Source organism: Cornus florida, unplaced genomic scaffold (genome assembly GCF_030987335.1).
Source record: "Cornus florida cultivar Cherokee Brave unplaced genomic scaffold, ASM3098733v1 CherokeeBrave_3.0.0_Hap2_Chr04, whole genome shotgun sequence".
In the NCBI taxonomy this organism is placed as follows: Eukaryota; Viridiplantae; Streptophyta; class Magnoliopsida; order Cornales; family Cornaceae; genus Cornus; species Cornus florida.
The window spans coordinates 8,069,491-8,141,579 of record NW_026775574.1 but is presented as its reverse complement, the minus strand read 5'-3'; the positions used below and the strand labels follow the sequence as shown (position 1 = coordinate 8,141,579).

The 72,089-nt window shown below is 35.0% G+C and overlaps 6 protein-coding genes and 1 long non-coding RNA gene across 7 annotated transcripts; 5 read left to right on the top strand and 2 right to left on the bottom strand.

The window, feature by feature from the left end:
* Nucleotides 1-1,008: 1,008 nt before the first annotated feature.
* Nucleotides 1,009-4,534, bottom strand: LOC132302688 (uncharacterized). Its single transcript, XR_009480898.1, has 4 exons — nt 4,244-4,534; nt 3,867-3,917; nt 3,597-3,660; nt 1,009-2,459 (listed from the first exon to the last, which is right to left on the bottom strand). It is a non-coding gene; the product is annotated as an uncharacterized LOC132302688 (long non-coding RNA).
* An 18,346-nt stretch (nt 4,535-22,880) lies between these two features.
* On the top strand, nt 22,881-24,285 carry LOC132304687 (protein ALP1-like). Its single transcript, XM_059802420.1, has 4 exons — nt 22,881-23,174; nt 23,307-23,384; nt 23,497-23,728; nt 23,807-24,285. The coding sequence occupies exons 1-4, from the start codon at nt 22,881-22,883 to the stop codon at nt 24,283-24,285; spliced, it is 1,083 nt and encodes a 360-aa protein (XP_059658403.1).
* A 918-nt stretch (nt 24,286-25,203) lies between these two features.
* Nucleotides 25,204-35,415, top strand: LOC132302687 (uncharacterized). The gene is made up of 8 exons (XM_059799602.1): nt 25,204-25,695; nt 28,053-28,177; nt 29,373-29,410; nt 32,123-32,233; nt 32,315-32,394; nt 33,522-33,558; nt 34,676-34,717; nt 34,829-35,415. Exons 1-8 carry the CDS (start codon nt 25,366-25,368, stop codon nt 34,903-34,905), a joined length of 840 nt encoding a protein of 279 aa, XP_059655585.1. The 5' UTR covers nt 25,204-25,365; the 3' UTR covers nt 34,906-35,415.
* A 3,811-nt stretch (nt 35,416-39,226) lies between these two features.
* On the top strand, nt 39,227-51,405 carry LOC132302686 (proline-rich receptor-like protein kinase PERK9). Its single transcript, XM_059799601.1, has 8 exons — nt 39,227-41,428; nt 41,842-42,249; nt 42,335-42,421; nt 43,340-43,410; nt 43,494-43,570; nt 43,699-43,846; nt 50,658-50,819; nt 50,927-51,405. The coding sequence occupies exons 1-8, from the start codon at nt 40,105-40,107 to the stop codon at nt 51,104-51,106; spliced, it is 2,457 nt and encodes an 818-aa protein (XP_059655584.1). The 5' UTR covers nt 39,227-40,104; the 3' UTR covers nt 51,107-51,405.
* A 2,730-nt stretch (nt 51,406-54,135) lies between these two features.
* LOC132302685 (uncharacterized) lies at nt 54,136-55,072 on the top strand. Its single transcript, XM_059799600.1, has one exon. The coding sequence runs from the start codon at nt 54,586-54,588 to the stop codon at nt 55,042-55,044; it is 459 nt and encodes a 152-aa protein (XP_059655583.1). The 5' UTR covers nt 54,136-54,585; the 3' UTR covers nt 55,045-55,072.
* A 1,310-nt stretch (nt 55,073-56,382) lies between these two features.
* Nucleotides 56,383-57,173, top strand: LOC132302683 (probable calcium-binding protein CML16). Its single transcript, XM_059799598.1, has one exon. It carries the CDS (start codon nt 56,573-56,575, stop codon nt 57,050-57,052), a length of 480 nt encoding a protein of 159 aa, XP_059655581.1. The 5' UTR covers nt 56,383-56,572; the 3' UTR covers nt 57,053-57,173.
* A 1,924-nt stretch (nt 57,174-59,097) lies between these two features.
* On the bottom strand, nt 59,098-67,781 carry LOC132302684 (putative phospholipid-transporting ATPase 9). The gene is made up of 11 exons (XM_059799599.1): nt 66,371-67,781; nt 64,285-65,633; nt 63,300-63,410; nt 62,894-63,170; nt 62,702-62,790; nt 62,510-62,618; nt 61,758-61,967; nt 61,431-61,556; nt 61,223-61,321; nt 60,766-60,957; nt 59,098-60,172 (listed from the first exon to the last, which is right to left on the bottom strand). Exons 1-11 carry the CDS (start codon nt 66,761-66,763, stop codon nt 59,540-59,542), a joined length of 3,588 nt encoding a protein of 1,195 aa, XP_059655582.1. The 5' UTR covers nt 66,764-67,781; the 3' UTR covers nt 59,098-59,539.
* Between the last annotated feature and the right edge of the window lie 4,308 nt (nt 67,782-72,089).

Genomic DNA, 72,089 nt, shown 5'->3' with positions numbered 1-72,089 from the left:
CCAGCATGTGTGAGTGTAGTTTGCACCTATACGAACCGAACAATATCTTACACCGATAACACTCAAAAATAGAGCAAAAGAGTAATTGAATATCAAACTAGTCTGACCTATCATCCGGAAAAAGAAAAAAAAAGTCTGACCGAACCTACGTATCCCGACTACGCAAATCAGGTTTGTCAAGTGCGGATTGGCTATTTCTTTGTCCAGATGGCTCATTTTTACTAGTGGGATTTTCCCTCCATGGAGAGTGAAAGGAAAGGCAAATCGGGCCCAACACCTGAATCCCCAAGTATGGAAGCAAAACCTTACCCCGGCCAACTAAGTCAACCTCATATGGAAATCCTGAATCCCTAAACCTGTTCATGTGACAACCATCCATGCATTACTTGTGTGTGTGGAGTGGGGGAAAGAAAGCTTTGTACAGAGGTTTATGTACAAGCAGGGAAGGGCCTAAACACCATAAAGAAAGCCCTAGTAGTCATCGATCAGTAGGAAGTTTCCAAGCCTGCTTTAGACTAGAGATGGTTATGAGAAGCTATTCTAAAAGCTGACACAAAACACCCTTGACAATCTTATAAGCATTGGACTGAAACATTCTAGATCAACAACCATAGTTCATTATCATCATTTACTACTTTCTTCGAGGAAAAGAGAGAAATCAATTGAGAAAAGTGTAAAGAGGTATTAGTCAATCCCTTATAAGTGAGAATATAAGGAAAACAGATGATTATTGAGGCTCAAAATCAATCACAAACAATTGAAAGAAATTTAGCCAAATGTGAAATGAAACCGCATCTTGAGAAAGTACTTAGTGGCTTTTGAAAATGAGAACATATCATTATAATATATTTTTTGAATTCATATTTTGAATTTCAGCTTCAAATCCAAAAGATGCTAAAAGGACTTGGTTTGAGACATCAGTTCAGATAAGCAGACTGTATTTGGAAATGATCCGGAATTAAAAACACTACTCTACTAGCGGAGGGAGCCGCCTAGAACAGCATGTTATGTATCATAATAATCACACTAAAACAGATTTAGTCACAATTTCATAATAATCATTAATGCAATAAAGAGTAGAATTTGAGAATCTTGGTTTACCAATCTATAAGAATATGAGCAAATAATAATGCACATAAGAGCTCTTTGAGCATCTAAGAATTCCAATACTAATTCCTGAACTGAACAAATATTCAATCCTACTGTAAAGAATTCTACTTATGAAAAAATAAAAATAAAAATAAAAAATCAGAGGAAGAGTTGCCTTTTTCTCAGCTACAATTTACATCGAAATAAGCTCTCCACATGTTTGGCGTAGAATGCTTCATCTGGTATGTTTGATAAGGAATTGACCATCCTCAATCTTTTACTTTCCAGGTTATAATAGAACAATTTTGGTGATAGCGATTCCGGATCATATACCCAATCACAATCATCATTCTTTGAACATTTTGAATTTAGTAGTCTCACTAGTATCCTTTCACCATCTTCATCAATAAATGGTGTTCCATCATAATGATCTGGAAAGACGAAATACTGAATTTTCCAAACATTGTTTGCATAGTCTTTTAATATCCAGATTGTATCAAAACCAACTGTTCTCTCAATTCTATTAGATAATAGTTTCGATTCACACCACTCTGAGCATAGTCTTCTAATAGAATTGAGAATTGAGAGAACGGTTGGCTTTGATAGATCGTGAGGTGAGGATATTAGAAGACTATGCTCAGAGTGGTATGAATCGAAACTATTATCTAATAGAATTGAGAAAACAGTTGGCTTTGATAGATCGCGAGGTGACCACAATCTGGATATTAGAAGACTGCAAACAATGTTTGGAAAATTCAGTAGGGAGTAGTATGAATCGAAACTTCTCTTCTCCAACTTCAAAAGCGATTATGAAGATGGTCAAAATATTGTACTCGACTATTTTTGTCACCGTTTCTAGGCAGGGGGCACTATAAAAAGTAACAGGACATTTACCAAGAATGTTGTAGTTCCCGGGAGAAGGATCAAACCCTAAGTAATGTTTTGGATAAATCTCAAAACTCACGTGTTGATCGTTCCCAAATGTCATCAAACATCCGAACAGATTTTTTACCCATCGTCGGTGGAATGGCTGTGCGTTTTTGTTCCCAAATGTCATCAAACATCCGAACAGAGTTTTTTACCCATCGGATCATCCATTTAGCCGTTTACATATTGTGCATGGACTTCAAATTCAAAAAATTTGAAGTACAAATAAGGCACCGTCAATAGGTAAAAAGTTGTTTGATCCACCCTCTGGATCTACACAGTATAGCTCAGAATTTAAGTCTTCATCCCTTATGAGGAGGCTAACACCACCAGGTCGAGTATGACAGTGTTTATTATGAGAGAGAATGAGAAGTGGATCGTCGATTATGGAGCGCCACATCTTGGAGACACACCTCAATCTCAAAGAACAAACAATCTTTCCCCTGCGTTAGACATTACAATAGCACTAGTTATGCAAAAAAATAATAATCAATTGCAAGATCATTACATTTATATCACGAGATCCATCACATAGGTTATTTTATCGTCAAAGAAAGGAAGAAAAAAAAGAAAAAATCTGTATTAACAACGAAAATGACGAGTATTTACTGTAAGAACTAAAAGTATTTACTGTAAGAACTAAAAATCTGACATCGCCAATATATATAATATATATAGCAACACTGGGCGATGCACAAGGGCATTTGCCGAAAACTTTGTTGCAACCTAACATGCACAAGGAAAGCATTAGTGTCACGTACTAGCATGAAGACAATATACAAGCTTTGTTTCTTTCACTAGGAATTGCTTCCAATATATACACACATACACTTTTTCAGTAAAATATCAACTAGCACGTGTAAAGAGTAAAAGTTTTCTAAAAGACATGAAAGTGTTCCTCTTGAGCATGCATCATACTTTGGCATCCTTCAAGAAAAGGACAGAATCAAGCAAAAGTTCTACCCTTTTCAGCGAAGCCTTATAAATTTCATCGGGAAAAAAAACATATTTACCATTAGTACTCCTGCTAGTGAAACCACCGTCATTCTTATATAGATAAGATCTACATAATTTGCTTAACAAGTATCAGTCTTTAAGCTGGTTTCAAAGAGTTCAGAACTCTTTAGAAACCAAACACTCTAGAATCAATCTTTCATATTACTAATGGTACCTGATTAAAAACTGGCGGCTGATTAGCCACTGGTTGATAGTAATTCGGCAAATCATGTACAGTTCACTATCTTTCCTAGGTTCCTCTACCTTATTGTCCACTTTCCTACCACTCCTCAATGAGGAAGAGGTAAAGAAATGTATGTGTTGAAGATGAAATTAAAAAAGTGGAGGAGAATGAAGTAGAAAGAGAAATTAAAGAAGAAAAAAGTGATAAAGAAGAGGCAAAAGTTGATGAAGTTGGTGAGTTAACATCTTCAGGTATGGCTACAAAATTCATCAAATTAATTGACAAACCCATTTAATATGCATGAATTAAATTGTAGAACAACCCATCAAAACAAAAAAAAAAAAACTAAAGTAAATTTCAGAAAAAATTGAAGACATGTCCAAGGAATGAATATACCAACCTCTTTTCCGATTCCACTCATTTCACTCGATTCGGTGAGCTTTCTTCTTCCAACAAGAAGAGACCTATATACAATTGTAGAATTAAAGATGGAAAAAAAAATTTTAAAAAATAAAAATTATAATAAAGCAAAGTAAAGTTAGAGATGCCACCAGAATTTTAGCGAGGAAACCACAGTTGATAAAATATGTCAACTAATTTTTTTTTTGAGGAAAATTATTTAGGTAGGGATTATACTCTATATAAACGCGTTAACTCCATATTAGCTTACTGTGTAAAGAAGATTTCCAATAGACCGGTCGCATCCATCAGTTACAGCTGCCTGAAAAGAAAATTAAATAAAATAGTGATAAAAATCCATATATCCAAACAAATAACACAAATGGGAAAAATAATAATAATAACAACAAAAAGGAGAACAAAACATTTGGCTGCTCACAAACTATATCAAAAGAAATTATATATATACAAACGCATAATCTCACAACGACAACCTTGATTGCAGAACAGAAATTATATATATATATATATATATATATATATATATATATATATTGTAACACTAAATCAGAGCCAGAATCATCTAAACGAAATCAGAACCCTAGTAGCACCACGACAACAGGAATTGTAAAAAGAAAGAGAGCTCACCACAACTCAGATCTTTGCCGCACGCGTTGACCACCACTACCGAGATCTTCGTCGCGTGCCACCAAACGCACCACCACAACTCAGATCTTTGCCGCCTGCCTTGACCACCACTACCGAGATCTTCGTCGCAAGCCACCAAACGCACCACCGCTGATTATCGTGACAACGTGCGAGGACAGACGATGCATTCAGATCTGAGAGAGAGAGTTGTGGCTAGTGGAGGGGTTGTCGGTGGAGTTGATGAGTGAGTGAGTGAGTGAGTGAGTGAGTGAGAGAGAGTGACGACGGGAGTTGGAAGAGGCAGATACGAATAGTGACCTTAGTTTTAGGGTTTATAACATCTACAAAATCAACGGATGAGATGGATTTTAATTTAATGGGTGAGATTAAATCTTATTTGGGCTATGGTAGATCTTCTTTGGGCTAGTCAACTATAATTCTTGGTGGATCTTTTTTGGGCTAGTGAGTTATAATTCTTGGGGGCCATATTAATGAAAAATGTGAGTTGGGCCAACCTAGACTAATCATTTTAAATATATAATAAGAACAAATGGGCCTTTGTTGATATATATAACGAGCCTAATACGATCCTTGTTCGAGCCCATGTTCACGAGCCTATGCGAGCCGAGCCCAACGTTATTCAGTTTCTGTTTGTTTAATAAACGAGCCTAGAAATTGGTTCGAGCTCGACTCATTTGCTTAATGAACGAGCTCGAGCCGAGCTCGAGTTGTTCATGAACAGTTCGGTTCATTGCAGCTCTACATCTAAGTGATATTGACCGAAACCTTAATGAGTGTCAATGTAATTTGCTCTTAATGAATTTACTATCATACAGTTTTTATAAATTTTGTTTTCTATAAAAATAAGAATAAATTTTGGGTGCGTTTAGTAACCCAAAGCATTTTTTGTTTTCTGTTATCAATCCTTAAAAAGGAAAAACAAACACAAAAATCATGTTTAGTAATTTGTTTTTGTTTCCTCTTAATGAAAAACATTTCTCATTTTTGTGAAAAAAGAGAAAACATCAAATGATGTTTTCTGTGTTTTTTCACTGTAACAGAGAAAACGTTTTCACCACAATTTCTCTCGTTTTTTACGCAACTGACATTATTCTTCCATTAATACACAACTACTGACATTACTCCATTGTAATTTCTTCTTCTCTTTTACTCTTCCATTAATCACTTTACTCTTCCATTAGTACTTCTTCATTGTTCTCTCTTCATCACAGGGCTCGCATCTCTCTTTCTCTCTTCTCATACAGGTGCGTCCTCATATCTTATTCTCTTTCCTCTATTCAACAGATTTGAGACTTGAATGGTATCTTGCCCGTATTTTTTTTTTTTTTTTTTTTTGTACATGTATGGGTTGTGGATTTAATAGTTTTTTGTTTCGTATTAGGAAGAGAATCAGTCTTGCTAGTATCTTGCCCTGTATTTTTTTTTTTCCTTTTCTGATTTTTTGTTAATATATATGTATAAATAAATCTATTTTTATATTCTATATATATACATAATACAACTGTACGCTTATCTTACCCTGTATTTTTTTTTCCCCCTTTTTTCTGATTGTTGTACATGTATGGGTTGTGGTTTGTTTTCAAATTTTTTGTTAATATATATATAAAATATAAAAATAGATATTATATATATATATATATATATATATATAATATCTATTTTTATATTCTATATATATACCTTATACAACTTTTTTTTTTCTTTTTTCTGATTGTTGTGCATGTATGGGTTGTGGATTTAATAGTTTTTTTTTTCTGATTGTTGTAATTTTTTTTTTAGTATTCTATTTCTGAATTAATGATCCGAATAGCTTGGGTTTCATTGCTGTCACTAACATGCTCTATTCTGTTATAAAAAATAATAATAATAATAAAAAAAAAAACATGCTTTAAGGTGATCAATGTTTCATCCATGTGAGCTAACCACTTATAGAGAGATATGGGTTACATGTAAGAAACCAATGATAAAGAAAGTAATGGAGCTAAGCATGAGTGCATGACTGATTTCGATCCACGGAGTGCACTGATCATGTATAGGATTTTGTGGGGTTTGTCAAGGTGAAATTATTGTAGAATAATTCTTAGCAGGGTAAATGTATTAAGCATTAATAATTTTGAAAGAGTTGTGGAAGAGTTTAGAATAGTTGAATAAGTGAATAATGCTTTGGTGTTCAAGTTTTTGTTTCAGTGATGGATTCAAATACTCAACAAGTGATGGGTGAGAATACTGAGCAAGTGGTGGATGAGAATGAGGTGCTCAATGATAGAGTTGAAGCACATTTATGGGATGATAAAGCTGAAGAATACTTTATCATGTTGAAGGAAGATGAAAGAAAGAAAGGAACTCGTTATCAGTGTGGTTGGCTTAATGAAGAGAGGAGGTGGGGTTGGCTTTTAAATTTGTGATCCACTTGCTTGTTTAAGACTGTTGATCATGTTGGGATTTATATGCCCTGGTATAGCAAATTCCCATTTAGATTAAAGTGACATATGTTCTTGACGTTTCTGAAATATTTGTGTTTTGTACAATTGGTGAATTTAATGTATTATGTTTCGATTCATTATAGAATTGATAGTGTCCTCTTGATTACAAGAGATATTTATATATGTATGTGATGGCGATCAATACATGAATATAAATAGTAATCATAAATTGTTTATAGTAGGTAATTATGGATGCAATCATAATTAATTGACTTGAACTGGATCCGCGTTAGGTTGAGATATTTTACGAGAATTGTCATATGCAATTACTCCCTATCACCGTCATGGCATTTGACTCTTAAGCATGAGAAAAGTATAGACTCTTTTATTAATTAATAATTACTTTGATTTGTTCGGCGGATTCTTCGGGATCCTTAGACCGACACTTTGGGTAGTTATGTAATTAATAGTTAGAGGGTTATATTTTTAATATTTGCATCATTGCTACTTGTATTTATTTTGTATTGATTATGGTTGATCACAAAGTAAATTCGAAGGCCTTCGTGGGTTCTTAGACAAAATGATTTATTATATATTTATTTATTTAAATTATTATTTTGTCAGACAAATGTTTTATTGTGATCGAGCCAGAAATAATCAAAGGTACCAAAATAAATATATTAATTAAGTAGTCGGATTGATGGCTTTATTTATTCGATAACTAATTATGCATAGAGGGATCAAAGTGCAATATTGACTTAGAGGTTATTTATTATTTAATTGGAGTTCAATTAATTTCTTTTAGTGGAGTAGAAATTAATTTATGAATTAATTGAATTGGGTCCATGGATCAGGCCAATTATTAATTCATTGTAGCCAATAAAATAATAGGCCCAATGGATTCTCACTCATAGCCCAACTTGATATTGGAATTATATTAGATTTGAGACATGTGAATTAGAGATTGAGAAAGATTTGTTGTTTCCTTTTCTTTATTTTTATGTTGCCTATAAATATACATGGTCTATGTATATTTTAGGAGTGATTTTGATGAGAAGGAAAAAGGAATATATTTTCTCTCTCTAGAAAATTAGGGTTAATGTTCTCATCTAATGGAGGCTCCCACAAGCCTAGTTTTTCAAGGTCATTCATGGAGGCTTATGAGTGATTCCTAAAGGCAAAACAATTACCAAGAAGATAGAGATCCAAGGAGAAGGCATCTTACTAAGGGATCTACAATAAGTGAGAACATTCACTTTAGAGGAAAGTTTTAAAGGTTAACTCAAACTTTGATGTAAGTATTCAATCTGTTAATTGAATGATACATCATATTTTATTTTTTAAAAAAACTTGTCTCTATGTGATGAATGAAGATCTATGAATCAAAATCGCTCAAAAAGTTTTTAAATCTAGCACGTTTCCTAACAGTAGTATCAGAGCATGGTTTGATTTATTACTAGAGATCATGTTTTTATCAAAATCATCATCATGGATCCAAATTATATATATATTGATGTATGTTGATGTATGATTTAATATGTTAATATATATTGATATATGAGGATGTATGTATAATTGTGAATAAATGATGATGTATGTTTGGGTCATGGATGAAATTTATAGGTTAATTGAATGTAATTTTATCTTTGAATGAATGTAATTAAGGCTTTAATTTAGCCATTTGAAAGTTTAATGATGTAAATTAAATTTTTTTTTTTTTCATTGTATTTCAAATTGTAAATATTTTTAAAGCCATGTAATTTTCATCAAAGGATGCTATGAAGCTTCAAGAAGGTCCAAGAGGGTTAAATTAGGCTTCAGTAATTTTCTGAAATTTTTTGGAATTTTTTTGAAATTTTTTGGGCTTAAATTTAATTTTCTGGAATTTTTTAATTATTTTCTACGGTTTTCCGGTGACCGGAGTGGCGCCGGCAGTAAGGGAGATGCCGGAAGGGAGATAACCAATCCAGTGCAATGCGGTACACCAGAATTAGGTGCAACCGCATGCATTATCCGTCAAATCAAGAAGACAAGAGGCAATGATCTAGTGAGGCGCAGAAGCAGTGCAATCATGCACCAACCAACCAGCTGGCGCGTGAGACGCGCCAATCACTGCCAGCACACCAGGCCGTGGCAGCGCGTCCACGCGCGTGGGTGCGCGTGGAGGCGCGTTTAGGTGCGTGCCACGCGCCACAGCACTTCCCAAGCGCGTGTGAGCGCATGGAGGCGCGTGCCACGCACTGCTTCATCCCTCAGGCCTGTGCCAATGTGTGCGGGGTCTTCCAGGCGCGTCCTATGCACTGTTTTACCTCTTTAGGAGCATACCAACCTCCTGCAGGTGTTTGCAAGCCGACGAAGGACCCTCGCGCAATATTTAGAGTAATAAAATGTTAAAAGTTGATTCCATTGGCCATTTAATTTACTTTTGTCTGTTGTTTATTGATGTATGATGCATGGGATAGATAATTGTTGATTAATTATTATTCATGCATTGGATCCATAATATTTAATTAAATGACTTGATTTATATTAATTAAATTATGAAAGTTAATTGGATTTGATTACTAATTAATTTGAGGGCACTTATTGGGAAACGAAAAATTATTTTTGTAAATTATTTTTAAAAAGTGCTTCAAATTAAACATTAGTGAATCATTTAAATGTCCAAATATTTTCTAAATTTAATTGGATTAAAACAAGACGTTGTGCATGCATTATATCATGTAAATGAATAAATTCAAAACCCTAATTATTAATGATTAAAAATTGAGTTGGAGCGGGGATTTTTATACATTGCCCCATGGCCTTCGTTATTAAAACTATTGTAATTAGATTTTCAAAAATAAGGCCCCACGCATGATTTGAAGAGTCTTAATATTACAAGAATGGTTGTTTCATGAAAATAAAAATATTAAATGTTCATTGTAATTAGATCTTTAAAAATAAGGACCTACGAATGATTTAAAGAGTTTAGATTATAATGACAAGATATTTAATGTTTTATTTTTCGTTAGAGTATTAATAACGTTATAAACTCAATCTAAAATCAATAGTGTTAGCTCCCCAACGGGAGTGGTCTACACTAGGTGATTTTAGAAAGGCTAAACATAATCGAGAATCATTTCATATAGATAGACAAGGCATTGTCTTAAGAGATATAGAGATGATGGGATTTGCCCGCCAATAGTAATAATGAACTTCGCCAACCGAATAATTTATTGGCGTATTGGTTATCCGATTTTTTATGCAGTGGTTAAGGGACCCACATACTATTTTAATAGAAGTGCTCGCCTAATAGCAAATGAATGTCAACAATAGTAATAATGAACTCCTCCAACAGGATAAGTTGTTGACATATTGATTGATTGATCTATTATGCTACAGAGTTGAGGGACCCGCATTAATTAAAAGGGATTGTTCACCAATAATGATAATGATATCTTATTCAATTGAGATTTATTATATTATGTGGTTAATAGACTCATTTTAATTTTAAATATGCATGATAATATTAATAACTCACCTTGCATATTGTATGAATGCATTTATGTTCAGATTAATTATGTCTAATTTATTTTATCTACTTGCTAACATATTCAATGTATGTGGACCTCATTTATATTGACTGGGAAAGGAACTTAGATATTTTATTCACAACGTAAGGGTACAAATGTATTTACTACTCCTAAACCTAATTCTTTTACTTTAAGAATCCCAAGAGAACATTAATACTTTGAATAAGTGAAATAAGGCAAATGATATGACTTGGTGCAATATTCTAGAGTTTACCTAGAATACGCTCCAAAGCTAACATTTACATTATTTTATTTTCTTCAAGCATCATGTTAAATGTCAATAAGATGTTTTGGTGAGATTAGATAGAGAGTATGCCAAAGTATTATGTCAGACTTGAATACCATCAAGATAGCCTAAGGAACTCCAGTATGAAATCGAATTTTGGACAATGATTGTTTATTATTTAAAAATTAGCTGGAGATCAATAGGGCTGACTTGGGTGGTAAGTTTCAAGTTGACATGATTATAGCCTTGTTACCAAACTCGATCGACTCTGTTAGAGTGAACTAAATAAGGAATCAGTTTTAGTTCACACTCGCTGATATTCTTATAAAATTGGTAACAGATGAAGGGATAATCAAGAGTATGGGTGTTCCTATCAATCTAACCTAGTCTATACCATCTTCTTCTAGGCCCAAGTGGACGGGCAAAGCAAAGAAAAAGGATGATAATAGGACTAAGTTAGCACAAAACATGGGTATCTAAAAGGTTAAAAGGAATAAGGCAGTGTATGTTGAAGGTGAAGGAAATTGTTTCTTTTGCCGCTAACTAAGACACTGAAAGACGAATTGTCTAAGTAATGACGTGGCATAGAAAAATATATATTTAATCATTGAGCCATGTTATGTGGTTGTATCAATTAATTCCTGATGAATAGATTCTGGAGCCACTAAACATGTTTGCAATTCGTTGCAAGGATTTCAGGAATCCAGAAGCCTCGATGATATGGATATATATTTATCTTTTGACCTGATGTCGAGATTGTAGCTAAGTCAGTGAGAGTATTACATCTGAAATTAGAGAGTATGAGGATATTAGTATTAGAGAACTATCTTTATGCACAGAAGTTAGACGCTATCTAATTTTTGTTTCACTTGTGGTTTATAAAAAAAACTGGATTGTTGTTTTGTAAAACTAGTTTTATAAAATTGAATAGTTATGCAATTGCCTCTGGTGCATTGAAAGATGATTAATATATTATAATCACAAGCTCTTAAGATTTGCAGGATGTAGAAACTAATGTTGCATCTCCTAGATTGAATGTTAAGAGAAAATTTGTTATTCCCGACTCATTGTATTTTTAGTGTCTATTATTGAGTTATAATCAATCAAAATGAGATTCAAAGATTGGTCAAAGAAAGTTTATTACCTAGTGAGGCAGAAGAGCCTAATCCAAACTTATGAATCCTGTTTTGAAGGATAGATAACTCTAAGGGCTTAATCAGCCAGATGAAATAGACATAAAGGACAATTTGAGTCGGTACACACAGACACATGTAGTCTTATGAACATCCAAGCAAGTTTACTCACGTTTTGGATAAATTTATCTGATGCAACACGAGTCTTAAACTTTTGGTACATTCTGAAAGTGTCAAGACTGATGTAAAGCACAGATTAGGTAAACTTATCAAAACAATCCGATCTGATCGTGGATATGAGTATTTCTTGGGATAGTGCAAAGACTATATGGTCAATGAGGGTGTGGAATACCAGGTTTTTCGCAATTGACGCTAAATGGATTTAGGTGTCCAAAAAGGAATAATAGAATTCCTCTTAACATGGTTAGATCTATGATCTGTTATGCTACATTATCTATTTCATTTTATAGTTTAGCTTTGACGATATCAATGCACATTATGAATTGCATTCCATCTTAGTCTGTCTCAAGGATACCGTTGAGCTGTGTTTTTTACTAAATCTTAGTTTAAATCACATGCACATATGGGGTAGTCTTGCACATGTGCACTTGATATGGACAAGTAAGTTGGAAACAAAGCATACGCATGATAGATTTGATAGCTACTCTAAAAGGCACTAGGATGGATTATTTTATGATCTCAATTATAAAAGTTAATTGTATACACTCACTGTTTATCTATAGGAAGATCATATTATGAATCATATACCTAGTAGCATAGTGTTAGAGAATATGGTATGAGTACCAGATGTACCACAGATGAACACACTTATTATAGAAATTAAGAATAATATATGAATTCCCTATTGATGCATCAGCATCATCTAATACACAGATTCCTTTATCGGTACATTATTATAATGGGAGGATTATTATCCAATCCAACAGAATCATGTTTTTAGGTAAGACCGTTATAGACATCCCTGTTAAACATGAGTTGGACCCAATAAGCTACATGGAAGCGTGAACCGATATGGATACAAATCGTTTTGTCGAGTTGCTATGAAATTAGAGTTGGAATCGATGTATTTTATTTAAATCAGGGATCTTGTAGAACTTTCTAGTAGGGTGATACCTATGGAAGACAAGTTAATCTACAAAAAGATACCAGAAGATTTCTTAGTGAATAAATCATGAGTGTACAAGGGAATGTCATTATTTTTCTGATTCTATATATATCGATGACGTCCTACTCATTAAGAATGATGTGGAAGTTTTGTCATCAATAAAGAGGTAGTTGTTCAATTACTTTTAAATGAAGGATTTTCAAGATGTTAGCTATATTGCTAAGATCAAGCTTTTGCAAGATCAGGTTAAAAGGAAAATAGGCTTATCTTAATAATCCTACATTGATAAAGTAATGACCAGGTTTGGTATGCATAACTCAAAGAATGAGTTCTTACTTTATTGATATGGATTGCTCTCTCTAGTAAGTAGTTTTCCAAGACTAGCAGAGGAGATTGAACAAATGAGACTAAAACTATATGCTTTGGCATATGGGAGTCTCATATATGCCATGGTCTATACCAAACAGGACATCCGTTACATAGTAGGGATAGTCAGTAGATATCAATCCAATTCTGGACTTGATAACTGGTCGGTTGTGAAAAATATCATTAAGTACCTTAGGAGAACCAATGGTCTCATACTCATTTTTGGATATGATGATATGGTCCTAGTCAGGTATGCTAGTTATGATTTTCAATCGGAAGTAGATACTATAAGGTTCATGACTTATTGTATGTTCACTCAATGGAAGGGAAATCAGTTAGTAGATTGTTAAGCAAATTTCATTTGCTGACTCAAACCTGCAGGGGAAGTTCAGTGCAGCCTTAAAGGCGGCAAAGTAAGCCTTTTGGTTTGATCTCACTGATATAGAGGTTGTGGAGCATACTAGCCTGCCTATCAAGCTATATTGCGACAATAGTGCAGAAGTAGTCCAAACCAATGACCCGAGGTTCCATAGATGAATGAAATACACTGATAGGAAGTATCATGTTCTACATGATATTGTCCGGCAAGAAAATGTACTTGTGGCTAGAACATTGCATTAGAACACAACTTTGTTGATCCATTAACAAAGGTGTCGTCGATCAATAGTTTTGATCAACACCTGGATAACATTGGAGTTAGATGCAATTTGAATTGGCTATGAGGGCAAGTGGGAGCTGTTGGGATTTATATGCCCTGACATAGCAAATTCCCATTTGGATTAAAGTGACATATGTTCCTGACGTTTCTGAAATATTTATGTTCTGTACAATTGGTGAATTAAATGTATTATGTTTCGATTCATTATAAAATTGATAGTGTCCTCTTGATTACAAGAGATATTTATATATGTATGTGATGGTGATCAATACATGAATATAAATAGTAATCATAAATTGTTTGTAACGATCCCAAAACTAATACTTTTTAAACAAAAAAAATTCGGCATGACCTCCCCTAAAAATAGGCCTATCACAACCTGTTTAATTGCATTTTTAACCTATCATGGCTCAAATTCCGAATTCACGGCAATAGTAGATAATGATACACAATCAAATGACCTCAATAATACTTCAAACTAGTATTACTCTCCCCATTCATCAATAAGGTTTACATGTTATCAAATTCACATCCAAAATATCATCAAATACCTTAATTACATTACATGACAAAGTTTTGCAAAATATACATATACACCTTCACACTTTTAGTGCTTTGCAAAAATAATGGGAGATATACAAAAGACACAAAAGTGAGCTTCTAGTATCGCTCAGGCTTGAGGTGGGTTGTCGTCCACCGGTTCTTTTCCAAGACCTGAAAAAAAATGTATAAATAGTAGGGTGAGCTATATGCTCAGCAGGTGACACTTAAGACACAAATCTTGTGTCCTTGTGAATTCAAGCAAAGCATAGGCCAATGGGAGATAGGGATCATACAACGTAGGGGATCAAATACAACATACAATTCAATTCCAATTATAAACAATGCAATGCAATGCAATGAAATGCAATGCATGTCAATAACACTCCCCATTTTCATTCTCAAAACCATCACTTTCAAATGTTAATACAGCCCGCCCTTTGGTAACCCCGCCGCGACACGAGAGGAGGATTGGCTAGTGTCCCTGACCCTTGGTAACCCCGCGGCGTCGTTATAGGGCCCAGCTAGCTCAACCACACTAAGGCGACTCCCTAGTCCCCTCTAGGCTATATTAACCTCCGGCCCGTTGGTAACCCCGCAGCGACCGGGTTTCGCATAAAATCATTTCATCAAAAACACTTTCCCGAAATTTCCCCTTTTTGAAGTAAATCAATTCTTTCCCTTTTCCTGCCCAATGTTAATGCATGAATACCTCAATGACATACACAAGTTCATCATTCCATACTTTATCCAATTTAAGCAACATGGCATAATTCGCAAGAATAATCAAGAAAGTCATAACATGCTTATACATAACAAGTTCTAGCACAATGAACATATATAATCAAGTCCTAAACATGCTTCACATAGAACAATCAACAAATATAGTCACACAACTAACATATATGCATACATATCAACAATTCTCTAGATTTTAAACAACTAATCAAATTAAACAACAATTAGAGGCAATTAACTCACTAAGGTACAAGATTTCATGAATTAAGGGCCCCTACCTCAAGATTGCACCAAAACCCTAGAAAATGGGTCTAAATTTTCGAGTTCCAAAGAAGGCTAAAAACTGGAAATTGCTTGCATCAACGCGTAGAGCTCGTCACACTCGTTGTTTTGCCTTAAACGGCACCTAAATCCGGCAAGAGGTGGAGGAGTAATCTAAAAATGAAGTTTGAGTTCAAAAAAAATAAAAAAAATCAAGAAATAGAGACAGAAGGAAGGGCCAGCAGGAGAGAAGAAAAATGGAGACCAATTGTGGTCTCAAACCCTTTTTGGGTATGGTGTGGGTCCCACCAAAATTTTAATTTGTTTTCTCTTTTTCTTTTACTCAATATACATCACACAATACACATATACTTACACAGACATCACATTCTCCCCAACTTTAAAAAGATTTCGTCCTCGAAATCAAGACATACCTGAGGAAGAAAACAACGCTGGGTACTTGGAGCGAACCTCCTGTTCAAGCTCCTAAGTAGCCTCCTCGACTCCGTAGTGTCTCCAAATGACTTTCACCATTGGTATCGTCTTGTTCCTCAAGACTATCTATTGTGTGTCAAGAATCTGAACTGGTCGTTCCTCTTAGGAAACATCCTTATCAATGTCCACATCAACCCAACTTAAAATGTGAGATGGATCCGGCTCGTACTTTCGTAACATCGATACATGAAAGACATTGTGAACTCTGTCCATCTGTGGTGGTAAAGTAAGCATGTAGGCAACCTCTCCTACTCGGTCCAAAATCTCAAACGGTCCAATAAATCGTGGCGACAACTTGCCACTTTTTCCGAATCTCATCAATCCCTTCCGTGGAGAAACCCGTAGAAAAACGTGGTCTCCCACCTCAAAGGATAACGGTCGTCTCCGCTTATCCGCATAGCTCTTCTGTCGGCTCTGAGCTGTAAGTAACCTCTGTCTTATCAACTTAATCTTCTCAGTAGTCTCGAGTACAATGTCGGGTCCTAAGGCGGCTGTCTCGCCTACCTCAGTCCAACAAACAGGAGACCTACAAGGTCTACCATACAACGCCTCAAATGGAGCCATCTGAATGCTCGCCTGATAACTGTTGTTGTAGGCAAATTCAATAAGTGGAAGGTGATCTCCCAACTACTACCCAAGTCAAGCACACATGCCCGAAGCATATCCTCCAAAATCTGGATAGTACGCTCCAACTGACCGTCCGTCTGTGGATGGAATGCCGTACTAAGATGCAACGCTGAACCAAACGCTGCTTGAAGTCCTTCCCAGAACTTCGAAGTGAACTTAGCATCCCTATCTGACACAATGGTTACAGGAACTCCATGCAACCTTACAATCTCTTTCACATAAAATACACCAAGCTTCTCTGCATCATCTGTTGCCTTAATAGGCAAAAAGTGAGCCGTCTTGGTCAATCTGTCAATGATGACCCATATGGACTCATTGCCCCTTCGTGACCTTGGAAAACTTGTCACAAAATCCAAAGCGATATGCTCCCATTTCCATTGCGCTACAGGTAATGGTTGCAACAAACCTGCTGGCCTCTGATGCTCGGCCTTCACCTGCTGACAGGTAAGGCATCTAGCCACAAACTGTGCAACATCATTCTTCATCCCGTTTCACCAATACTGACGTCTTAAATTGTGATACATCTTGGTACCACCTGGATGAACTGCAAAACGGGAAGTGTGAAACTCCCGTAGGACATCCTCACGACATACTGTGGGAACCACCAACAAACCCCTGAACCGTAGACCCCCATCTGCATGCAAGGCCCAATCTTTCATTGTCTCACCACTAGAGATCAAAGCGTGGATGGCATCTAAGTCCGGGTCCTGTCTCTGTGACTCAATCACTCGTACAACAAGAGTAGGCTGAGCCACAAAACTAAATAAGAATGCCAACTCACTGCAAGCATCATCATCACAACACTGTAATCCCATCTCTGCCAGGTCTTCAAGCATCTTCCACTTCCGAATAGCTAAACTGGCCAAAGTTCCACGAGATTTCCGGCTTAAGGCATCCGCTACCACGTTCGCCTTGCCCGGATGATACTGCAAGTCAAAATTGTAGTCCTACAAGAATTCGACCCATCGCCTCTGTCTGTTGGTCAAGTCCTTTTGGGAGAAAAGGTACTTGAGACTTTTGTGATCTGAAAATACCTCGAATCTCTCACCATACAAGTAATGTCTCCAACACTTCAAGGCAAATACAACTACCGCTAATTCTAAATCATGAGTAGCGTAGTTGTACTCGTGAGTCTTCAACTGCCGAGACCCATAAGCCACTACTCTACCATCCTGCATCAACACACACCCTAAACCATCACGTGAAGCATCACAATAGATCACATAACCTAGGCCACGCTCAGGTATCACCAACACTGGAGCCGTAGTCAACCTTGTTTTCAATTCCTGAAAGGATGACTCATAGGCTTCATTCCAGACAAACTTGACCCCTTTCCGGGTCAAACAGGTCATAGGAGCTGCCAAACGGGAGAAATCTTTCACAAATCTCTGATAGTAACCCGCTAAACCAAGAAAACTGCGGATCTCAAACACATTCTTAGGTCGCTCCCAAGTTAAAACTGCTTCAACCTTTGATGGATCAACTGATACTCCACCTTCTGAAACAACATGCCCCAAAAACTTCACCTTCTGTAGCCAAAACTCACATTTCTCGTATTTGGCATACAATCGGTGCTCCTGCAAAATCTGTAAAACAATACTCAAATGGACCTCGTGATCTTCCCGAGTCCGTGAGTACACAAGAATGTCATCCACGAAAACTACCACAAACTGGTCCAAGTAATCGTGAAAGACGCGGTTCATCAAGTCCATGAATGCCGCTGGCGCATTAGTCAAGCCAAAAGGCATAACAAGGAACTCATAGTGTCCATACCGTGTACGGAATGCTGTCTTCTGGATATCCTCATCCCTAACCCGCAACTGATAATAGCCAGACCTCAAGTCAATCTTCGAGAAACAACTGGCTCCCCTCAACTGATCAAATAAATCATCTATCATTGGCAAAGGATACTTATTTTTTATGGTGGCACGATTCAACTTCTTGTAATCAATGCACAACCTCAAAGAACCATCTTTCTTCTTAGCAAACAAGACCGGTGGGCCCCACGGTGACACACTCGGTCGTATGAAACCTTTCATCCTCAAATCATCAAGTTGCCTCTTTAATTCTTCCAATTCAACTGGTGCCATACGATACGATGCCATAGAAATCGGCGCGGTACCTGGCATCAATTCAATAGAGAACTCCACTTCTCGATGTGGAGGCAACTCTGTCAAATCCTCTGGAAACATCCAGAAAATCACGAACAACTGCAAGATACTCTTTTTCCATAACATCATCCTCTTCGGCTATAAGACTAGCCAAGAAGTAATCACCACGACTCTGTCCACAAACTCCATGAAAAGATGAAATGTGGGAATCACTCCGATCTCCCACGAAAAAGAAACAGTCTCCCTCGGGAGTGCAAACCATAACTCTCCCTCTGAAACAATCAATCGTGGCATGGAAGAAAGCTAACCAGTCCATCCCAAGAATGACATCAAAGCTAGTCATCTCCAGGAGGATAAGGTCAAACACGAAAGTCTGCCCGACTATCACAATGGGACACTCCCGCACAATTCGGCTCAAAGACACTGAAACCCCAACTGGAGTATCAACACATAACGCCCGATCCATGAAACTAACCTCTAACCCCGATGCAAGTGCAAATGATGATAAAATGAAAGAATAAGATGCACCAGAGTCAAACAAAACACGGGCCCAACAATCAAACACTGGAAATATACCTCGAAGAACTGACGGTCCAGAAGATGCATCAGTCTGTGCCAGTGCAAAAACACATCCCTGTGGTACCTGTGCCTGAGGACTGCCAACCTAAACACCTAACTGCTGCACTGACATAGTAGGAGTATCCCTCCTAACTGACCGTGAACCCTGTGAAGACATAGTAGGCTGTGGTGGTAGTGGTCTGAAACCTGACTGAACTGTAGCCGATTGTGACAGCCTCTGCTGTGACCCTCTGCCACTAACGGTGCCTGCTCTCTGACTCAGACAATCACGAATCAAGTGACCCTGCTGGCCACACCCATAACAAGCCTTCGGAGCTGACAAAACTGAAGACGATCTCATCGGACAACTGGACTTGTAATGTCCGGGCTGCTGACACTGATAACAAACAACTGCACTCCTGTCAGGTCCAGCTGGCATAGGAGTGGTAGGAGCAGATCTTGTAGACTGTTGCCCTTGAAACTGAGATGGACTGCCCCTGTTCCTTTTCCAAGAAGATCCCTCTGAGGATGGCCCTGCACCCCTCTTATGTTTCAATTGCTCTCTTCTTGTATCCTTCTCCCTATTGTCAGCCTCCAGCATCAAAGCCCTTTCCACTGCTTCAGAGTAAACCTTAATAAACTGTGCCGTGATCAACGGCCTCATTCGATCATTAAGACCCGAGACAAACTTCCAAGTCTTGTTAGCTTCATCTCTCACCACTTCTGGAGCAAAACGGGACAGTGAGGTGAACTTGTTCTCATACTCCCCTAAAAATAGGCCTATCACAACCTGTTTAATTGCATTTTTAACCTATCATGGCTCAAATTCCGAATTCACGGCAATAGTAGATGATGATACACAATCAAATGACCTCAATAATACTTCAAACTAGTATTACTCTCCCCATTCATCAATAAGGCTTACATGTTATCAAATTCACATCCAAAATATCATCAAATACCTTAATTACATTACATGACAAAGTTTTGCAAAATATACATATACACCTTCACACTTTTAGTGCTTTGCAAAAATAATGGGAGATATACAAAAGACACAAAAGTGAGCTTCTAGTATCGCTCAGGCTTGAGGTGGGTTGTTGTCCACCGGTTCTTTTCCAAGACCTGAAAAAAAATGTATAAATAGTAGGGTGAGCTATATGCTCAGTAGGTGACACTTAAGACACAAATCTTGTGTCCTTGTGAATTCAAGCAAAGCATAGGCCAATGGGAGATAGGGATCATACAACGTAGGGGATCAAATACAACATACAATTCAATTCCAATTATAAACAATGCAATGCAATGCAATGAAATGCAATGCATGTCAATGACACTCCCCATTTTCATTCTCAAAACCATCACTTTCAAACGTTAATACAACCCGCCCTTTGGTAACCCCGCCGCGACACGAGAGGAGGATTGGCTAGTGTCCCTGACCCTTGGTAACCCCGCGGCGTCATTATGGGGCCCAGCTAGCTCAACCACACTAGAGCGACTTCCTAGTCCCCTCTAGGCTATATTAACCTCCGGCCCGTTGGTAACCCCGCAGCGACCGGGTTTCGCATAAAATCATTTCATTAAAAACACTTTCCCGAAATTTCCCCTTTTTGAAGTAAATCAATTCTTTCCTTTTTCCTGCCCAATGTTAATGCATGAATACCTTAATGACATACACAAGTTCATCATTCCATACTTTATCCAATTTAAGCAACATGGCATAATTCGCAAGAATAATCAAGAAAGTCATAACATGCTTATACATAACAAGTTCTAGCACAATGAACATATATAATCAAGTCCTAAACATGCTTCACATAGAACAATCAACAAATATAGTCACACAACTAACATATATGCATACATATCAACAATTCTCTAGATTTTAAACAATTAATCAAATTAAACAACAATTAGAGGCAATTAACTCACTAAGGTACAAGATTTCATGAATTAAGGGCCCCTACCTCAAGATTGCACCAAAACCCTAGAAAATGGGTCTAAATTTTCAAGTTCTAAAGAAGGCTCAAAACTGAAAATTGCTTGCATCAACACGTAGAGCTCGTCACACTCGTCGTTTTGCCTCAAACGGCACCTAAATCCGGCAAGAAGTGGAGGAGTAATCTAAGAATGAAGTTTAAGTTCAAAAAGAAAAAGAAAAATCAAGAAATAGAGACAGAAGGAAGGGCCAGTGGGAGAGAAGAAAAATAGAGACCAATTGTGATCTCAAACCCTTTTTGGGTGTGGTGGTGGGTCCCAACAAAATTTTAATTTGTTTTCTCTTTTTCTTTTACTCAATATACATCACATAATACACATATACTTACACAGACATCACATTATTCATAGTCGGTAATTATGGATGAAATCATAATTAATTAAGACTTGAACTGGATCCACGTTAGGTTGAGATATATTGCAAGAGCCGTCAAATGTAATTGCTCCCTATCACCGTCATGGCATTTGACTCTTAAGCATGAGAAAAGTATAGACTTTTTTATTAATTAATAATTACTTTGATTTGTTCGGCGGATTCTTCGGGATCCTTAGACCGACACTTTGGGTAGTTATGTAATTAATAGTTAGAAGGTTATATTTTCAATATTTGCATCATTACTACTTGTATTTATTTTGTATTGATTATGGTTGATCACAAAGTAAATTCAAAGGCCTTCGTGTGTTTTTAGACAAAATGATTTATTATATATTTATTTATTTAAATTATTATTTTGTCAAACAAATGTTTTATTGTGATCGAGCCAGAAATAATCAAAGGTACCAAAATAAATATATTAATTAAGTAGTCGGATTGATGGCTTTATTTATCCGATAACTAATTATGCATAGAGGGATCAAAGTGCAATATTGACTTAGAGGTTATTTATTATTTAATTGAAGTTCAATTAAATTTATTTTAGTGGAGTAGAAATTAATTTATGAATTAATTGAATTGGGTCTATGGATCGGGCCAATTGTTAATTCATTGTAGCCAATAAAATAATAGGCCCAATGGATTCTCACTCATAGCCCAACTTGATATTGGAATCATATTAGATTTGAGACATGTGAATTAGAGATTGAGAAGGATTTGTTGTTTCCTTTTCTTTATTTTTATGTTGACTATAAATATACATGGTCTATATATATTTTAGGGGTGATTTTGATGAGAAGGAAAAAGGAATATATTTTTTCTCTCTAGAAAATTATGGTTAATGTTCTCATCTAATGGAGGCTCCCACAAGCCTAGTTTTCTAAGGTCATTCATAGAGGTTTATGAGTGATTCCTAAAGACAAAACAATTACCAAAAAAATGGAGATCCAAGGAGAAGACATCTTGCTAAGGGATTTACAATAAGTGAGAACATTCACTTTAGAGGAAAGTTTTAAAGATTAACTCAGACCTTTGATATAAGTATTCAATCTGTTAATTGAATGATACATCATATTTTATTTTTGCATAAAACTTGTCTCTATGTGATGAATCAAGATCTATGAATCAAAATCCCTCAAAAAGTTTTTAAATCTAACACGTTTCCTAACAGATCAATGTGTAGTGTTTATTTTGTTTTCCTTAGTGATTCGGACACAATGGTTATGGTTATGGTTTATTTTGTTATGTTTATGTTATTCTATGTTTAGACTTTTACGTAACAACTATGTGACTTTATGTGATAATTAATTATGTGGTTTATGTGATAATTATGTGGCTTTATATGATGATTATGTAGTTATTTGTGATAATTAATATTGTAATATGTAATTCTACCAGGTTTATTATAATGGACCCATTGGAATTTTTGCGTACTTACGATGATGGTGATGATGACGACGATGAGCACATTTTATTTTTATTTGTTTTACTAATGGACGAGTATTTTGAATGTAATATGAAGCCAAGGCCATGTAGAACTTCTGGGCTTCAAGGCCATGCTTATATGCTTGAAATATTGAGTGGCCACCCTGCTAGATGTTTTCAAATGTTCAGGATGGAAGTGCATGTCTTCATAAATCTATGTGAACGATTGAAGGGATTGGGATTAAAAGATTCTAGGTACTTAACTGTGCAAGAGCAAGTAGGAATGTTCTTGTATACTCTTGCACACAATGAGATAGTTTGAGTAGTGGCTGAGAGATTTCAACATTCTACAGGTACAGTCTCCAAATATTTTCATCGATGCCTTTATTATGTGTGTAAATTGGGGCAGCAAATAATTCGTCCACCAGATTTTAACATTGTACCTCCAGAAATCCGCAACAATGATAAGTTTTATCCATTCTTCAAGGTTAGTTTTCTTTTTTTTTTTTTTTTTGTAACTCAAGTATATTTTTATTTCCTTATTATTTTTTTTTTGTATTATGAAATTCAAAAAATATATAAATATATTACAAATGTAGAATTGTGTTGGAGCAATTGATGGAACACACATCCACGCATATGTTCCATCATCAAATCAAATTCCTTATCGAGGGAGGAAGTCAGATACAACACAAAATATTTTGGCCGTGTGTTCTTTTGACATGAGATTTTCTTATGTATTGGCTGGATGGGAAGGTAGTGTAAATGACTCAAGAGTTTTAATGGAGACTATTTTCAATGATAGTATGCAATTTCCAACACCACCTGAAGGTAATGTTGTTGTTGTTGTAAAGTTGTTTATGCTTATATTAAAAATATACATTAATGTGTAGTAATATTTTGTGACAGGTAAGTACTACCTAGTTGATTCCAGATATGCTAATATGTCTACATTCTTAGCACCACATCGTGGTGTTTGGTATCATTTGCAAGATTATAGAGGTCGTAGGGGACAAGTACGAGGCCCTAAAGAGTTATTCAACTATAGACACTCATCACTTAGAAATGTCATTGAACGTTGTTTTAGGATACTTAAGAAACGTTTTCCCATTCTTAAGTTGATGTCGAGTTATGATGTAGACATGCAAGCACAAATCGTAGTTGCTTGTTGCACAATCCATAATTTCATTTGTGATGAAGCACGTTTAGATCGTTTATTTAATGAATATGAAAATGAGAATGTTGGTCTTGAAGAAGATGAATCAGCTAGTACCTCTACACCTCATGTCCCAGCTGATGTAAGAGTTACTCAAGATAAAATACGACTGATGAATGGAGTTCATGATTCAATCACAAATGAGCTGTGGAACAACTTTCATAGAGGGTGATTCATAGTGTCATGTGGTTGTTATGAATTTTATTACTATATATTATTAAGAATTGTGACTTTAATATTATTTGTTATGGTGTAGTTGTTATAAATTTTATTACTATGTATTATTAAGAACTGTGATTTTAATATTGCTTGTTATGATATTGGTTTTTCTCTTTTAGATTATATCTTTTATTTGGATTGAAAGTTAGATTTTGATAGATAAATGAAAAAATAAATTAAAAAAATTTCCAAAAAAAATATATTTTTGTAACAAATGTTTTACTAAACACTGCTTTCTGTTTTTTGTTATTAAAATTGTGGCAACAGAAAAGGTTACTAAACGTTATTTTTGCTTTCTGTTTTTATTTCGAAAAACAAAATTATGTTTCTGTTTTTTTGCGACTACAAAAACAGAAAATGAAAACGTTACTGAACGCACCTTAGAAAACGTTAATAAACGAACTTAGAAATTGGGTTCGAGCTCGACTCGTTTACTTAATGAACGAACCCGAGCCGAGTTCAAATTGTTCATGAACAGTTCGGTTCATTACAACTCTACATCTGAGTGATATTGACCGAAACCTAAATAAGTGTCAATGTAATTTGCTCTTAATGAATTTACTATCGTTCAATTTTTATAAATTTTGTCTTCTATAGAAATAAGAGTAAAATTGGTATTAATTAAATTTTATTAAAAATTACTCCATTGTTATTCTTTCTCTTTCCTTCCACTTCCTGGAAGGATAACAAAACTAACCCACTATATCTAAATTGTGTATCATTTGAAATTCCTCAATTTCCTTTCTTTTAATTCAATGATGTACGATCAAACATCACATTTTATTTCAAAAGTTCCTTCCATTACATTTCCTTTCTTTTCAATTTTGCTTTTAAGTTTTTCAAGAAAATAAAAATAAAAGTAAAATAAATGAGTGAAGGTTTTTCTCCCATTTTTAAGATTCACACCGCCGAAAAACAATTGCGGGCCAGTTCTCTCTCCCTTGTATGAACTCGAAACAGAAACACAAAAGGCAATAGCAAATTCCACTTATTTCCGAGTTAAAGACTTGTTTTCAGCGCACCAGTAGCAACAATGGCAGTTAATCCCTCTTCTCTCACTTCATCGTCTCACTGTTCACTCCCACTGAATCGTAGCCTCCCCTCTTGTTTTCAACGGACCTCGCTAAAGTTTGCTTTTTTCAATGAGCTTCCCAGTCCGAGGCTCGTGTCGGTTCGTTCCCAAAACCCTAATTCCGACTCTGGAAACGTATCGTCGATCTCCAACGTCGATGGTTTCGGATCCGGATCCAAGAGATCGACCCATTTGGATGATACCCAAGCTTCGTCTTCGTCTTCGTCTTCGTCTTCATCTTCGTCTTCATCTTCGGCCATTGATTTTCTCACTCTGTGCCATCGCCTTAAGGTATATGTGTATATATATGTGTGCTGCGAAATGTTATTTTGTTTGGTTGCATGTGTTTGATTTGGTTTGATCTGAATTTTCCAGTTTTACTTTTTTTCTTTTCGATATTTCAAATGCTGATTTATTGTCATGATAAGACGATTCTGATTGTAAATTTGTAGTTGAGGGAATTTCAAATAGTAGGAAATATGAGGTACAAACAGACAGAATGGTGTTTTGTATGGTACGTTGCATTTAGTGCGCAATAATTGGATAAATAAGGGTGTCTAGTGCTGTGCCAAATGCTGATGTTCATTGCCATTGTATCAATACGAGGTTCTGGGTTTTGGTATGATATCTTTCCGGAAATTATCCTTAAATACTCAAACTCACTGGCACCATGCGCTGAATAACGCTATCGCGGAGCGCTCTTTAGTAGAGGGGCTCGGAAAATTAATGACTCAAATTAGTCAATTATAACTATCTAAACAATTCCCAAAACTTAGGCTACCACCTAAACAAAAACAGAATCAAGAAATAGGTCCTTTAGCGTTGCAATCAAATGGTTGAGTTTGGTGTGCCAAATTCCTTAGAGAAACCCAGAATGCCTTGTGGTTGGGTTGTGGTGCCACGATTCAAATGAGAATATAGTTATGCATGAAAATTAACTTTGTCAACCATCATTTTTTTTTTCAATTGAAGAAAGAAAGATATATAGGATGGATATGGGTGGTGATGTTAACTTGTTAAAAACTGGTCATCAGTGTTGCATTCCACTGTAGGCTTCAAATTACTAGCCCGCAAGCTTCAATGATTGATGTAGCCCATCAAAGCACGATGATAAGGTTGTCAGCTGACACATATAGTGGTGTCCAATTTGAAGTTCGTTTTCAGTTTTGTGAGAGTTGGTGTCTACATTCATCCTTTCATGTACAGGAAGCAAGTGTTCTTTGAGCATGTTGAGGATGTTGTCCATAGGGCATGTGACGTTTATTCAGGGCCTTGCCTCTTGAGATCTGTGACTTAAATTTAGAATGCATTGAGATACAAATGCATGTGTGCCCTGGTACATATAATGGTTGTAGAAGGCTTAGGGGAGTCACTCTTTTTTACTTCTGGTTATACAATTGTCATGGATTGAACTTGTCAAATTAGTTGACTGGGAATCTGCCATATGGTTCTTAGGGGTGGTTCTGAAGGTTAATACACGGTTTTGAAGTGGGTTAGGATCGAATTTGTTGAAGCTTGGCCGCTCGGGGATGAATTTTGTGTAAAATATTGGGATTTAGATTTCAGGAATTTCTTGGCATCAAGCACAAAGCCAAGCTTTTAGGTACTAATAGTGGTGGGGGATATATGGTTAAGGTTTTAGCATCAAAGGTTTAGTTTTCAGGGATAAGATAGGGTGATTGATGGCTGGTTAATGCTATTAATTATGCACAACGCTGCTGGGAATCAAATGAATATCCGCTACTAACAGCCTTAGATCTTGCTAATTTGAGATGTGGTTATGCACACGGACTTTAGTACCTGAAAGAATGAGGGTTGATACCAACCGTTCTGTTGCTCATCACACGATCCCATATGCAATTGTTTCCTTAACCTGTGATGCTTGCTTGAACTTTATTGGATTCTATTGTTTTGTGTCCAAAAACCTTTAATAACACAAAAATTGATTCAGATGGTGAATGACTGGTTTGCAGTTGCACAATTATTCACATGGTCTCATGGTTGGCTGCATCATTAGTATTTAGTAGTTTGTAGGGACCACCTCTTAGGGTCTAATTATTCTCTCTCCGCATATCCTTCCATGGGTTTCACCTTCCTTTAGCAGCACATCCTTCTGTGGGATTAAAATATTGAGTCCTACAATGTGACTAACAGAGGCTAGTCAGTGTTGGTCCATATTAATTGAGAAAGGTGAAGCAATCTTGCTTCTCCTTCATTTGATGGTTTTTTGGAAGTTAAAAGCCACCTCTCTAAAACTTAATTATCCTTTAGGGAGAGAAATCGCAGCAATGGCCTTTATAGATAAATACTTCTATGCCAATACAGTGACAAAGAGTCTCATTGTGACTCAGGCTGAGCTGTGGTAGTATGATAAAATTATTCTAGTTAAATGGTGTGCAGAGGAAGGAAGAGTCAACGACCTTGTTTTGTCTTCTGAAGGTGCCGGATGTGTGGCATTAAACTGGCTTTTGTTGCAGCAACTTAATTTATATGGTGCATTTGGATATTAAGTTCTGTGCATTTTTTCATCTTTTAGATTTGTTGTACTTTGTGTCATGGAGACCCAAATATTATGATTCCATGAATCATCTTTTTATATGGAAGCTTCTGTGATCTTTTAATGGGAATTTTCTCTCTCTCTTTTGTAGAGCACAAAGCGGAAGGGATGGATCAATCATGGGATAAAAGGCCCCGAGTCTATTGCTGATCATATGTACCGCATGGCATTGATGGCATTAATTGTTGGTGACCTTCCTGGTGTCAACAGAGAAAGGTTGGACATGAATACTTCTGCTCTTTATACTTTCAAGCTTGTTAACCTGCTTTTTTTTTTTTTTTTTTTTGTAATATCTTAAAATGAAATAAAACGGTCATTCGTGAAGACTTTTTTCTCTCACCTTGTGGATTTATAAGCTGAAAGAACGGTTGCATGCTTGATTGTGAAGGATGTTCTAACTGTCCTCCAATTGTAAAAGTTTTGACTTTTCAAAACCATAGCTATTCTATATAGTAAGAGCAGAGGGCTTCTTACTTCTGTGGGCCAAACACTTCCTCGCTTCCTCTTTACATTGTTGTCCATTATGTACTTTAATATAAATCAAAATCAAAATATGACATTAAATTGTAAGAACCTAATTGCATAAAATTGAAACTTAAACTAAAGGCCCATTAACCCACAGCCTTTTATAACTTCTGATCACAACCAACTCATTCTTCCACCCCCACCCTCAAGTGAATGATCCCTTGGTGATGCTTAGACACACATCCTATTACAATCTTCCAATGAAAAAAAATGAACAAGTAGATAATGTATCTAATAACCTCTGGTATGTGGGTGGAGGGGGGTATAATTTTTAATGTGCTTTTGGCCATTGATACTTTACAGAAAGTTTGGAAACCGAGATGAGTTTTTTTTCTGTAGTGTGTGTTTAGTAAATGAGATCCCTATTACAAATTTTATGGTAATAACTTTGTAATTTTCAATGGGGGAGGGGATGACTAGGTTATTTTCTGCTTGGTATATGAAACAAGAGGTGGCATATTATATGAATTAAAGGTGAAGGACCATCTTGTGGTAAACAGCCCTTAAAGTGATACACTCAAAACAGTAAATGAATTGAGAGCAGACTAAACTGTTTGAACTAGGTGAGTCTGTATCTGAACCAGATTTTGCTTAGGTGCTTTCTGATCACCTAAGTTGGTGACTAAACCCAGGCTGTGACCTTATATGAAAGATGTCTGGATGGTTGTGGTCACATAGGCTTCCTAGGGTTCCCAGTACCTAATCTCTGGAGTGCCCTTAGTCCACTATCAGCAGTAAATAGTTCATAGGTTTCCTAAAATCTTTTTTTTTTCCCTAGTCAGCTATATGGCTGTCTTTACTTGTAATGAGTATCCTTTGTTCACTTAGCTTCTTTCCAGTTAAGGAATTTGTTAAAATTTTCTGTTTCTTGTTTTTATTTTAATAGGTGTATCAAGATAGCAATTGTGCATGACATGGCAGAAGGTATTCCTTTGATTCTATAATGTTGCTGATATCTTGATATGCTGTGTTAATCTTCCATGAATAGTTCTTTCTTTAACATGAAGATGGAAAGTTTATCACTTCACTAATTTGCTGTATCAATGCTGCAATATGATGATCTTTATTTATTTTTCAATAGGTAACATTATGTTGAAATAATTTTTTTCATAACCACGAGGTCTTTTTGTTTCTGATGAACTGCCTGGTCTACTATGAAGTAAGTTCCAGCTGGTTTTGGTAGTTCCTTAAGAGATATGGCTCAATTTAGGGTGTCTTTTGGTAGTGCTAATGTAATGTTGAAGTTGCTTGGAGTTATGGACCTTTGACCTATTCTCCTCCATCTTCTTTTAATTTACTTCTGTCACAAAACTTCCTGTTGGTTCACTAATTATTGATCAGTCATATGGATCCAATAAGATGTTATTACGATTAAGGTTATACCGACGAACAGAGGTTTCGTCAGCAGACTCCAGATTATACCATAAGAAACTGTTCCACAAAGAGGAGTTGGGGGGGTTACGGGTGGGCACAAGCAAACTGTCATTTCACCATGACTATTGTCTTTAATGTCATTTCATTTCTTCTTCTTTTTTTCCCAGTTGTAGTGCTCGTCTCTTTTTAGAGAGAATATTCATAAATCTAACTACTAAAGCAACTGATTTAATATTAGCTGATACTGTTTTTCAGCATTCAATATTCTTTATATCGGGGGAAAGCTACCCCATTTGTTGAACTTTTTTTTTTTTTTGGTGGGATCAAGTGCTTGAACTGTGACATAATGTAGACTCTATTAAAATAATTGACAGAACAAAAATTGTTCCAAAGATTTAATAAATCTGCAATTCTATTAAACTGGTTAACTACGATAATGCACGGATGATATTTCCATGAAAAATAATTTGTCTCTGAGAAAGACAGATTTAAAAGATGTACCTTCAAGAAAAGAAAAGGATTTGTTTGCATATAGTTTATGAACCAAAGACAAAGTAAATGGAACTTCCCTTTGAGGTAAAAAATTCCTAGAGGAATTCCAATGCAGTGTCTGTTCTCCAACAGCAGATATGACTGAGAAGATGACTATGGACCAAATACAAAACAAATAAGGATATGGAGTCACTGCTGTTTTATTATTTTGTAATAATAATTTTTAATTTTTAATTTTTTTATTTTATGTTAAGAATAAGCAGATGCAATACTATAGCTCATCAATTTCCCCATTATGAGAGCTTTAAATTGTTTTTGCATGTTTTATCCATATTACCATCACTTGGTCTATTTAATATCAATCAAGGTAACTTTGAAGTCACTAGAGTGTTTTAATATATAAAGATTGAATCTTTGAATATTAAAACACTCTTTGTGACTTCAAAGGGAACTCAAATAAGCTTAACTCAAAGCTCTCATTTTCATTCCAATATTCAATCTTTATACATTAAAACGCTCTAATGAAATCAAAGTTACATACACATGGAATGTTCCTTAGATAGCTTTACACAGTGCTGTGTCTAAATTCAAAAGAGGGATACAATAGTAAATGCAGCAATTTCAAACTTACAAGCCTGAAAAGTGGAGTCCTCTAAACATGTACGTTTTCAATGTTTTGCACTTATTGTTAAGAATGGTGATTCTTGATCATGGTGAGATAATTAGGCATTTTGCATTTGGACCAGATCTAGTAATACTTATTGTATATTGATGTACACTTTCATGAGAGTTTAGTTGACTTGAGTATACATGTGTGTGTGTGCACACACATTGGTTGGTAATTTGAGTAGTAGATTAAGCTTTGGCATCCCAAATGTTTCTAATAATTAATAGAGTGTTTGAACTTCTTTGTCTGGATTTAAATGCTGATAAATTATAAAATGTGATGCTCCCTATCCTCTTAATAGTGATGCCATATAAACTCACTGGTGTGGTGCTAATAATTGTCTCTTTTTTCTGATCTCTTTGTATACATGTTCTTGATGTTTTACTACATTTACAGCAAGTGTGATCCATTCTCAGATCCTAGAAAATGATAATCTTTTTTTGTTGTATATTTCACTTATTAAACTCTAAGGGCTTGTTTTGAAACCGTTGTCGATTTGCGTTTCCGTTTTCGTCCGAAATCGGAACATGTTTTGTGGTTGTTGTGGTTTTTGTCCATTTGTGATTGGAAGCATGTTTGGTAACGTAAAATTTGTTGCAAGATTTTTGGAAGCAAAAACATGAAAGCGTGTTTGATAACGTCAAAGTGTTGCACGACTGAGTGACATTATGGCTAGTTAAAAAGGCCCACTACAATTGTTTAGACTATAGTGTGAAACATTAGGAAGGTGTTTCCTTTTTGGGCCTCTTTTCGAAAAAATAAGGGGTACTGTTCAAATGGCCATAACCAGTTACCAAACATGTTGCCATGTTTTGCTTCACTACAGTACACCACCCGCATCATGAAACACACAACACAACAAAAACGTTTGCCAAACAGGCCCTAAAAGAGGTACAATATGCTTTTGTTGTTGGATGGATTTCAAAATTTAGAACTTCTTGTTTAATTTTTGCAGCAAAAGTATTGGTTGATGACTTCACATTCTTCGTTTTCTTTACACCATTTCTGTTGTTTGGTGACTTGCGATTTCTTAATTTAACAAGTTACCTTGGTATTATGGTTTTGGGAGTCGGAGTTTGAGATGCATTTTTGGACTTGTATAGCCATTGTTGGAGATATAACACCATCTGATGGTGTGCCTAAGGAAGAAAAGAGCCAAATGGAGCAAGCAGCTTTAGATGAAATGTGCAAAGTTCTTGGTGGAGGAATGAGGGGTACTCATTAGTAATCACTATCTTGGATTACTTGTAATTTACAACAACTTAGTTGTAACTCAATGTCATATTTTTTTGCAGCTGATGAGATTAAAGAGCTATGGACGGAGTATGAAAATAATTCTTCCTTGGAGGCTAATCTTGTGAAAGATTTTGACAAAGTATGTACCTGTTAGCATTCATATGACATTCCAACTGTTTTTTCAAAACAAATAGGCTTAGGACTTATTGGATTTATACAATGCCATTCTCTTGTAATTTCTTATGTATTGCAATGCAGAACAAAGCCCATGGATGAATTTTTTCTCATGGTTTGATGTGGTTCATACTGAAGAAATTTTATCCTATGCTGACATTCTAATTAGATTGGATTTCTCTGTTATTTTCCATGTTAGACTGCATTGATTGAATGCACTGACATTTTAAGCTTCCAGTGTGTGTTTTTTTCACTCAAAAACTATTCTGAAAGTAATTCTGATGTAAATCTATTAGGACTTTCCTCTGTGATACTAGAAATTAGCAGTAACTCGTTGTAAAATAAATAAAAATGAAACAAAATGAAGAAGCAGCCCTTTTTATTTTTATTTTTTATGTCTACAGTACCTAATACAAGCAAGAGCAAGCTGTGGAGTGTAGAGTGACATTGAAAAACTATAGAGATTATTAACTCTTCAATAGTTTGTTTCTCTTCCAAATGATATTTGATTGTCTCAACTTCGCATCCATTCTTTGTACACGTGTTGGATTATTGGGTGGTATAACTTTTTGAGAGGCATTATTATGCCACCTTAAGGCTGAAGTTTGAAACTCTATTACTCTTATAATCATCATTAATGTGGTTAGCTTGAAATGACATGTAGCTTTGAAATGAAGGTTCTCAAATGCCTCATTTTTATATTGCTCTCCCGAAATAATGAAGACATCGTGTTTATTGATGGGAATGTCTGAGCCTTTTAGCAAAGAGTTCAAGGTTATACTAACAAGTTTTAAAATACCAGGACTACTCAACTAAAATTTCTGTATATGCATGACATCTACTAATGCTTTGGTACTTTGATCTTATTTCTAAATTATTGGTATCTTTATATGAGCTGCTGTGTAAGATTGTAAAGACGATCCAAGGAGTTATAACTTCTTTGTTTTTGTATATATATATATTTTTTTTGGGTTTGTGGGGTGCATATAATACACATATGTCCACTGCTTTAATAAATTATTTGGTCTACCTTCTGGCTTCTTGTAGTGATAATTTCACATGTTTCTCTAACCAATTTCAATACTTTTTCAGGTTGAAATGATTCTGCAAGCATTGGAATATGAAAAGGGTAAGTTTTTGGTCATGAAAGTGGTACATTTCAACTCAAATTGTATTGTCTGATCCCTGAGCTGGGAACAGAAGATTTTTTTTTCCGCATAAATTACCCTTACCTCCTTCAGTTGGGGTCAAGGCAAGAATGATGATGACGATGTTTTCCTCCCCTGAGGTTTATAGAAATTGCAACAATATCCCCTATTTTTGAAAACTGACAACATCTCATTGATGTTAGATGTCGTTAATAGAATTTGTAATTTTACTTTTTTATCCTTAAGTTGGTCTAATACTTTTAACATAAAGAAGAAAGAATAGCATTCCCTCCCTTTAACCCTTTATTTTGTCTTCTCTGCCCAGCTCTTTCTCTCTACAAATCATTCTTCCCTTTCGTTAAAACTTCATTACCTGCTCACACCGACCTTCTCCTCGTCCACATCAGTTGCGAATCTCTGCCACCATCCGAATGCTCCAAGATCCCCTAAACTCGCAATAGAGGGAATTTATGGTAGCTTTGGTGCAGCTTAACAGTGAGATGGAAATAAATTTTAAATTCTGGGTCAAGCAAAATTAAAAGATGAATGTAGAGATCAAAACCAAGCTAAGCACAAGCTTGGCATTATACCACATAGCAAAGAGGAATGTGAGATCAGGAGGCCGGAGACGACCGTTCTTTGGTAGGTGCCTTTTTTCTTTGGTGGAGATGGGTATAACATGGCAGTGAAAAGCTGACTCCCACCATGCTTCAGTGTCGAACAACTCTTGTCACCACCTGATACCCCACTTCTGTCTATATAGACGTGCCTCTGCTCACAATAACAGAATAAGATTTACAGAGTTGCAAATTTTAGAACTAATGAATTATCAGTTTCATATGATATCAACTAAAATGTCTAGTATGTATGTCTTGAGTCATTGATATAGTTTTTTCTTCTTCTTCTTCTTCTTCTTCTTCTTCTTCTTTTCAAATGCTTGATGAAAATATGATGCCTTGGAATTAGAGAGCAATTTTGCTACAAGCATATTTGCTGCTTCTTTTTTCGCCATTGTATATCTTTGAAGTTCAGACAGCTGAATAGTTTGTCTTAACATTGGTGAACTATCTGATCTTTTATCATATGTTATTGTGGCAGAACATGGGAAGGTGCTGGATGAGTTTTTCCTTTCAACTGCTGGTAAAATTGAGAATTAATTTGTTTTAAGCGGTATATAATTGTATAATGCTGGCATAATCTTCTCTGTAGCTACTGAGTTTATTCATGGTTTTTATTTTTATTAATTTGCAGGAAAATTTCAAACTGAAATAGGAAAGAGTTGGGCAGCTGAAATAAACTACAGGAGAAATTTGAGGTTGGGAAATTGACTTTATTGATTATCTGGTCAAGTCTTTCTAAATTTTGCTGGTTAGGCCTAGCCAACTTCTTTTGAATTTCTCCGATCGAATCATACTTGGTCACCATCTTTGCTGTCATTTTATTTGGAAGGATAACTAATTTCCACTTGAAATCAACCAAGATGGTTTGATCAGCGTATACCGAATGACTGAAGTTTTCGGACTCTAGAACTTTAGGGTGAAGCATATCCATATGTTGTGAGCATCTTGCGTGTTGTCAGATATTGTAACCTCATTTATTTTTGTATGTAGTTCCTTCACTGCACAAGGAATTTTATCTCCAGTAGTTATAAGATGATAGCATTTGTGGAGCTGAAATGCCGTGTCTTTGAGGGATGCTTATTCATTCGTCTTTCTTATCGTTGGACCAAAAAGTGTTTGTGCCAATGAGTTTAGGTAGTAGTGCATTGACAATAGCACAGGCCATTTCGGAGGACAAGGAAAAAATGTTAATGATCAACTTCTATTTTTGAGTTTTTACTTTTTAGTGTGCCAAGTGAAGTGAAATCATTTGAAGGGGTACCACCAATTAGCTTGCAATTAGGACATAATGGTAATTTTCCTAGATATGTGTTTTGATGCTCAATGGTTCTCTTTTTGTAGCACATTTCCGCTTTCAGCCGGATAAAAAAAAAGAAAAGAAAAAGAAAAGTTGACACAGACAGCTTTAACGTCTTCTTATCACCTTCTACTCCACCGACATCAGTATTTGAATATATATATATATATATATATATATATTCCTTAATAAGACAAGCAGACATCAATAAATGGAGCGGAAGTGATTAGTGGATCGTCAAAGCAATAAAATTTAAGTTACACAGTAAGGACAAGCGGCACTATTGTGAGACTTTGAATTTCGAATATATATTTAAATTGTGTTATTTCATATAATTTTTTTTTTCCTTTTTTCTCCTTTAATCTAAAAATGAATAATAAAAATAAAAAAATAATTTTAAAAATACAAAGTAGAAACTATTAATAAGAAGGAAAAAAGAAAAAAAGGCGAACTCACGTGACAAGCTTCTGCAGGGTGGTCAACTATATGTATGGTCTCTATTTACGTCTTTGGCTTTGAATGATTCACAAATTGAAACATTACTAGTCGTTGTTTCACGGGCTTCCATTTGCCAACAAAATCTGACAAAAATTTGGAATCTTTCTCCACCTTTTTTATAAAAAATTAAAAAGTGTTTTTGTCATTTTATAATACTACCAAGTAGCTTTGTACCCATTTCATTGTGTGTTTTTGAGAGTTGTACATTAATATCTTTTATCAAAATAGAAATAGTAAATTAAATTAATCTTTGTCCAAAATAAATTATTTGCATTTATAACATTTCTTGTTGTCATAAAATGGTATTAAATAGTTAGTACGAATTGACATTTTTGTTTATTCTATTTTATTTTATTTTATTTTAAGAAGCATAATGACAAAATCTTGGATATTAGTTGTAGTGGGTATAAAATATATAAATTAAAATGAATACAAGTGAATATATTTTGTCTTTGGCGGCACGTTGTGGTCCATGAACACTATTAAGCCAACAATACGACAGAAATAGGTATGCTAATTATTTCTATAAAAAGAAAAAGAATTAAAAATAGTGTGTGACATATCTTCTTACTTTTTGGTCACCGTCTCTACCATTATTATAAAATGTTAAGAAAAGTTGAATTTTTTGCTGTTTACAACTAAGTATGAGTAACGTTTTGAGGAGAGCTCCCTTTTTTAAGCGCTATCAAATATTCATATTTCTTATTTAATCAATAAATTGGGTTAATTTTTTTTTAATAAAAAATTAAATGAATTATTTAATATATAGTAGTGATTTACCAATCAAATCCCACCACATGACACCTTAATTTGGTTCTGTCCCACACTAGCTATCATTTTTCATCATCCAATCAAAGCCCACGGGGGCTAGTAGTGTAGTTATTGTCTAACGGTTGTAATTAGAGACAAGTCATTATTTAAATGAATCATATAATATATGAGTTTCGATCTCTCTTAATAACGTTACTTTAATTAATAAATGTGCATGTCTTCCCTAATTTTCATACCATTTAATATAGGACACTTTGTTGTTTTTTAAGTTCTTCTGAGTAATCATTATGAGCAATATAAACTTGTATGCATTATTTTCAAACCTGGGAAATAAAAAATAATAATAATAATAATAAAAAAAGCAAGCAAACAAACAAAAAAATGCAAAAAAATAATTGATTTTTATTTAATGAGTTTTGACCCTACTGTGTTGTACTATTAGTACAAATTAATTGAGAATAAAAGGTGCAACTTTATTAAAATCGAGAATGTAATATCATTAAATCTATTATTTAAGTAAATATATTATATAAGTGTTTACATTTTTAAATTTAACCCAAATTGCATCATCTTTCGAATTTAACCAAGAATATATCTCTAGAAAAGTTAAACTATTTAATTAATATAATATCAAGAACACAAAGTTGGATTACAATATTAGATCAAAACTAAAAAAATTGCGGTCAAACACGGCTGTCCGAAAGAAAAAGTCAAATGCGCCGACAAACTACGATGATTATTCTTTGGAATTTTATTAGTAAACCTGTGTGAACGCGCGCATCGTATGTAAAGAGGTACGAACTGAGCCACGCTGTTTGTGACACGTGGCACCATGTTTAAATGGAATCTTGATGCCGTACTGTCAATATCCTGAACGCGCTTGCATTGAACTAAAACCCTTGGGTAGGGAATTAATAAAGTTAAATTACAACACATTTCTGATTAATTTTGTACACATATTTTAATGAAAATGAGATTGGTGTATTTCGCATCAAGTAAATAACCTAAGCAAATATTTTTGATTGATTATTTATATACACCATATGAGTAAGTGAAGAGTTTCACTCAGAAATTTGCTGCATGAATAGATCAATTAAAATAAGTCATTAATTCACTATAATAAATCATAGTATCATTTTCCTAAAAAGAATAGTGATTTAGGCTGGGATTGAACTTGACAGTTACTAAATTTAATTGATGCGCAAGTCTATTACATGACTTGATGATGACATTATATAATATGTTCATCATTATAACTTTCACATAAATTAAATTTGATAACTATAAATCACACTCCTAATTTTAAAAGTGTGTGTGTTATAGTACGGGACTGATACACGTGCTCAAAAAAATAAAAATGATAATAAATAATCATTATTCTTAACCAAATTTAAAGGGAAGAAAGTGCAATTTTGACAACCTGGGTTAAAAAAAATAATTGAACAAAAAGAATACTAAGGCATTTATATAGTATAAAGGTTGTCTCTCATTATAAAAATTGTAAATTGTTATTAAAAAAATATAAAAAGTAAATTATAGAGTGATAAATGGTTCTTTTTTCGAAATTTAATAACAGTAGAATTTAACAAGAATTCTTTGTTTTACTAGTTGATCCTCACACACCCTCCTTTTAAAAAATTATTTACACTCAAGAAGAGTCCAATCTTAAACCTCATTCTTCTAGATGCGATCATATGAGTGTCAAATGACTTACCCACTTAAACCAATCCTTAGAGTTTCAACAAGAACACTTAATCATACCAAATAATAGATAAGTTAAACTCCCTCCTCTTTTAATATATCTCAATAATTATCATACCATCTAATAACACAACTGAAAAACAAGATTATCTTTTTGCCCCAATAAAAGTTCTAGTGACAAAAATAATTCCACAATGCGATTTCAGTAAAAAATAAAAATAAAAATTAATTAATTAATTAATAATGATAATTATTAATTGGTACATAAATTAGTCTTTAAATTTGATCATCTCTATAATTAATATTTACATTTACACAAGTATACTTTCTTTAGCATTATGAAGTGACAATTAAAAATTAATTTTGTCAAACAAAAAAAATAATATTTTAAAAAAAAAACATTATGTAGACTAGAAATTCTTTACCAAGCAAATTATGTTTGATAAAATCAGTCCCAAAACATAAGATAAAAAGGCACTAAATGAAAAAAAGGACTAAATGTTCTAGATAGTAGTAGTAAAAGTAAAAAAAATCAACTTACTATTATTACAAAGAGTAAATAAGAATATTCAACCAAGGACTTTTGACGAATATTTAATGCCGAAATAATTTGTTTGATTTTGTACGCTCACAATCTGCATTGCGAGTACTTGATAGCCTTTATTTAATCAATAAGTAATACTCCATTGATTTGACGTTTGAAAGAAGCAAAGCAATTCAACCTGAATGGTTATGATCATGCTGTTATCATAAGAAATGTGATCAACATGTTATTATTATACATATTCAAATGTCAAATAAAAAGGAAAAATTTATTCTCGATGTTGCTATCACTATACTTGCTTTGTATTTGAGAGTTGAGACAACTGTTTCCGCGTTTTTGGGTTTGAGCTTCCGAGGCTGAAATATTCCCTGGAATTTGCTAATCCTAGAGAGAGAAACAAAAAGGTAAAGGGTTTCTGGGATTTTTACAGTTGGGTTATCTTCCTTTTTTTTTTTTTTTTCTTTTTTTTTTTTTTCTCCCTTTCTTTTGGATGGTTTGTGTATTTTGCATTCTACATTTGGGACATTAGTGTTCATATATGAATTTTGGTGTCACTTGATTACGTCTTTGCTGATCTGGGTTCTTGTGCGAACCTGTTTAACTGATCTGGGTGACTGGGTTTTGCTTGAAACGGTGATTAGTGATCTGGGTTTTGCTCTACGAGTGTTTGGTTTTCTGGGTTTTGCTCAGAATTTGTTTTGGTGATCTGGGTTTTAATCTGGAGAAGGATATTTGATTTCGCGTGAAGTGTTCGACGAATTGCCTGTTTGGCTGGTGGATTTTGTTTTCATTTTCTCAGAGACTGGGAATTTTGATTACTGGCTTCCAAACTGGTTTATAGAAGAGGTCGTGCGGTCTGTGGACTCTATGTTAGATATATAAAAATTTGAACTTGACACTGGATAGTGTGATCTATAAAAAAATTCAGATTTTGGCTGTTGGATTTTGATTGTTATTGAGAAATGAGAATGATAGATGAGAGATTTTGATTTGCCTAATAATAGTGAATCTTGAGAAACTATCATGGAAGGCTGGAGATTTTGGTGACATTATATTGGCAATTGCTTAATTTTTGTTAGTTTTGGATACTGATCAGATGGCGAGTCCGAATTCTCCACCCTCTGCTGTCCCACCGGATTCCACCACTCCTCCACCACCACAGCCTTCATCTCCTCCTTCAGACCCTTCTGCAACTCCACCGTCTTCGCAGCCCAACGCCAATCCACCTGACACGGCAACACCTACTACTCCATCCGAGCCACCCCAATCCACTACTACCGCTAATGTGACATCTCCTCCTCCGGCCTCACCATCACCCCTATCACCACCACCTTCTTCTCTAGCGTCATTGCCGCCTACAACATCACCCCCTCCTCCACCTGTGACACCTCCTCCGTCTACACCTAATGCTCCACCCCCATCCTCCAATTCTACTCCACCTCCGTCGACAAATTCACCAGGAAGTTCACCTCCTCCTCCATCATCAAGTCCCCCAACTAGTTCACCTCCACCTCCATCATCTCCTCCCCCAACTAGTTCACCTCCTCCTCCATCATCTAAACCACCAGGAAGTTCACCTCCTCCTCCATCATCTACTCCCCCAACTAGTTCACCTCCACCTCCATCATCTACTCCCCCAACTAGTTCACCTCCTCCTCCATCAGCTGAGCCACCAGCTAGTTCACCTCCTCCTCCTCCATCAGCTGAGCCACCAGCTAGTTCACCCCCTCCTCCATCAGCTGAGCCACCAGCTAGTTCACCTCCTCCTCCTCCATCAGAGCCTCCAAAGAATTCACCTCCTCCACCAATGCCAAAACCTCCAGTGAGTTCACCTCCACCTCCATCATCACAGCCGCCTCAAAATTCTCCACGTCCACCATCATCACAGTCTCCTCGAAATTCTCCACCTCCACCGTCATCACCTCCACCTGAAAATTCACCTCCACCACCAGCATCTCAAACACCTGGAAGTTCACCTCCACCACCAGCATCAACCCCACCTGAAAATTCACCTCCTCCACCAGCACCAAGACCGTCTAGTAATTCTCCCCCACCTCCTGGGCTTACTCCTCCATCTGTTTCTCCCCCAATTTCTCCGCCCTCCTCAAACCCTCCTTTAAAATCATCACCACCGCCTCCCTCACTTGTGTCTCCACAATCCCCTTCTCAAAATCCACTTCCACCATCAGGTAATCCGACTACAAACACTTCTAGTGGTAATGCACCAGAAATTTCAAGCTCCTCAGGTAATGGGGGCCTTGGTATTGGAGGTTCAGTGGCTATTGGTATTGTATCATTTTTCATACTACTTGGTTTCATTGGAACGGCTTTCTGGTGCGTGAGGAAGCGAAAGAAAAGGGTTTCTGGACTCAATGGCGGTTATGTTCTGCCTACATCGCTGGGCCCTTCCCCACAATCAGGTAATTCTGTATACATTCTCGTATCATTCCCCGAGTGTGCTCTGCCTTTTCGTTTGTTCCCTTTGTGTGTGTGTGGCTTTTGCATGCTTGACTTTGTGTTTGTTCTTGTATATGCACTTCTACGTTTTTGCTGGGTATCTTTAACATGTTATACTTTCTAAAAACTATAAACACAACAATTTTTCAGTCTTTACTTCATAGATGTATCTTTGCTGCTTTCAGGCTAAGGCGGTCATGAACTTAGACACCATAAGTGAGGAATAAAATTAGAGTAGGTCTGAATTTATTGACTAAGCTAATAATATAGCATCTAAATCCTTGTTATTGAGCATGCTTGGAAACAATTTATATCGTATGTTTGTGTGATTGATACTTTTGTATGAAATATAAGAAGGTTTGTAATTTGTGTCCAGATTCTGCCTTTAAGGCACAGACAACAGCACCCCTTATGGGAAGTGGTTCTGGCAGTGGTTCTATATATTCACCAACAGAGCCTGGTGGATTAGGTAATTCAAGGTCATGGTTTACCTATCAAGAACTAGTGCAAGCCACAAATGGGTTTTCAGCACAAAATCTTTTGGGTGAAGGTGGATTTGGTTGTGTATATAAAGGATGCCTAGTGGATGGGAGAGTGGTAGCAGTAAAGCAGCTAAAGATTGGTGGGGGGCAGGGGGAGCGAGAATTTAAAGCCGAAGTTGAGACTATTAGTCGCATACACCATCGGCATTTGGTTTCACTAGTGGGTTACTGCATTTCTGAGAACCAAAGGCTGCTTGTCTATGATTATGTCCCTAACAATACCCTCTATTTCCATCTTCACGGTAATCTTTTATGTTTGAGATTTTGAAGGATTTTTTCTGTGATAATTGGTAACTAACATAAGGGGTTGCTCCTTGTATTTTGTAGGAGACGGTAGGCCAGTAATGGATTGGGCAATGCGTGTAAAGATTGCTGCCGGTGCAGCTCGTGGAATAGCTTATCTCCATGAAGACTGTAATTATTTGTGCTCTCCTCTTCTTGATTTTAATATCTAATGTTGTCTTCTGCGTTATTTATTTATTTTTTTAAAAGAAGGAAAAAAGAACATGCTCGGTAAAAAGGAAAGAAAGAAAAAATCAAAATCATAAGGCCAAAAAACCTTTAGAAAGATAGTGTACCCTTCTTCTTTTCACCGTCTCTTTTTTTCCCTATAATTAATAAAGGTGAGGTGCTCGAATCGACCTCAGGATTACTCTTAAGCTATGATACCTACTTGGTAGCCAAAATTCTTTTGACCTTGTTCCTCCTATGACACGTATCAAATCCAGTTTTTCAAATATAATTGCAGTGTCAGTGATGACATATAGAATGGTGTGTGTTAGTTTGACCATATATTACCATTCACTCAAGCATCAAAGTTTACAGAAGCGCTGTGTTAATTTCGGGGGAAACAATACTTAATATCCTCCCTTAATAAAATCACAACCCGTAGGAAGAATAGATTAGACAATTGAAGGCATTCTCCTTAGAATTTCAAAATGATATTTTTCTCACAAAAAATGGCAGGTTGTCTATAATTGCTATCTTTTATTTTTAAATGTCATGCGCTAGCCTGTGAGGTTAAAATTTTAGAATTCATTTTAACAGTTGCCTCTTATCTTGTCAAGAAAAACAGAAAGAAAAAAATTGCCTCTGTCAGAATTTTTTTTGTCACCAAGGTATATGATATATGGCACATACTGTTAGGTTGATCAATAGGGAATCTTTTTTTTACACTATTGAAAAATAACACCAAGTAAATCCTAACACGTGATATCTTCTGAACAAATGCACTGTCCTACCACTGTAATTTAATAACTGTTTTTTTGTTGAAAGATCTTTCTTATATCATTGTTTGCATATTTATTTCACTTGCTATTTTTCGTATGGCAGGTCATCCTCGGATTATTCACCGAGATATAAAGTCATCAAATATTCTTTTAGACAACAACTTTGAAGCTCAGGTATCTGCAACAATCACAATTCATTTTGTAATTCTCATCTCATAAGATGTGGGTTTACAATTTTTTTTTTTCTGGCTTTACAGGTTTCTGATTTTGGTCTCGCTAAATTAGCTTTGGATGCAAATACACATATAACCACGCGGATTATGGGAACCTTTGGGTAGGCAGCACATCCATAATTGGTCTGGTCATCCTTTTAGGATTAAATCCCCCACAAGTAATACTGTTATTTACATGGTTGGACATATACTAGTCATGTTTTAAAGGTTTCAATTGGTTGATTTTCAGATACATGGCTCCTGAGTATGCGTCAAGCGGCAAATTGACTGAGAAATCTGATGTATTCTCCTTTGGAGTTGTGCTTTTGGAGCTAATTACTGGACGTAAGCCTGTGGATGTATCTCAGCCCTTGGGAGAGGAGAGTCTAGTTGAATGGGTAAGTTTTATGAATGTTAAACCTAGCTCCTGCTACTCCATTAAAAATCTTAGGTAATTTTGGTTGACTTTAAGATATAATCAAATCAAGAGTAAGTGATAAAGAAGAAGAAAGCGGATGAGAGAAAAAGAGAGAGAGATGGGGAAAGAGAGAAATAATGAAAGAATACTTTCATCCTTTCACCACATTCTATTTATAATAACAAGTTTCAGAAATTACACATAAGCCCCAACATTATATAAGTAATAACAAATAAGCCCCTGACAACAATTTTGTAAAACCGCTACTCTATATTAGGCATGCATGAACTGGTTATAAATTTACGAGATCTATTAAGCTAGCTGTTCTTTCATTAATGTAGTGTTATCAGGATGAGTTTGATGGCAGTACAAACCTATGTCCTTTTTTTCTTTTTCTTTTTCTTCTTTCATGGTACTCTTGTTGGTGGTACCAAGGATCAAATGTGTTGCACACCTTCTGTCAGAACACTTGTTGCAGGGAGTTGCAATGCAGGGTGACTTCTTTGCTCTAAGCAGCATAAGATCACTTATGCTCTGGAACCACACATCTAATTTGGGAACAAGTAGGATTTGAAATTTTATAATTGAATCATGACTTAGCATGAGAAAGTGCTGAATTTTGAAGAAACGTGGTTCAATTTTTATTTAGGTAGTGTTTAAAATCAAGTAGAAATATGAAGGCATGCGTCAATAAGGGGAAATACCTTAAGACCCTGCTGTAGAGGGACCAAAACTGGGTAATACCTTTTAATTCCCTTTAATTCAGATTCCAATAACATAAAGTCCATTACCCATTGTCTTCCCCGTTAATCGAGGGTGCTCTGAACCTTACCCTCTGGCATTATGTTGTACAAAGTGGCTTAATTTAAGCTTGAACCTCTATTATTATGCTTGTAGCCAAACTTTTACCACTGCATCAAGCAATGGCCCCTATCATATACCGATGAGTCCTCTGCTTAGTTCTTCAAGTCTTGAAAGGCACAACCTCATATTATCGTTACAAAAATGGTGAATAGAAGGGTCATCTCTTTGTGAAATGGTAAAACCTCATGCTCCCAAGTGTGAGAACACAAGTTTAATTGGAAGGCAACTTTTTTGTGCACATAACATCATAGGCTAAGAAGCACGGACATGGACACGGATCCGGGACACGGATACGACACGACACGGACACGGCGACACGCCAAATCCAAAAAAATTAGGACACGGACACGGCGAATAGTGTATATATATATATATATCAGCATTAATAATTTAAAAAAAAAAACACTGATATGTTGAGGTTGGAATATATATATATATCACTGATATGTTAGTATATATATATATATCAGCATCTTTAGGACACGGACACGGCGAATTGTGGCATCTTTAGGTTAGTATATATATATATATCAGCATCTTTAGGGTAGTACAAAACAAAAAATAGAACATATCAGCATTAAAAATTAAAAAAAAAAAAAAAAAAAAAAAAAAATTAACATATCAGAATTAAAAATTTTAAAAAAAAAAAAAAATTCCAGAAAAGTGTGTCCGAGCCGTGTCCGAGCTATCTGAGCCGTGTCCGAGCCGTGTCTGAGCTGTCTGAGCTGTCTGAGCCGTGTCTGTGGCGTGTCCGAGCCGTGTCCCAGCCGTGTCCGAAAATTAAAAAAAAAAAAAAAAAATTCCAGACACGTTTTTTGGCGTGTCCGACACGTGTCGGGGCGTGTCCGACGCGTGTCCGTGTCCGACACGTGTCGGACACGGATTCTTCGCCCATTTTGAAGTGTCCGTGCTTCCTAGATCATAGGTTACATTTGTATCAGCCCCTCACATCATCCTGCATTACCTTTACCTACTTAGTTAACAGTTGTCATTTAGCAGAAATAGTGAATAACTTAAATGAGCTAACAATACATTTGCTCTGAACCTTACCCTTTGGCATTAGGTTGTAGAAAGTGGCTGAATTTAAGGTTGAACCTCTATTCTTATGCTTGTAGCCAGACTTTTACCTCTGCACCAAGCAATGGCCCTTATCATATACCAATGTGTCCTCTGCTTAGTTCTTCAAGTCTTGAAAGGCACAGCCTCATATTAATCTTTACAAAAATGGTGAATAGAAGGGTCATCTCTTGGTGAAATGGTAAAACTTCATGCTCCCAACTGTGTGAACACAAGTTTAATTGGAAAACAACTTTTTTGTGCACATAACATCATAGGTTACATTTGTATCAGCCCCTCACAGCATCCTGCATTACCTTTACCTACTTAGTTAACAGTTGTCATTTAGCAGAAGTAGTGAATAACTTAAATGAGCTAACAATACATTTGCTCTGAATCTTTCCCTTTGGCATTAGGTTGTACAAAGTGGCTGGCTTTAAGGTTGAACCTCTATTCTTATGCTTGTAGCCAAACTTTTACCACTACACCAAGCAGTGGCCCCATCATATACTGATGAGTCCTCTGCTTAGTTCTTAAGTCTTGAAAGGCACAACCTCATAATAATCTTTACAAAAATGGTGAATAGAAGGGTCATCTTGTGGTGAAATGGTAAAACCTCATGCTCCCAAGTGTGAGAACAGAAGTTTAATTGGAAAGCAAATTTTTTGTGCACATAACATCATAGGTTACATTTGTATCGGCCCCTCACATCATCCTGCATTACCTTTACCTACTTAGTTAACAGTTGTCATTTAGCAGAAATAGTGAATAACTTAAATGAGCTAACAATATTGTTTATAACTATGAAATTTTCACACCAAAGCACCCATGCATGTGCACGCACATAATGGATTGATAGATATGAGGAAGAATTTTGATGACCTAAGAAGAATGGATTGATAGATATGTGTGAATATGGTTAACTGTTCCCCAACAAGCGAACTCTCATCGGTTATTCTAGAAGATATCAACTCTATTTTAGAAGCTAATGTGGACTCCTAGATCTCTAAACAGGCCACAAGCTCGTCTCCTCAGCAAGTGGGCCTTGTTTGTCCAAGTCTGCTTCATTCAGATCACAATTGTGATGTTTGGCCCTCTTGTCTTTTTACAAGCCATAGAGGCTGTCCTTTTTGTTCCCTAGATGAATCAATGGAACTTTGATACCCGGTTCCTGCTTGGTCAATTCCTGGAAGGCCTTTATATAATGGTTTGATAGAACAATCAAAGTGCGTTTGCCGCAACTACGAGCTGGGTACCTTGGCGCATTAAGGTAAGAGAGGTTAAAGGCTAACGCGCTACTTCTGCTAGCAACCGGCCGCGTCCGTTTTTCATCAGCACTCACGCTTTTCAGTAACTTGTGTTAGATGAGGTGTGCGCTTGTCAGGTAGTTGTTCTATAACTATTAGCTCACTAGTAAGCTACTAGGGGCTAGCAGCTATTGTTGTGAGTCGAGTGGAGTAGTACGAAGAGGAAGTTCATTAAGAAACTTCCCCAATCCTATCCCAATCATCTTCCTCGACTCGAGCGTTGGTCCTGTATTGTGCAAGAAGCAGAAGAAAATGTGACTGAGCAGTGTTCATTTTTTGAAAGCTTACTGACTCAAATGGAAATGAAAGGAAGGAACACACATGACATTGGTCAATGTTAAATGAGGATCAAAATAATTGAACCAATATGTGTGTTACAGGAGCTAGTTTACCATTTTGAACACACACGATATGACATGTGTACGCTGACACGTCAAACTCTAGAAAAGTAGGACACGGACACGGCGTGGACACGGCTCATATAAATGTAAATTTTCATTTATATATCTATTGAATAAGACCATTATAGAACATTAATTAATTTATAATTTTTTATACTACAGTTACATAAGTTTGAAATTGAAGCTATTCAAATATCAAAAAGAATATATTATATTATATATGATATTACTATCCTGTCATTGTAGTTATTGTTATTTTTTTTTTTCTCATTACATACTTTGACAAGTGTTTAATGTCAAATTTTTAAGAAAAAAGAGCTTGGACACTTTGATGTATGTGCATAATGTTGTCATGTGTTTGCTTTAGAAAGACAGAGTGTGGGATGTGTTGGTCAAGTGTTCAGAATGTGTCGGCCAAGTGTCCAAGATGTATCGGTCAAGCATCCGAAATAATAAAAATTATTTTCAAATTATAGACACAGCAATGAAGTGTCGGAGACGTGTCCGTGCTACTTAGAATGACATCCCCCCCCCCCCCCCCCCCCCCCCCCTCCTTTTTTATTAAAGTTGTGAGAGGGAGCCCAAAGCGGACAATATTGTTGACTAGTGGTGGAATTGGATCCTGACAGATGGTTTCGAAACTCAAGCATTTTTTGTTGTCTACTCTATTTCTAGCTTTTGAAGAGTTTTTGAGCCCAAATTTGGAGAAGAGAGATTTCTTGATCTAATTCATCTACACTCAGATTTTAGAGAATTAAAAAAAAAAAATAGAAAACAGTTAGAACAGGGATCAGGAGTTACAACCCAAGCACTCTTTTGCTCCTGAGCTTGTATTTTTTAAAATCAAAATCATTGCAAGGGTGGGATCCTCAACTACCAACCATGATAGGAGTTCTTATTCCTAGTTAAATAAACCCCAAAAATAAAGAATTTGTACATGACATAAGCAAGCAAGTGTAAAACAGACCCACATTTTTTACCCACCAAGGATATAGACCTAAATTATGTACAAATTATATCGAAAACGTCTCTTAGATGTATTTCTAAAAACCCTTTAGATCAAACAGTACTAAATAGTCAAATTGGATTTTCACTTTGGCAGTGATTTTGAGGACCTTCTTGAATTAAAATGGTGCAGGAAACATTGTCATTCTGCCTTTAGACAAGCAACATGCTTCTATTTGCCACAGCACCATGAGGAATCTACCCATATTATATACATGTGGAAGTGTACCCAGTGGTGTTGTATTGCTCTTCAAAAGCTTTTGGATGGCACAATATATCCATCAATCAGATATCAAATGAAAAAAATTATACCCGTAAGTTCGAAAAAGTGCATGTAAAAAAAGTAAATTCCTCATCTCATGATTTGGTCCAAATCATATGGTGAATTTTTTAGCCTAGTTTTCCTATCTCAACAGGTTTATTTGGTTGATTCTTCTAGGAAATCTACGCTTATGAGAGCCTAGATTTTGTTGCTCCAATATGCTTTGCAATTAAATGGCTGCACCCACCATGGTGTTTTTGAGTAGTTCACAATTAATAATGACCTATTAAAATAAATAAATAAGTACCTACTAATGAGGTCTGAAACAGACTCTATCCTCGCTGCCTATTTTTGAGGGCCCTTTAGGGCTTAAGGTTTATTCATCTGGATTCTAGGCACCATGAGACAAGTTCACCTCATTAACATATATCCGTCTTTAGCAAGTCTCTGCTGTCTTAAATTTTTCTCCATTTTCAGAACTGAAAGCTTTCATGTAAGGATTCTGTAAAACTGAAGTAATTCAATACAAGGACATAGGAAATTAATCTTTTTTGTTTGAAATTATTCTCCAGCTCCATTTGCTAAAGCTTGATTAAAGTTAGGAAGTTGTGGCAAAACCCTCTCATGGATTTTGATCTGCAGAGCTTAATCCACTTCCTCGTTACCAGGTTTCCTACACTTCAAACTAATTAGGGTACATAAGTATTAATTTTTACTTAGTTTGAAGTACCATTTTGACTAGCAGTTCTGAAAATTTGCAAGTGTTTCTTATAAGTGAAGTAACATAAATCTAGGCAAGGATCTAGGCAAGGGAATTTGCTTCTCTTTATATATCCCACTAGCTCTCTTTTTTCCCCCCTACTTTAGAAATTGAAGTATAGTATATTGAGGGGAGTAATCTCTCTTCTCTTGCACCAATTGGAGTGTCAATATCTAACCAATATATGTTGGCAGCTTAGTCAAAAGAGGGGCATATTTTAGAATTCTCTCTGCAAACCCTAAAGACATTTTTATTCAACTGCTATCTATTTATGTCGTACGGCAATATTTTCATGGCTGTTACCAGTGCTTACATTATATATAACACTAGAATACGTTGAATGGCTTATGTGTTTCGGGAGAGCTTTATGTTAGTTCTTGATTGACTAGGTCATTATTATTATTATTTTTATTTTTTGTACACTTTTGCTATTATACCAATTGTGAAGGTTTTAGTAACTTAAAATTTTAAATTTATCATTCTCGTAAATATTTATCAAGTGTAATCTATCTTCTAATCAGTAATCACCTAATATGTTCAGATGATTGTTTAGTGACAAGTAAAATTAATACTATATATGGAACAGTTATACCATGCAACCTGTTGGTGAAATTCGCTGCAAGGCATATGAGATTTATATATTTCATCAACAGTGTAATAGCTGTAACCATATATTTCAGTTTAAGGCTTTTTAAGTGTAACGTAAAGGATTAATTCTATGTGAAGAATGAAGCTAGTACTACTAGAAAGAGAAGACCAGCAAATCTTCAAGCATGCAGAACGTAAAAATCTGGCTTCAAATATGCTCTCAAACTGCTATATTTTTCTGATAGGCTTTCCGGTCTCATTCTATTGATGAATTGAATGGCTTACTTCAAAATAAGAATCACCTATCTTAAATGGCTCTGTCTAGAATTTTTTTAAAATTTATTTTGTATTTCTATAAGTAGCATGTGTAGTTGTGTACCATTTCCTTTGAGAATTTTTAGCCTGAGATAAGTATTCTGCTGAAATGAGTGTCTGCACATTGGGGGAAAAAACATACTTTAAAGTTGTGGTGATCATGCACTTTAATCAAACAGCTGATACGTTTTGAAGTCAAGCTTTCCTTAACAAAAACTCAATTTATCTATCAGGCTCGACCTTTACTTAGCCATGCTCTTGATACTGAAGAACTTGAAGGGTTGGCAGATCCAAGGCTTGAAAACAACTATGTCAGTAGTGAAATGTTTCGGATGATTGAGGCGGCTGCGGCTTGTGTTCGACATTCCGCTGCAAAGAGACCAAGAATGGGACAGGTAACTAATTATTGGATTCGCTACTGACTAGAAATTTTCCCCGAAATACTTCTTAGGATATGGATTTATTGGGTTTTGTTGTTGTTTAATATGCTTATGGTTCTCAGGTTGTGAGAGCTTTTGATAATATGGCCACCGCAGATCTAACCAACGGAATGAGAGTGGGTGAAAGTGAAATATTCAACTCTGCAGAGCAATCTGCAGAAATTAGATTGTTTCAGAGGATGGCGTTCGGTAGTCAAAATTATAGTACAGATTTTTTTACACAAAATAGTTGGAATAGTTAAAGAGGAATATGGTAAATATTGGAAGAGGTGAAAGCATTTTGAATCCAGAGGGTTTGATAAAGCAAGCTGAATTGAATTGGTCTTGATGTATTTGCAAAGGGGCCTCAGCTGAGATGTGCTGATTTTGTCTGGTGCAGGATAAAGAGTCCGAAATTCAAACCCTTGATTGGATTTTGTAGGGTAGGTTCTATTTCTGCTTATGCATATAAAATAAGCATTTTTCTTTACCTCAATTTTTTTGTTCTTGTAAGTAAATAGTTCAAAGTTATTGTTTTCGGCAATACAGTATTCATTGTTTTTTGTTTTTTTGCTTCTTTTCTTCTCCTCCTCCAGATATCCTAGTAATTATATATGTTTTTAGGCAGCTATGTACCCCTTGCTGTGTTTTATGTGAGTGGGGATACTGTATTGTTTTTTATTTTTTATTTTGGGGGAGGGGAAAGATGGGGTAAGTCGAACTTGGCTTCCACACGACTTAATGTGAGAATTTGATTGGTTGGTGGGTGCGTGCACCTCATAATTTGTATGTGAGCCCAAACTTTAGATAGAATTAAACAGTTTTTAAAATCACTTTCAATCATAATAACACAGGGCAATACTTTGCTTTTTGTTTTTTGATTTTTGAATCAAGAAAGCAAGGCACGACTTTAATAGACCAACCAAAACCATTTTTTGGGCCCATAAGTAAACAAAACTATCATATTTTGGTTGTTTCTCTTCTTCCACCTCATCCGATTCCTCCTCCTCCTCATTGGCTTCCCCTCAAACCTGATCAACTAAAACAGCTCAAGTATATGTTCAAGCGCTTCGACATGGACTTCGGTGGCAGCCTGACCCTCCTCGAGCTGGCAGCTTTCCTACCGTTAGCTCCGATAATTTATTACAAGAAGAGATAATTTTAGTTGTTCGATTATAATGATGACATGATAGCTTATCGACGCGTAATGTAATATAATTAATTAATAGAAACACTTTATTAAAACAAGAAAATTTTAATTGTGTCGGTTGTAGTGAAGATGTGATATCACCAACTTATTAAATACTGACAGGCCAGTGATAGGACTCAATGTGACATGATATAATTATTTGATGGCACAGATAAATAAGGATTAAAGGTGCATGGAAATCTTTCTCCTATTAAAGCAAAGTGGTTAGAGTGTTTCTACTGGTTGGCTGTACCAATGATATAGTACATCCATTGTAACGAGGTTCTCTTGGGCTCAAGTATGAGAAAATCTAAAATATCCCAGGTATTTACATGTGGTACCTCTGAATAATAGACAGTTATCGAAGCCTTCATTTTACCTTGATATAATTTTTTAGAAAAAACATGACTAACCTACCGTCATAACAATAAATGTCTATAATTGCCCTAAACTAGACACAATAGAGGAGTACAGAATGGTAACTAAATACAATAGAAACTGTAGTCTACTGATCACCAAATGCAAGCAAGCCTCCTCCTAAATGGAGCCACAAACCGAACCCTTGGCAAATTGCAACAATCGATGCATCGCATGCGATCTGATAAGGGTCAGATATAAATATTAAAGACTGTATTGAGAGGAAGGGTAGAATGATATATACCGAATAAAAGTACTGTTAAATCATGCATATCTTAAGAATGAGTCTCAAATACTTTCTCTCTCCCGATTTAGATGTCACTTCTGGGGAGTAGAAATTTTTAAGGAAATATGTAAGACGTGCCTTGTCTCTTTGAAAAGTTACTAATTTGTCTTTATATTCAAGTTTGAAATTTTAAACTCCAAGAACATATATGAAAAGATGTAAAATATATTGTGTAAAAAAAAAAAAATGGACAACTACTCATGGAGATGTTATTTTCTCACATAGAAACACAATGTATGGCATATAAGTCATGTGAATACCCTAGAAGAATAAATATTGCAAAGATATTATATTATAAAGCATTACAGGAATTGTGCGTCTACAAGCAAAAACAGCTGCAGTCTACTGGCTTTATATCTGGTTGAAACGTGGCTGAAAAGTGAAAAGTTATCAAACTAGTATATATATATGCGCCAAGGAAAACATATTTTGTGGAACCACCAAATTTCTAGGTAAATGCAAGTGCCGAAGGCCTGAGGCAACTATGTCAAAGACTTGCAATACATAACGTAACGTGCATTATCTATGCCTAAGACATAGGTATCAATTTTGAAATGTCCCACAAGAAAAGTCTAATGCTGGATATTTCAGATTTTGAAATTGAATCTTAAATTTATATGATTCATGATCCCAAAAAAAATGAAAAGAAGAAAAAAATAAAGGAAAAGGAGGAAAGTTTTAGGTTAATAAAAGGCAAACTAGTGATGAAGATCCTGCCCATGCAGGTAGATCTGTAAACGGATCGGATTTGGACCGGATCAGGTTTGATCCGAATCCGATAAACATTTTAGTAGATCCAATCCGATCTGATAATCTGACGGATATTTTGTAAGTCGATTCGAATCCAATTTGTTAATAAATGGATATTTTTTTATAAAAAAAAATTGAAAAAGAAATATATATTAATGTCAAAAGAAAATGATTATAAGAAAACGATATAAAATAAAAGATAAGTAAAATATGAAAGGAAAAGGAAAAAAAAATTTTATTTATTCTTTGTTAATGAATAAAGAGTATGATATTATTAATATGTATATTATGAGATTTATAAGTACGTGGATAAGAACACCACACTATTCTACATATAATATTATGATTTTTTTTTTTTTTTTTTTGGTTTTTGGTGTTACTTCTAACACAAATCTGACAAGAGTATATATATATATATGTAAAATTATTGATATATAATTTTATTCGGATCGAATCGGATTTGCATAATTCATATCCGATTTGTTAGGCTAACGGATTATTGGATTTGGATCATAATCAAGTTATCGGGTTTTTTGTTCAATTCATATCTAACTAATAAGATTGGATTCAGGTCGGATCCGGATCAGAATCCGCTCAATTGACAAGTCTACATGCCCCTAGGGAGTAAACCTTCAGGTTACAATGGAGTAATTTTATGATTGTGACAAGGCTCACCCTTGAAACATTTATGTCAAAAATATTTTTGAAACCTTCCAAAAAAAAAAAAAAAAAAAATTTATTTTTTTTGAAAAAAGAAAGACAATCTCCATGACAACAACGTACGAAGAAAAGGTTTTTAAGTGGTGCAAGTAACCACGCTATGACATGCTATGTTCCCTTCAAAGTCAATACACTACACATTTGATTGTCCTCTTAGAGAACAAAAATTGCATTGAAGGCAATACAACATTTTGAAGTAACAAACTCATTACCCTCTTCTTAGCTTTGCAACTTCTTATTGTTATTGCTTCACCCTTCATGATACCCTCTCAAGCAAAGAAGGAACTTATTCCTTTCATCACAAGAAATGACTTCTTCAACCCTCTTCTTCATCAGCATCAACCTCAACCCCTCTTTTCTCTTCCAATTTTTGCAGAGCCATGGAAGATTGGAACACGCTTCCTGCTGACTGCATTGTTATATCTTGTTGCTGTGAATGCTTGATCCTACAATTACTTGTATTCGTCTTGCTCAAAATTCCTTACAAACTGGTCCGGAAGACCAAAAAATACGCAAAGAAGAAGCTTATGCACAGAAAGAGAGATGAGAAGATAATACAGAGAGGATCACATCAATGGGAAGATGAGTTTATCGGAGTTCGAGGAGGGTTTGGGGGAATTCAAGTGGAAAGTTTTGTCATGAGTGAATTCCATGGTTATGGGTGTTGCATGGAGGAAGTTGAGAAGGTGTTGGAAGACTTGTCTCAAAAGGGTGTGTTTGCATTTGGAAGCTTTTGGGGCAGAGATAACTCAGAGAGCTACTCAACTTGTCTAGAAAAACATGAATTTGATTTCAATGGTGCACAGTACCAATTCATTGAAATGGTTGGCACTTTTTGAGCTTTTCATAACATTGAATTTTGCATTATATATGGCTACAAATTTCCAATGTTTTTATTTTTATATATTTTTTTATAACGAAGAATCAACTTACCTACTAGTTACTTTGGATTCTCGAATGGTTTACAAATAACAATTACCTGCAAATCACACGTATCGTTTAAACTCTGATACTTTTACACTTCGTGAGAATCGAATCAAGGACGTTCGAGTTTACGATTCTTCCACAGAAGACCCTTTATTCACTAAGCCACCTGGGCAGTTTCCAAATTTCCAATGTTGACTGCCATATTAATGACCACTTTTTGTAATTTCATCTGGTTTTATATCTGTGGCAGATTATTGCATTAAGAAATATATGAATGTTAAAAGGCCTGAGCCACCATAACACAATTCAAATGTGCTGACATGGCATAAAAATAAAGGGGGAGGTTTGGGGTTCAATTCTTATTAAACAAGGAAATGCTTGGTTTGAACTAAAAATTGCTTTCCTTAATTAACTTGATTTTTAAATGAGCGGTGATATTTTAACCAAAGAAACCAGAGAAAGTGGAAAGAATGATTCGACCCTTGGATGAATACATTGAAGTGGGACCCACACAAAATTAGAAGACACAAGTTTTGTACAAAAGAGTTTTCGCTAATCTATAAAAATCCAAAGTTCCAAGGTGAGATTATTCATAAGCTTTGAGATTATTCTCATGGCAATGAAATCTTTTAAGATGAAATGATGTGATGGATTATGAAATTAATTATACACTTATTACTTGATCGACTAATTACATAATTTCTAAATTCCTTGATTATGTGTTTGGATTTCTCAACCCTATCCACTCTCTCAAGACCAACCAGTACCATTCAAATCAACTAAGACTTTCAATCTTGCTCATTTATTTAATTTGGTAGGTGCAGAGAAACAACTTGGCTCTTAATTTGATTTTTCTTGGTGCAAGTCAATGATACAAGTCTCCTTCCATAGTTTCTCCCATACCTACCCAATTGTCCAATAACCCCCACCCCCCCCCCCCCCCCCCCCCCCCCCCGGCGGGCGCCCCCAACACACACACACACATTCCTAATAACAGCCATATATATCAATGACGTTCATTGTATGAAGATTCAAGACAGGAGTAAATGCTTTGTACGTGCCATGCCATGAATAGGTCAAATACAAGTTCTAGTACTAATTTTACAACCAATGCTTGCTTTTGGTCCATGCCACGAATAGGTCAAATACAAGTACTAAAAATAGGTCACACGGAAACCAATAATGGATGCGTAACCCAAACTTTAGAATACAATAAAGCAAAAACAATTTTACAATTCACTTTTCAACCCACATAACACACGGCAATACGTACTTGGTTTCTTATTTTTGTGATTTTTAAAATCAAGAAAAGCACACAAACAACACGTCTTTAATAGACCAACCAAAACCATATTTGGGCCCAGAAGTAACAAAACACATCATATATTTTGGTTGTTTTTTCTTCTCCCACCTCCTCCGTTTTCCTCCTCCTCCTCAGACATGGCCGCTCTTCAATCCGATCAGCTCAAACAGCTCAAGGACATCTTCAAGCGCTTCGACATGGACGCCGACGGCAGCCTGACCCACCTGGAGCTGGCGGCGCTCCTCCGCTCTCTCGGCCTCAAGCCCACCGGTGACCAACTCTACGCTTTATTGGGCAACATGGACGCTAACGGAAATGGATTGATCGAATTCGACGAATTGGTCGATGCCATATTGCCGGACATGAGTGAGGAGGTGTTGATCAATCAGGAGCAACTTTTGGAGGTTTTCCGATCGTTTGACCGCGACGGCAACGGCTACATCACTGCAGCCGAGCTGGCCGGCCAAATGTCGAAGATGGGTCACCCCTTGACATACCGGGAGCTGTCAGAGATGATGATTGAGGCTGATACAAATGGCGATGGTGTCATTAGCTTCAATGAATTTGCATCAATTATGGGAAAATCCGCCACCAATTTCCTAGGCCTCGCAGCCTAGATCACGGTACCGTACCTCGGAATATTGTAGAATTTCTCCATGTGTATGTTTAAGGTTAATGTGTTCATAACCATAACGATCACAAATTCACAGTGATTATGAATGATTAATTTTGACTTGATGTCCTTGACTTTTCCTTTATACTTTTTAAAATTATTTTTATTTTGTGATTGGGAGAGGTCATATGGGGCCTTAATGTACATGATTGAAGGAAGAGAGATGTAAGAAAAATACATATATAACAGAAAAAAAGTGGTATCTCAACTCCTTTCATTGGAAGAAACATTTATAAGTTTATTAATGTATATATATTTGTATTATTAATGTATATATTTGTATTGTGAGTTTGGTGCTGCTATGATATGGAGAAAGTATTTTATCTATTATGGGACATTTGGATGTCAATGGAACTTAATCAATCCATTTGTGTTGCAAGGATTTGTCTTTGTGTTAGAGATCCCACGCCCATTTTTGTCAGATTAAAATTCAAAATGTCTAACCTCGATTTTTAATTAATTTTTTTTATTATAAATTTAAGTCTTCTTCTTCCATAAATAACATTAATTTGTCAAAAAAAAAAAAAAAAATTTGTTAACTCAACTTGAAGTTTTCTGGGATGTTATTAAGGTAATGATAATCTCTCCCATCATTTTCTTTTATTTTTATGTCAAAAAAAAAAAATCTTTTTATTTTTCTTTACTTTTTGTCTTTTCTTTTCTTTTTGCCTCCGGCAATCACGGAATTTCATCTTCAGGATAAGTTATTGCAAAGATTCTCCCGACAACTTTAATTGATTTAATCGGACAATTATTAAAAACCCTTGGCTCATAAGAGGACAAGGACATGAATGCCACTGCCAATACATTGGATTAATCATTGATTTTGTAAAAGTAAAAGTCATGGACAATTAATTTGATTTTTTCCTTTCAATACTTCCAAACATAACTTAAAAGAACTTTTATATTATGGGGATTAAGATCGGTCGAATGCATAATCTTATAAAAAATTGAATTAAAGGAAGTGTGGTTGCTCGATTGGAGAGATTATTGATTGTGATCGGAATAATTTATTGGTACGTTGCGCCTAAGTAGCATAGACACGATACACCATACAAATGTAAACATGTCAAATTCTGAAAAAGTAAAGTACGGCCACACAACAAATGTAAATATGTCAAATTCTGAAAAAGTAAAGGTACGGCCACACATGCAGTGCGTTGGCTTAACTATATATAAATGTGAATTTTTATTTATATATATTTATTGGTAATAGTATAATAAAATTTTAATTAATTTCTAATGTATATATATTAAGAGTTGTTCTAAAATTATTTAGAAAACAAATTATGTAATTATTGTAATGATTTTTATATCATATATACAGTTATTTCATACTTTATAATAATAATATTTTTGTTTTAAATGAACAAGTATTATTTTATGTTTCACTAGTGATGATGTATATAATATCAATTTTTCTTTAAGAAAAAACTTTAACACTTTTAGAATGTTTTTATATCATTTCAAAATTATGGCGTATACTTAGTGCTAAAAATGTAGAAAAATGTAGAAAAGAGTCGGTGTAAGTGTCCGAAAATCATCGACTAACAAATAAAATTTAATTTAATTTTTATTCATAACAGTTTATGTGAAGTATCAGACACTTGTACAACAAACAAAAAAAATAAATTTAAGAAAACATTACACAAAAAGAGAGAGTTATAGAAATACACAAAAAGAGAAAGTAGAAATAAACAGAGATTTATAACTGTGTATGAAGTACCTGACACTTGTGCAATGTCAGATACAACTCCTTCTGCAATGTCAGATACAACTCCTTCGTAGATGTATTGGCGTCTCTCGTCCACACTGGGTTCTATTTAAGGGGTGGTGACAAGAATGTTTCTCAGATCTGTTGAGATGAAAATATAATTATATATAAATACAATTAATACTAAGTGTATTACTGATAAAACTTCTCCTCCTGAAGCTTTATATATATATATATATATAAATGTCCATTATTGTTCACTGGAAAGAGCGAGATACAAATAAATTAAATTTTTAAAAAAATTACACAAAAAGAGAGAGTTATTGAAATAGAGAGAGATTTTCTATACTCTTTCTTAACAAAAAGATGCAAGTGTCATACTTACAATGAATCCCTCACTTCTCTACGATATAAAATTCGCCTATGTACAAAATACATGACTGAAAAAATACATATATGCAGCCTCATGCACTCAAAACATGAAGATATAAGCTTTGGGCCTCCTTATGCCCATTTTACATGTACAAACTGATTAACACTAATGTACATAGGCATTGTGGACTTGTAATGTCAGAGGCATAGCTTTTTTGTCAAAGTAGAAGCAGCCCAGCTTTCAACTTCAATCATTTACAATGGTCAGAATCCTATTTCACCAACAAAAAAATCCGAAGTCGGCGCTCTTCCATGACCAACCATCAAAGTATGCACCTGCAGATATTATCTATGATGATGAACCCTGTCTTTTGAGCGATTATTTCTTGCTGCTAAACGCGCTGTAAAACCTACAGTTGTAGGCCTTATTGATCTCTGCCGAACCATATTGCAGTATTCAGGATCATCGCATTGCCCCTCAATCCGTATCCACTGAATCATATTATGGAACATTGGAAAGAACCGCATCTGAATTGCTGAGTAGGAGAAGAAAGGAATCAAGGCTGCTATCACCACTAAGAGTGTGACGAGCCAGAAGGTGAGGGACGGAGCAAGGGATTCGACGAAGACTTTGAAAGCAGTGGTGGAATAACTGGGAGGCATAGCTCCATATGCCAAGAGGAAAAGATACCAGAGGGCAATGCCACCCCAAATGAAGATATGTTGAATCAAGGTGAAGTAATTTATTGCGAGGGCCATCTGGCAGTTCACAGTCCAAACAACACATGTATACATTGTTGCCCCAAAGACGTCCAACTCGGCAATTTTTCCATCATTGTTGAAGGCCTGAGGTTCAACTGCTCTAGTGCAAAAGAAGAAGATAATGATGGCTTGCAAAAGCCCATTGAGCATCCAGCCAATTATACGACGCCAGCTGAAGAGGACATTCTGTACACCTTCTTGGTACAGCAAAGGGAACTGTCACGTGCAATGGGAACAAAGAATGAGCTATAATCATTGTTCGGTGTGAAACCAAAAACATGTCAAGTACTTCTTTATTAAATAAATAAAAAGATATAGAAAAGGTTTACGCAGTATTTTGTCAAATGGAAAAATCAAGACTCAAGGGTTAACAATTTTTAAATTTTTCCAAGATATTTTATTAATAGAACTCGACTGATATCAACAAAAGCTTGTCATGATCTCTGTAGCCTCCACCCATATTGTTTCTTTTCTGTTTTTTCTTTTTTAAAATTTTATGATTTGGCTCTATTTAATGATTTATTGGACTCCATGTGGTATCTTATCATCAGCTATCCAAAAATTTTCACTAAAGAAACAATATAGAAACATTTATTACTTCAATAGCAGCTACTTATAGCTATTCTTCAAATAGTAATCCAACATCCAAAATACCAGTAACGGCCAACAAAATTGTAGTTACCGTTAATGATGGCTGTTACTTTTCTCATGTTTCTTTATAACAGAACCATTAGCTGCTACCATTAATAAAATCACAAACTGCTGTAGCTATAATTTAGACCAAATTTTATATTAGATAAAAGGCATACCTTGAGACAAAACCGAGCTGATACATCTTGGTCAAAAACGCCCATGGCAATCACAGGGAGTGATGTAAAGAAGACATTATAAAGGGATAAAAACCAATCATTGTAAGCAGGCTGCCCAGAGAATGATGCATATGCCTCGTAGAAGAAGATAGTGAAACCGAATGTGATATTCTTATAGAAGAAGTAGCATATCTGCCAATAGGAAAAAGAATTAACTCAATTGATTAATCTATGAAGGTAATAATTGAAGAAAATTTGAAAATGTAAATATTTTATTTAGACTTTAAACCATTGACAAATTTCAAATCCACGAAATCTAAAATAGCTATCAAAATTTGGATTTCAATTTGATCTCTACAAGGATTGGAACAAACACACAAAAAGAAAAAAAGGAGAAACAGAGAGAAAATTTCAAATCTTGATTTATATCTAAATTCAAGTACATAAAAGTCAATACCATTGACGAGATCCTTCTGTAACACCAATGTCCATGCACCAGAAGTAAGCGCTCCAAAAATCGGAACTGAGCAATCGCTATATCACTTGACATGACTGCCTGATATGTTTAAAACATAGAAAGTTCAGAAGAAATGAAGTAAAACATAACCACGATAAGAATGTTTATGCATTGAGATGGTGAACATATCCAGCTATTGATTGAGTACCTGCATTCCTTCAACACCACTGATTCCAATCCCGATATCAGCTTCTTGAAGCATTCCCACATCATTGGCCCCATCACCAATTGCTAGTGTGGTCTTCCTGTTTCCAACTTTAACAAGTCTGGTAACCTGAGTTTTCAGGAAGCATTTTTTATGAGTTAACTATTCTTAAAGCAGATAAAGTAATGCTTGAGAAAAGAGAGAGAGAGAAAGAAAAAAAAAGAAAAAAAAAAGGGAGGAATAAAATCAAAACAAAATCTTCTCCTTCTCTTCTTTTATTTATTTATTTTTTTGGTGCATGGGTCCTTGGAGGGGGACTAAGTGACTCACCAGTGCCTTCTGTTTTGGTGATGAACGACAGCAAATAACAGATGCACAGCCAACTGCAAGTTCTAAAAACATATTCTTCATGTCATCCTCTAGCGCATATACAAGTGATTGCCCATCAATGATTAAAGCAAATGCCTCAGAGCTTCCACCCGATGCCGTCAGCTGTGCCTTCCCTTGACTTATCTGGCGGCGAACACTCTCCTTCGAAGCCTGAAAGATGAATAGATAGTATCCCACCACATTACATCATATAATCTTACTTTGCTGACCATTTAACAATCAATGGTACATTAGAATTTCCAGAAAACAAGTTGACCCTCGTCTGACATGTCACATGAGTAGCATAATATTCATCAGATATTTTCTTCATGGTATATAAAATCATGGCAGACAAGCTCAACTTTTTGTAGGACTAATGTCTCAATGAGGAAAAGAATAAAAATCAAAATAAAAAAAGAAAAATAAAAAATAAAAAACTGTATTTCCCATAAGAGGTAACACAGTCATTCTTAAGCCTATCATCAAGCTTTTACTTGACAAAAGTTACCTCAGTTGAAATAATCAAGCATTACCATAGTGGTTTGCAGGGTAATATAGTCATAGCATTGTCATTTCTTTCTTATAATTTTACAAGGCTCTCCTAGTTTTAGTCTGCACTTTTTTACTCATCTTATTAAACTATTAATTGTCATCCTTATCATATACATTTTACTAAGCTGCTTATAGATCAGGAAAAGAAAATATAGAATTACCTTTTCGATTGCATTCTTTTCTCCCATTTTCTCCAGTGCTTTAATTTCTGGTGTCTCCAAGTTTATTATTATCTGCTTCATTCCTTGTCTAAGCAAACTACAAGCGAATCTGCAAATTTTAAGTTGGAAATGTTTACATGAGTTAACCACATCTAGTGAAAGTCCATAAAAACTCAAATGAAATAATCATACCCAATATTAATGGCAGTTTCCATCTTATCTCCAGTCAAAACCCATATCTTTATTCCTGCTTGGGCGAGCTTGTCAATGCACTCAGGCACCTACCAGACACAACAGAAGAAAATTTAATTCCAACTCCCATTTATTGTCCCTAAAGATGTTCTTTTTTATAAAGACTCGTCCGCATAAAAAAATTCAACCCACCCCCTGTTGGAGTTTATCCTCAACAGCTGTGGCGCCTACAAGAATCAAATCCTTCTCAATCGTCTCTGCCGCTTCATCAATCATTGTCTGCCGATCTGCACTGACAGAGTTCTTGGCCTCTGTGAATTTCTTATTGAAGTCATTGTACTCTTCCTCATTGAGTTCACGATAAGCAAGTACCAAGGTCCTCAAGCCTGCATCTGCATACTCATTTACATGGTCCCTGGTCTCCTCTTCAAACTCCCTTCCATTTTTAGCAAGCCTTTCAAACATGACACTGCATGGAAACAAAAGAACAAATAAAAAAGTGGGGAAAGTAGCGACGATGGTTTAGAATAGACTGAAAGTAGATACAAATAGTTCATCATACACATGGTTTCAGCATAGTGGCTGTGAAATTACAAACCTGTCAGCACCTTTACAGAGTAGCACTAGCATTCCCTCCTCATTTCGTACTATTACAGACATCCGCTTTCTTGAGCTATTAAACTCTAAGACATTCAAAAGTTTATACGACCTGCAAAAACAAAAATAATTTAACACAATTTATCAATTATACCTTTGAGCAGAGAAAGCGAAAGCAATTTAACATGTGCATGCACACACAGATATACGTTTATGTGATGTCAGTGTGTTGCACCCATGTGTACATGTAATGCACCATCTGCACCCTGAATGCACATTATGATCATCAACCACCCACCACATATGATCAAGATGTTAAAGAGACCATCAATCAGGTGTGAATATCCAATATGACCCCTTTGAACATTGACATTGTAGGTAGATTGTGAAATATTTAATTACTTCAATAGCACCTCAGTTTGTTCAATGCAGGTATAAAGAAAACAGACTTGAGCCTTTGTGAAAGCAAACACCCTAAAGGCAAACTAAGAGGAAGCATTTTCATAAGCAAAGCAAGGAAGCAGATCACTTAGATTTTTATTTTTATTTTTATTTTTAATCAATTCATGGTTATAATCTCCGCCAGCCTAATGCACCTTTTTAGATGTTACTTATAAAGTCACTGTGTTCAAAGGATTGAGAACTGTGTAATGATTAGGGACTATTGGTCAGTGCAATGATTGATATTTTGATAGAGAACTGTGAGAATTTCAGGTTGAGTTTGAGAGAAGCCACTGTGTGCAAAGGGTTAAGTCTGTGTTTGGACCACCCTTTTTAGTACCCCTACTAGGTGGGACCAATATTGGTAAATGACCTTCACTTACTAAGGGAACATGTAGACTAATCTTTCCTGATGATTCTGCATGCATGCAAGTGGCAGCCAAAAAGTGTGGGATGAAAAATTTTAGTGTTGTAAGGAGTATAAGAAACTTTGCATGTGAACACAATAAGAAAATTTGGAAGTGAACAGAAACAGAGACACTGACCTTTCAGTTCTTCTTCCAGACACAGGATCCAACTCATGCAATGAGATGCTTGCTTGCGTTCTTTCATAAAATTCAAAGCCAAGTTCTCTAGCTGCAATCACAAAGGCTGCCTCATCTGGTGACTCAGCTTCATATGAGACATTTCCTGTATTTTCATCTACTTCGGGTATGGCTGTATGACAGATTGCCAATGTACGAAGAAATTTATGTATGACGTTTGCATGGGGCTCCTTAAGCCAATTCCCGTTCATCATCCTTTCATCCTTAAAATTGAAGCCTTTGATGAATTTCGTATCATCAGAATCCTCGACACGGTCCCCACTGTTAACCATATGAGGAGCCAATGGAGATCCTTTTCTTTTAGCCATCGCCTTCTCAACCTCTGTAACACCACGGCCATAAGCTGTCCCAGCCACAGAACACTTTATAAACTCCATCGAATTGCAAGTCAGTGTTCCTGTCTTATCAGAAAGGATTGTGTCAACTTGGCCAAGTTCCTCAGTTAAATTTGATGTACGGGCATGCGCTGGTTTGTCAGTTTCTTCGTAGTACATAAGAAAATCTTGATTGATAAAGATGCTCTGAAGAACTTTAACAATTTCTATCGACACATACAAGGAGATTGGAATCAAGTAACTATACAACATTAGTGCCGTCAGGAAATGATAAATTGCAGCTAGTGGGGCTTTCTTGGGATCATAGAATATTGTAGAATTGTCTGGTCTTAGATACCACCTTTTCATCCTCCCACCGTCCAGGTCATTGTCAGTTACAATGCCGAAGTAAATTGATCCAACAAGAGCCATTAAAAATAAGACGCAAAATAAAAAATAGACTATTTTGTCCATTTTCTTCTCAATTTTGCTTCTCTTTGAAGGGGGATCAGTAGAGTTTTGCATAACCTTTGTGTCATTACCGGTGAAGATAACAGTCCCATATATGTAGTCTGTATTCCTGAGTTTGGAGTCTCTTAGGAGAAGTTGAAGAGGAGCAAGAGGATACGGTTGCTCTTCAAATTCCATACTCCCAACAAAGGAGTACAAATTTGCATTTGGATCTTCACATTTAACAAGAGCCTTGAAATCCTTGAAGTGAGAGTCCTCATGTAATAATGAAGTTGCCTCCAATCCTTGTTTTAGTTTCAAATTTGTCTCCCCATCAAGGTTCATAGTCTCAACATAGCAGATTGCATCATCATAACTGGATGAAAGCAAGAGAAGATCCGCTGGAAAAAATTCATCCTTCTCTACCTTCACTATATCTCCCACTTTCAGAGTCTTCCATTCAGTGTCCCCGAAAACTCCACCACCACGATGCACTTTAACCTTTCTATTATTCACCTCAATGTCCTGAAATTTTCCACCCATTAAATTATGGAGTTGAGTTTAACAGCTTGCTAAACAACAATATCTATATAAATTATTATCATTTTGTTCACAGCATGACAGTTATTCATCATATAACACTAAAATCAACCAAAAGAACATGGCATAGTATTATCTTTGAAAATATGCAGAACCTGAAAGAACAGAAATTTAAGTCATTCTGCCTATAACAGAAACTCTATGATATGTGCTGCCATTTGTTTCAATTTTCAAAGGTAGAATATGAACATACCATGCGACACATATGTTTGAGAACTATTTTTTCTTTGAATTACATCTCATCATGATAAAACAAACTCATATATTTGGACAGTTTGGATGTCAAATTTAATTAAGAAAACTAAAATATGTATCATGCTAGCAGCGTGGTCTAATGATCAAGTTGTCCTTTAACCATAAGATACGGTGTCAGAGGCAGGAGCCTATAAGAATTTATTTTGGCTCTCAGAAAGCATTTCCTTAAAAGTCATTATGAAGTATGAGCAATACCATGAAACTTTCATCTGTAATCTGAATTTTAAAACTTTTTGGGGCATGATTTCCGTACATATCCTCAGTTATTCGGAAGTTAATAACGAAAAGAAAAAAAATAAACTACTTTACAAGTACAGAATCCATGTTGCAACTTAGAAAACCAAACAACAAGCTTAAGCACTAAAATCAATTTAATCAACTAGTAGAGATAAAAAAGAGAGAGGTACCTGCTGTTTTCGTTTCCAATCTTCGATGCCTTCTTTCACCATGGTAGCCCCAATCACAACAATTAAAGGGAGAATAGCGCTGACAGCACTATAAGGAGAGAGGGGTGTGAAGGCCAAGATGCCGGTAACAAGGAAGTAAAAATTGGCCACCCTCCTAAACTGCTCAAACAAGGACTTGGGCAAGAAAGATGCAGCTGTATACTTGGTAGTACTTACATAATTGCTTGCATAACTACGAATTTCGGCCTCGGGGCAATCTGGTTCATTGGAATAAACTACCCTCGAGAACCCGGGTCCTCCAATCTGCGAGTGATCATCCAAGAAAGATGATTTCCCACATCTGAATGAGTAGATCTTGCTAAAATGCAACTTTCTTCTCCTGCCAGTCACCATTCTCTCCAACTAGGATTGCCTCAAACTAATCCCAATTCTAGTTTCAAAACTCAAACAAAGCCCAGTAATAAAGCCAAAAAAGCTTTACTCCTCACAGTAGCAAATTTCTCAATAAAAAAATGCTACTTTTTCACAGAATTCCACCCACAACAAAATACAAACAGAACCAAAAACCCACCAAAAATTCAAAAAAAAAAAGTTAACAAATATAAATAAATTAAATAACAGAAAACCCAAGAAAGGTTTCAAGCCAAAAGCACAAAACCCCAGTTAACTAAACTTAGAAAATGAAGAAATAGGTAGAAGAAGATAACTTCACTTAGTAAAGCTTTAAGGAATATAGACCAGAGAGAGAGACCAAACAACAATAATTGCCGAGAAAAGAGATGGGGTTTATATTCAGACAACACCAGCGACAAGTACAACCCCTAAAATCTATGAATCTGAGAACCCAAACGACAATTTTTGCCACAAATGAACAATACCCAGAAACAAAGACCTATAAATCAGCTAACCCAAATCATGAGAATCACAATATAATCAAATTCATGTATAAACGAGGCCTATTAGAAAACAGAGATAATGTATGAAGAAATGTTCGGCTGTTTGGTTTTTCTATAGGCCTTCCAAAGCTTTGAACGTAGACTTGGATCTCTCGCTCTCATGTTTGACTTCGCAACCGCTGGATTATAACGCGCATTGCTCACCAAGAAATGATCAGATTTCAACCCCGACGAGTCAATAATTTTTTCGAATACATGAAATAAAAAAAAAGGTCGAAATTTTTGAACTTTTCAACGGCAAAAAAAATAATAATAATAAAAATAAATTACAAAATACAAAATAAAAAGCTACGGGGTATAAAATTGTTGAAGATTTGATGGGTTTGATTCAGGATTTACACTCACAGAAGATTCGTTTTCGCGGGAAATTCCTGAGAATGAATCAATGGGCGTGCGTGGTCTTCTCGTCTCTGGCTGGTCTTTGCTTTTGTCGTTTGAAGCTTTCACAGTAGAAGAGAAGAACAGACAAAAAGTTTTTTTTTTTTTTTTTTTTAATATATATATATATATACACATCTGTATTTATTCGGATTAACACATCTGTTTTGATTTAATATATACTTATATATGGGTAGATATATAAACATCTAGAACACCAGTAGAAAAATGTTTATCTATTACTACTAATTGAGATGGGAAAAATCTAACTTGTTTGATTATGTGAATTAATATGGTAAAAAAAGTTATTAAAGTTATTAGAGTTTACAGACAATTAACAGATGGAGGGTATTTAATTAATGATTAAAAGATTCCCCCATTATGGCGAGGAATGGTGCATCGTGCAAGAAAAGGGTCAAATTACTCAAAAATAAATAATAAATAATAATTAAAACCTGGCCTATATCACAAAATCGCATGTATTATTATAAATATACATGTGTGTGTATATATATATATATTTATACAAAGTAATGTTATACATAATATTACCACTATTTAATTGATTTTTTTATTTAATATAGTGAATAAATTCAAATGACCCTTCAATTAATCAAGAGCGCAGCTTTTAATTTAGGGGCACAACGCACTTGATAAAAAAAAAAAAAAAACCTAGTATGACAAATATACATTGATTTAATCAAAAATAAAAAATTTAGGAGGTGAAAAAAAAAATGGAAAGAAAAATTAGTAAAATTTGATGGAAAAAAAATATAGTGTAATTGAAGAAAGGGAATTTATTTAACATATTTTTACAAAAGAAAATTAAAGATATTTGGAAACTCTACAAAAGAATATTTAACTTATATGTACGTCATGCATGACTTACAAAAGAATATTTATTTTATTTTGAGAGTTATTATTTTTTCTTTTCAAGACAAGACTGTTATATTAGAGTATTTTATTGTTATTACTTAAACAAATTGTTTAAGTAAACATACTATGTATATCTTAATCGACTACTACGTGTCTTGCAAAAGAATATTTAACTTATATGTACGTCATGCATGACTTGCGAATCAAATCATTTATTTATAATACAAGTTGTACCAAAATTGGAGTCAATTACTAATTCCCGGAACAAATTGGTTTGGTTTTAAGAATATGTATATATCCAATAAAATTACATTCATTAGATATATATGATATGCGAAACATGAACAGATAGAGTGTCTTTTAAGGATATATATTAATTCCACTGACATTTTCATATATACTTGTTTGTACATATCTGTACGTACACTAGCTAACATATATGAGTATATGTTTTTATAATAGTAATATATTGGTTTTAAGAAGAAAAAAAAAATACCTCTAATTGTAATAGTTTTTATAAATTTATTTTTTTTACATAGAAAATGTAAAAAGAGTTGTGGTTAACAATGCATATGAGTCACGTGTCCGACTTTGAAAAACATGAATGAATGAATAGCCGTCTGATTTGGTGTGAGAAAAAAAGGAAGACTAGTCAACCCATCACAATTCATTTGCCCGTCTCATGCTCCAACTGTCCAAGTCATCGGGACCAAACGTAAAAATGATTCATCCCCCACCTATTAATGTTTTTTTAAAAAAAATAAAAAAATACTTTCTCCTGTTCAAAATATTTGTTAATATTTTTATTTTAAAAAATATATGTCTCATTTCAAAATTGGATGAATAATTTTTATAAGAAAATGTTCTTCACAAATTTTTATTTCTGATTTCATTTTGAAATAAGTAGTGATATTCATACCGAACACTTGCACTCAATTGCCTAACAAATAATTTTTAATTGACTATTTATACCAAATACAACTAAGTAAATGTCTCTACTTCCTTACTTGTTGCATAATTTGATCAATTAAAAGAGTATGTCTAGTAATTTACTGCAAATATTGCGTCCAAGAATCATTATTCTTTTGAATTAGCTTGGCTATTTTGTGAATTTTAAAAGTAATTTTTTAATATTGGAAAGATTTTAATATAAGAATGGGAGAAAATATAGCAAAACTTATAATCATGGAATGCAAACCCTAATATAATTTAATAACTTGAATTCAATCTTGTCATAATATATTTTCGTTTGAAAGACTATTTCTATTAAATCTTTAACTAATTAAAACTTGAAATTTTTTGTAAAAATTCAAAATATGAAACCTAATTTTTTGAACCAATTTTTATGTGTGAATAATTAGATAAATACATAATTCACTTAAAGTTTTTTAATATTATATTTTTAATCTTCTTTCTTTTAATTAGGAACCCTAATTTTCTTAATGATCTATAAGTTTGAATAATTTGATTAATAGATAATCAATTTATTGTTTAGCATTATTATAAAATCGAGAAGAGAATATATATATATAACAAAAGATAAAAGTAGGGAAAATAAAATTAGAGAAGCAAATATAATTTAATATTGATTCTCACTTTTCCTTCAATGGGGTTATTCACACAAATGTATATATATACGTGAATGGAATTATTTACTTCTTTTAATTTGTCCGCTTTCTTAATTTAGTTATAACTTAAATATGTTAATACTTTTGCATCATATCGCTACACCGATCTCATTGATGATCGATCACCGGTCGGTTGGCTTGACCTTTTGATATATTCCATTTCTATATATGGTACAAATCACTTTTTTGTATTTAACAATTTGATTGTATCAAATTATCATCCCATGAGCTATATATTCTGGAAGGAAAAGAAAAAAATAAAAATATATATATATATATATATTCTATTGTTCGAAAGAATAGCATGTGCAAAGCATACACTGATGTTCTAGAATGTCTGCAGTGTCAGGCAATTCAATGATGTTCTAGAATGTCTGCAGTGTCAGGCAATTCAAAGACTAAGGTTTGATTTGGAAGATCAATCCGAAGCCCCTTTTTCCATATTTTCATTTGAATTTTCAACTATGTGATTGGATTTGAAACTAACTAATTTTTAATTATTCTTCCCAAAATTCAGTCATAAAATTACAACTCAATTTCAATTGGCTTTTCTTAAAATAAGCTAGTAATTCATAGATCCAACTTGGCCTTTTTCAAAACTAAATTACAACTAAATCAGCACAACCTTTTAATTTTCCGCAACCATATGTGCTAAGGTAAAACCTAAAATTACGAGTTTAGGCCCTAAATAGAAGAAACTCATACAATTACAGTTAGTTTTAGATTCATTGCATGCTATGTAGTACGGACATGAAACACAGACACAATACGACACGAATATATTGATACGTTAAATTTTTAAAAAGTAAAATACTGATACAGCGTGGATACAACTACATAATAATATAAAGAGTGAACACGATTACATAATAATATAAATTTTTATTATTATACAATAGTATTATAGAATTTTAATTCATTTATAATTTATATATTAAGAATTACTCTGAAATGAATTATAAAATGAAATTATGTCATTATTATAATAGTTTTTATATCATATAAACCATTATGAAATGTATTCATTTTATTTTCAAGATTACTAGATAGACTTGTATTAAAAATGTTTGAGAAGCGTTAGCGAAGTATCTGAAAAGTATCGGTGAAGTGTTTGAAATAATAAAATTATTTTTAAGATTACTAGATAGACTTGTATTAAAAATATCTGAGAAGTGTCAGCGAAGTGTCCGAATAATATCGGTGAAGTGTTTTGGAAATATTGGCAAATCATTCGAAATAATAAAATTAATTTTTATTTATGAATACGAATATGAGGTGTTAGAAACATATCTGAAAAGTGTCCAACAAGTGTCAGTGTCCGACACAAGTACGACTCTTACATACTTTCTAGATTGCAAGTGATGGGTTTGAGAATTTTTTAGGACTGGTGTCTTTGATGAAGCTCAAAATTACCATTTGCTTCAGATGACATTTTTTTATCTACCGAGGCAAACTTGTCAAAGTCTTCCTCCATGACAAATATTTTGAAACCATGCCAATTCATTCAAGTGTGTAGATAACCTAAGGTTGACAATTAGGTTTCCTTCATATATCATGATGCCTGTTTTTTCTTTACGTCAAAATCAAGGTTGACAATTTGCCTAGCTTTTTTATTTTTTTGGCACTTGTATACGTCGTAGTACTGTAGCAGTTTCTAACATTCGTAATTTTTTGGTTTTTCGAGATTTTGGGAAAAGTTTGACGTCTCCCGCTGAGATGTACATCATTATTATTTTTTAAAAAATAATTTTTATACCAAATAATTACAATAAATTATTAAATTTATTTTTTTAATTAATCAATTATACAATAAATAAAAAAGTGAAGTCATCCACTTAATTATATTTAGTATAAATAGTCAATTAAAAATTATTAAATTTG

What these genes read in the sequence shown, in the direction of transcription:
- LOC132302684 (XM_059799599.1), bottom strand. Translation starts at nt 66,763, where the DNA reads ATGGTGACTGGCAGGAGAAGAAAGTTGCATTTTAGCAAGATCTACTCA. An exon ending in GAAACTGCCATTAATATTGG is followed by an intron (nt 62,619 to 62,701) that starts GTATGATTATTT and finishes TAAAATTTGCAG; the next exon opens with ATTCGCTTGTAGTTTGCTTA. An exon ending in AAAAGAATGCAATCGAAAAG is followed by an intron (nt 61,968 to 62,509) that starts GTAATTCTATAT and finishes TTCATCTTTCAG; the next exon opens with GCTTCGAAGGAGAGTGTTCG.
- LOC132302683 (XM_059799598.1), top strand. Translation starts at nt 56,573, where the DNA reads ATGGCCGCTCTTCAATCCGATCAGCTCAAACAGCTCAAGGACATCTTC.
- LOC132302686 (XM_059799601.1), top strand. Translation starts at nt 40,105, where the DNA reads ATGGCGAGTCCGAATTCTCCACCCTCTGCTGTCCCACCGGATTCCACC. An exon ending in AGCTTATCTCCATGAAGACT is followed by an intron (nt 42,422 to 43,339) that starts GTAATTATTTGT and finishes TTCGTATGGCAG; the next exon opens with GTCATCCTCGGATTATTCAC. An exon ending in AGAGACCAAGAATGGGACAG is followed by an intron (nt 50,820 to 50,926) that starts GTAACTAATTAT and finishes TATGGTTCTCAG; the next exon opens with GTTGTGAGAGCTTTTGATAA.
- LOC132302685 (XM_059799600.1), top strand. Translation starts at nt 54,586, where the DNA reads ATGGAAGATTGGAACACGCTTCCTGCTGACTGCATTGTTATATCTTGT.
- LOC132304687 (XM_059802420.1), top strand. Translation starts at nt 22,881, where the DNA reads ATGGACCCATTGGAATTTTTGCGTACTTACGATGATGGTGATGATGAC. An exon ending in ACTTAACTGTGCAAGAGCAA is followed by an intron (nt 23,175 to 23,306) that starts GTAGGAATGTTC and finishes AAATTGGGGCAG; the next exon opens with CAAATAATTCGTCCACCAGA. An exon ending in ATTTCCAACACCACCTGAAG is followed by an intron (nt 23,729 to 23,806) that starts GTAATGTTGTTG and finishes ATTTTGTGACAG; the next exon opens with GTAAGTACTACCTAGTTGAT.
- LOC132302687 (XM_059799602.1), top strand. Translation starts at nt 25,366, where the DNA reads ATGGCAGTTAATCCCTCTTCTCTCACTTCATCGTCTCACTGTTCACTC. An exon ending in CTCTGTGCCATCGCCTTAAG is followed by an intron (nt 25,696 to 28,052) that starts GTATATGTGTAT and finishes TCTCTTTTGTAG; the next exon opens with AGCACAAAGCGGAAGGGATG. An exon ending in AGCATTGGAATATGAAAAGG is followed by an intron (nt 33,559 to 34,675) that starts GTAAGTTTTTGG and finishes TTATTGTGGCAG; the next exon opens with AACATGGGAAGGTGCTGGAT.